Here is a 72,089-nt window from a genome sequence, read left to right as displayed (position 1 = left end):
GTTGAGTTAACATCAGTTTCACTGGAGCTCACGTCTCTACTGTAATTATTTATCCTAAAGCAAAAGCAGTTCATTTTTCAGTTTCTACCAATGCAAAGCACTCCTATGCCCCCTATTGGTTCTTACAAGACAGTTAGAAACAGAAAAAGTTGGGAAAGAAATGAAATGATCATAATAAAGATTTAATATTTTTAAAGATAGATTCAAGCACCCGCTAATTTATGCCCACCAAGGGATGTTTGGGATAGATTTGTTTTCTACTGTAATTTTACACGTTGCAGCATCCCCACTTAGCACCATAACAGAAAAAGAAGGTGGAATTTTCCATATCTGCAGGCAGATCTAGCTCTTTGGAATTTAAAAGATAAAAGATAAAAGGGAGATAATGTCATCGCGCCACTCCTTGGTGTGTGGAGTGCCGCAGGGCGCAATTCTCTCCCCGATGCTTTTTAACATCTTTATGCGCCCCCTTGCCCAGATTATCCGGAGCTTTGGGCTGGGCTGTCACCAATATGCTGATGACACTCAGCTCTATCTGCTGATGGATGGCCACACCGACTCGGCCCCGAACACACTGACCAGATGCTTGGAAGCTGTGGCTGGATGGTTTCGTGGGAGCCGATTGAAACTAAATCCTTCAAAGACAGAGGTCCTTTGGCTAGGTCGGGATGGCATAGGGATGAGGGACCAACTCCCTTCTCTTGCGGGGGCCCAATTAGTGCCATTGCCTTCCGTTAAGAGTTTGGGTGTAATCCTTGACGCCTCCCTTTCCATGGAGGCACAAGTTACAGCAACAGCCAAGGCGATATTTTTCCACCTTCGCCGCATCAAGCAGTTGGTCCCTTACCTTTCCCACCCCAACCTGGCCACAGTGATCCATGCGACGGTCATCTCCAGGCTTGACTACTGTAATTCGCTCTACGCAGGGCTGCACTTGAAGCTGTCCCAGAAACTCCAGCGGGTACAGAATGCTGCAGCGAGGCTCCTCACGGGGTCTCTGCCATGGGAGCATATTCACCCAGTGCTTTTCAAGCTGCACTGGCTCCCGGTGGAGTACAGGGTCAGATTTAAGGTGCTGCTTTTGACCTTTAAAGCCCTTCACGGCCTAGGACCCTCGTACCTACGGGACCGCCTCTCCTGGTATGCCCCACGGAGAGCCTCAAGGTCCATAAATAACAACACTCTAGTGGTCCCAGGCAGTGGCGTAGCGTGGGTTGTCAGCACCCGGGGCAAGGCAAGTAATTTGCGCCCCCTAACCCGTGGATTTCCGCCCCCTAAGCCTAACCCCCAGATGTTGCTCCCGGTGCGGCCGGCCCCCCCTGCACCCCCCACGCTACGCCACTGGTCCCAGGCCCTAAGGAAGTTAGATTGGCCTCAACCAGAGCCAGGGCCTTTTCAACTCTGGCTCCAGCCTGGTGGAACGCCCTGCCTCATGAGACCAGGGCCCTGCAGGATCTGATTTCTTTCCGCAGGGCCTGTAAGACAGAGTTGTTCCACCTGGCCTTTGGCTTGGAGCCAATTTGATTCCCTCCCTCCCTCTCTTTCTTTTTTCTTTTCCTTCTCCTCCTGCGATGAGGCTACATTTTAATATTTTAATGTTCCATTATTTTAATGTTGTATTTTATTTTTGTTTTTAAGTTGTAATCATTCATCTTGTTTTTATTATTGCTTGTAAGCCGCTCTGAGCCCGGCCTTGGCTGGGGAGGGTGGGGTATAAATAAAAAATTATTATTATTATTATTATTATTATTATTATTATTATGAGCCGCTAAAGAGTTGTGGACGCCGAAATAACATATTGCTCAGTCTTCCTACAAAGGTCCTGGACATTCAGCTGAGGCCCTGTAGAAGTCTGTCGCTATACATTTTGTGGTGGCAATAGGTGACCAGGAGTGTAATTTCATGCACATTTATATATGTGTTACATTTACATACCACCTTCCTCTGAGGAGCGAAAGACAGCACACTTGGTTCCTTCTCTTTCCTTTTTATCCTCACAACAACAGCCCTGCGAGGTGAAATTCGGCGGAGAGAGGAAGCGACGGGCTCACTCACAGAGTAAAAAAGCCTTATGCCGCACACGGTCGACTAAGGATTAGACTGAGCACACGCCCTTCATTTAGGCACATTCCTCTTCAAAGAATCCCGAGAATTTTATAGTTTCCCACGTGCTGGAAACTGCAGCACTTCAGGTGGTAAGCTACAGTTCTCAGGATTCTTTGTATATGTGTGTTTCTTTTTAATGCATAGTTTGCCAACATTTGGCGCTCCAGGTGTGGCTGGGCTCCAGTTCCCCTCAGCCCAGCCAACATCGCCAACGGGCAGCGATTATGCGAGCTGCTGTCCAGCAGCGCCTGGACGGCCGCGCACTCACCACCCTCGCCCTAACCACTATGCCAGACTGCCGTTCTGGAGTGAAGCTAGTGGCCTGCAGTGCTAAGCAGCAAGAAAAGCACGTGGTGGAGGGGGCGGGAGAAAGTTACGCTAAACCGGAACACCGGGGGGGGGGGAGAGCCCAAACGCAGCGGAAGACCTGTCATTCGTCGCCATGGCGACAGGCGGCCGGAAGTTCTGGCCGACGCATGAAGCTACCCGTTTGCCAGGATCTCTTCCTAGAGCGGTGCCGCTCTAGGCCTTGGCAACTCTATGGCGGAACTAACACCTTCCTCGGAGACCGCGCTTCCGTTTCCGCCTACCTGTCTCGCCGTCTTGACTGTTCGCGCTTCTCTTCCAGCCAACCCCTGTGCGTGCTTCCTCCAGAGGAGCAGGTTGCCCCTAAGGCGAGCCTGGCCTCTCACTTCTCTACCTCAGTCCTCGAGGGACGTCGCCCACATGGCTACTACATCTGTGGTAAGAGTGGAAGCTGAGGAGGTAGCGCGGGGCAGTGGTTAGAGTGTCGGCCCCTGAGGCGGAGGACGTGGGTTCAGGTCGCCCTGCCGCGTAGCTCTTAGGGAGGCCTAGCCTCTGCCTGCCTAACCGGGTTCGTTGTGTTGATAAGCGAGGGAGGGACACATGCGACATCCTAAGTGGAGGGCCGGCCCATGAGGCAATGTGAAGCCACCTCCTCGGGCGATAGAACCGGCTTCCAAGGAATGTATTGCCAGGCTTCCGCTGCTGCAGAGGCTATGGCAAATGAGGTCGGATCCTTGGAGGTCGCTTTGTTCAAGAGTTTCAGCTGTGAGGCCACTGGGAGATATCGGGCCACTAGTGTGCTCTCTTCCCTCTCAGCCTAACCTTACAGCCTTCTTATGTGAATGGAATGGGGAGGGATGGAACAAACAAGTATGTGGTCCTAGGTGACCATCACGGAAGAAGGGCCCACTACAAACTTCATGGTTTACATTCCCCCCCCCCAAGAAACAATCCCTTCGCCTTTCTCCTAGGACATAGTTGAAGGCATAACTTCACTGCTGCTTCTCTTCCTCTGTTTATGCTGATACTGTCTGGGACTGTTTCATGTAATTATGGTCAACAAAATCATAGTCATAGGTCATTTCTACCAGTCACTTATATAAAGTTGTATGGCTTTGGGGCAGGGATTACAACAAAGCAAAACTATGGAAGAGATTTCCATCCATTAGCCATACCAGCTCTTGTATGTCACAAAAAGGAAATCAATTAGAACTTTACAAAATGGAGTTCCCTTCTCTGTATCTGACATCTTTACCTTACTGTTGACACCCTTCAAAAATGGTTTCATTGAGCTGTGTTTTTATGTTTAGAACTTTAAAACCTATGTGGATCAAGCTTGCAGAGCTGCTGAAGAATTTGCAAATATTTACTATGAAACCATGGATAAAAGGAGACGGGTATGTATATTCCCAACAGCTTTTGTGTTTGGTGTGGGGTTTGGTTTTTTTAGAAGAATTATTTACTGCATTTCACAAAGTACATATCTGAGTTCTGATGTTTTATGTGCTGATATTATTCATGCTAATATACATATTTGTACATGCTGAGATTATTAGATCATTCCATGTTGTCATGGACACAGCCTTGAAACACATGTCATTTGTTTCTATCTCTTAACAGCTTGATCCTCTGTATGTTTACTCAAAAATATATTCAGTGGGAGTTTACTCTGTGAGAATATCTGTAAAGGACTGCATCCAAAGGCTACAATCCTATACCACTTGCCTGTAAGTCCTATTGAATGCAGTGGTGTTTAAATAGACATGTATAGGATTGTGTTATAAATAGTGCAAACAGGTACACGGAAGTGTAGAAGCAATGACTGAGCAGTTCCAGTTAGTTGACATGAAATGGTAGCTTCTTAACCTGAGTGTTTCTCCCTTTGAACTCAGTGGGGCTCACCTTTCTGTAGACATAGAACCAAAGAATTGGAAGGGACTTTGGAAGCCAAGTCCCAGCTCAGTGTAGGATTTGCAATGCAGGGTGCAACTTCTTGCGTCCCTAACAGATGGCTGTCCAACCCCTGCTTACACACCTCCAGCAAAGGAGACTCATTGCCTCCCAAAACAGTCTATTTCACTGTTAAAACAGTTCTTAATGTTAGGTTGTTTCTCTTACTGTTTTAGCAGGTGCATCATGCTGCTTGCTCATACTTAGAACGTGATCAGCTAAGATACTTAGTTCCTTTTCCAGTGTACTGCTGCCAAGCAAGGTCTCCCACATCCTATAATTGGTGCTTTGATTTGGGTGTGTTAATTACAAGACTTTAATGCATCTCTGTGCATTTTGTGGGGGGACTTCTTTAAAAAGCCTTTCAGATTTTTTTAAAAAATAAAAAACCCTAAAGGAAGCGAAATTGTAAATACTGTATCTGGATGCAGCAACCTATATAGGAAGGGGTGCTGTAATTAAAGCACAGTTTCCCTTTGGAGTTCATGTAATGCTTCCTAATGTTTCTCAGGTGTTGACCAAACTCTACCTGGACAAAGCGACCCTGGTTTGGAATGGGAATGCAGTATCTGGGCAAACAGCACTTGCAGAATTCTTTGAAATGTTGCCTTCAAGTGATTTTCAAGTTACCACATTTGATTGCCAGCCTGTTCATGGTAAGATGCCTTGTCAAACAGTGTAGCCCACAAATCAGGGAAGATAGCTTGATTCTAAATATGTAAGCAGAATTATTTAACCTTTTCACATTATGTAACTTGCAATCATCCCAGTTTCAGAAATTTCAGTTGTTTCTTTGCGTTTCTGAATTATGTGGTTAAATTATGTCTACCCAATCTGTTCTTGTGACGTTTCTGCATATTCTTCCAAAAAATTGTAGAAATGGAAAAGCATCCATAGTGTCCCTGATGGTCTTTTGGAAAAGGTTGCGAGGAGCAGCTTTGTTCCTATTTGTGCTGATCTTCGTAGCTCAAGCAGAAAACTAGTGCAAAAAGTGTGACAACATGCTTTAAAAATGCGCTTATTAAATATTTTTGTGATACAAAACAAACAAATAAACAAGGAAAAGTACATATAGTGTCTCCACTTTCAACTCATAGAGTCTTTTTCACAGTTTGCTTACGTTCGGTATGAGACACTATTGTCACAGACTTAGGGGGAACAGGGGAGAAAAAGAAGGAGGGAGAGGGTTGGGTGGATAGTGGTCTTTTCATTCTATTGTGCAAGATTTTTGTGTCAGCATTTCATGGGTAGGTCCTTTATTTATATAGTTATTGATTTTTATTGGCATTGTGAGAGATTGGAGAGTCCAGAGCTTGGTTGGTTGCGTTCAGGTGGCTGCAGTATGGTTTGTTTGTTTGTTTGTTTGTTTGTTTGTTTGTTTGTTTGTGGAAGGGTGGTGTTGTGTCAGATTGGCCATATTGATTTGTATGCTGTTGTTGGGAACAAGTCATTGTCTTGTTGGACAGTATGCTTTTTAGAACATCATTTCCTATCCCACCTTAAAGGATGCTGGACAGGACAGAGCAAAATCCTATGAACTGTAGAAAGAGTGCTAGTGTGGACATAACCTGAATATAATTATTTTTAGAAGCCTTAAGGTTTAATTTGAGTTTCCTGTAAGTCACCTCTTTGGACAGTCCTTTGCCCAACTTATTTCATATTTTTAATTTTTAAAATTACATTTCTATACTGTCCTTCATCTGAGGGTCACGGGACGGTTTACAATGTTAGCGTCCATCTGTCTAGGGAGATAATTGAAGAGCTCACCTTTGGGGGTAAAGTCAAACCACTGGAGAGTTACAGCGCCTGCTTTGGCTGTAGAGTCCAGTAGGGCAGATGAAGACATTTGGTTTTGCTGCTGCAGGTGCACCGTGGCATTTCTGCTCTTTGTGCTCCTTTCAGTGGTCATTCATCCTCTGGTCACTGCTGTGGACACACAGCCTGACTGTCTGTCTCCAGGCATTGCAATTGTCTGTAAGGGATTGCCATACAGCGGCAACCCCAGCCTCCATGTCACATTTGCAGACATCTTTGTAACACAGAGTCAGTCTGCCAGCAGGCCTAGTCCGTGAAGCCAGCTCCACTTGGAGCACATCCTTAGGGATCCTGCCATCTTCCATTCTGTGTAGCTGACTAAACTAGTGTGGATATTTCTGAAACAGAAATGTGAACATGCTAGGAATGTGGGCTTGGGAGAGCACATCTTTGTTTGAGACTCTGCCCTGCCATGTGATGCCCAAAATCTACCTGATGCAACACAAGTGAAAGACATTGCGGCTTTGCTCCTAGCAGCTGTAAGTTGCCCATGACTCGCTTCTATAAAACAAGTATGCATAGCATAGTAACAAGCAAAACATAGTCAGGATGGCGAAAAATAGCACTGAAATTATTGCTATTTTTGTAGACTCTGTTTTCATGTTGCATTTTTGTATTTTATGGTTTTAATTTTTACTTCTAAACTATCAACAGAAGTATTGTTATTGGATATATACATATTGAAAATGAAATAACAAATAATGGTGGTGAGAGTTTGCTAGTTGGCAAGTTAGAGAAGAGGCATACCTCAGTGGCAGAGCATCTGCTTTGCACACCGAAGGTCCCAGATTCAGCCTCCAGCCTCTCAAGATGGTACTGGGATAGACTCCCTGTCTGAAATCCTGGAGAGCTGCTGCCACTCAGTGTAGACAACACTGAGCTAGGTGGACCAATATTCTGACTTGGTAGAAGCTGCTTTCTAGACACCCATAGAACATTGTAAAGTGGCACCTTGGACTAAGCCATTGGTGGGTAAGTTGTGGCACCAATGACTCTCTCTTCATCCCTGACTTTTGGCTATGCTGGGAAATGAGAGTCCAACAATACATGGAGGGCCACAGGTTAGCCATCCTAGGGTTAAACAGTATAATAACAAGATGAACTTACTAATACTTCTTGAGCTTCACACACATGCACATACCTGTTTCATGATTGCACTGCAAGCTTCTAAAATACTGACTGTATTGTTGGTTGCATTTTACAGGTGTTTTAGTTAGAAAGAGGAGGAAGAAGCAATAACTTTGAAATGCTTGATAGCAGTTCTGTATAAAAGTAGGCTAGTGATATACTGGCATGCCTTAATATCTTCTGTTCTGTTTCTTTCTTTAGAGCAAGCCACTCTGAACCATAACACCATCCTTGTTGTGACATGTGGGTCTGTCAAATTTGATGGGAGCAAGCAGCAGTACTTCAATCAGAACTTCTTGTTAACAGCACAAACCACAAACAACAACACAGTGTGGAAGATTGCGAGTGACTGCTTCCGCTTCCAGGACTGCCCTAATTAGTGGGGAGCAGTAGTTGGCTATGCTTCCTCTGGACAAGATAATTGGCTTTCAGGATGGTCGTACTCTGGATGTGAGAAAGTACCTTCTCTTTGAAAGAAACTTCCTCTTGCCAGGAATTACCAACTTCAGAACAGCAAAAATCAGACTTATTTAAGAATGCTGGTCTGTGGCTTCGGTATTTAAATCAATATAGGAAAATACTGTTATGGTTTACTTGCATTGATGACTCATTCATACACATTGTATACAGGCACTATCTGTCACAAGTTGTTCTGTTTTGGTGAGAAATTAAAATAGCTGTAACAATAAGGTGAGGATGCAGATCCTGACTAACTTGAAGTCTTCCTAGAATCTGAAAATCTTGGTGCAAATAAGTACAGCTGGGAGAAGATTATGTGAAGGAGAATGATAATTGTCTCTGGGCTTCCATGTATTTCTAGTAAAGGAAGCTATTGGAGAGTTATTAGGAAGACCTCAACACCCTGAGGCTATTTTTTTTAGCTGCTTTGGAACTGCTTTTGATACACTATGTTGCTTTGTGCTGTTTTATCCATGATTTGTTGAGTTTGTATGTAACCATTTAACTGGATACATAAAAATATATATTATTTTTTTAAAAGGGGGGGGTTTGGAAGAGAGATTTTGACTCTTTTGTAGCAGAGTTACGCCCAATGGTGATTGCTCCAAGCATATTAAAACTTGGTTACATTTTGCATCTACCCTCATCTACCTTTAAATATAGGTTCCCCATGAAAATACTTGAGCTGGAATACATCATAGACAATTAGCTTTGCAAATAATAAAACTGCTTGCATCCACCAGGATCTTAACTCCACTGTTACAGCAGAGGTGACCAAGGAGTGTCCAGAGCACTGTCTAGTCCTGTTGTGTTGGATGAGTTTCAGTTGGTAAGGATTGAGAATGTAGACAAGGTGCTTGGATTGATCAGGACGGCCATTTGCATTCTGGACCTTAGTTCATCTTAGCTGATAAAAACTAGCAGGGAGGGGCCAGGTGGCTGGGCCAGGGAGGTGATTAATGTCTCCTTGCAAGAGGGTGGTCCCTGCCTGCTTGAAGGAGGCCACTCCTTAAGAAAGCCACTCCTTAAGAAACCCTCACTGAACTCGGAAAAAATAAGGACTCAGAAAAACTATTGGCCAGTTCCTAATCTCCCCTTAGGCAAGGCCCTGGAGTGGGTGGCCACAGATCAGATCCAGGCGCTCTTGGAGGAAACTGATTTTCTGTATACATTTCAGTTGGGATTTAGGCCCAGTTTTGTCATAGGAACTGTTTTGGTCACCCTGTATGATGACCACTCTTAGGAGAGAGACAGAAAATGTCTCCTTGTTAATTCTTGACCTCATGATATCCTGGAGCAGCTGTCCAAATTGTTGGAATATTCTGTTCCACCTTAAGGAACAGGCATGATTGTTGTGTGTCACATGTCTGTTTACACTCCAGCACAGTATGCTGAGAACTTCCATTTGTGTATTGCTTTTGCTTTTTTGCTTTGGACACGAAGGAGATTAGACATGTTTCCTTTTGTCCTGATGTACGCTGAATAAACTGCTTGTAAATATGCTCACACAACCTCTCCTGCCTCTTCTGTTTGTGCGGCTTTTACTCTGCTGAGTAGCGTGCCCTAGCTTCTGAAGCTCGGGTCGGAGATTCATGCTGCACCAAGGACTGGAGTTCGCCCAGTACACCGGCCAGTGCATGCCAACACAAATTGGGGGTGGTTGGCACTGTTTTGTGGTGGTTCCAGTTGTACTTGTGTGGTCGTTTCCAGGGAGTGATACTTGGGAAGTTCTTCACCTTGGAGCCTTCAGTATGGGGTTTCTCAGGGTTCAATTTTATCCCCCATGCTGTTTAACATCTACATGAAACTCCGGAGTACGTTGCCAGCAACCAAGCTCAGCATACTGCCTTTACACCTGCCGGTGAGGCAGTGATTGTACTTGACCATTGCCTTGCCTCAGTAACGGACTGGGTAAGAGCCAACAAACTGAAGCTCAATCCAGGTAACACCGAAGCACTGTTAGTAGGAGGTTCCCTAGACTGGATGGATGGGAGGTTGACTCAGAAGCAGTAAAAATAGATTTTTATGGTTTTGGGGGGTGAAAATGTTGGAGAATTCTTGTCTCATGCTACTGCCATACCCACGCTGTAGGGGTTCATTAGCACATGGGTGTAGGTGGGTGTCATCCTTTGGCCTCTATGTATTGAAAACACGTAAGGCTATTTCACTGGGTCACGCAAGTTAGCCATCCCTCTTGTTGATGCCACAAATGCCAGCCACCTGGTGGTTTGTGTGAATGAGTCCTATATGAGTATCTGCATACTCATTTTGGGCTCCGCACAAGATAGAACCCTAGGCCAATTGGGTTTTCTTCTCATGTGGAGTTGTACTTGTGTGTGTTTGATGGTACAAATGTGTGAGGCCCTTTGAGTTTGGGTGTAACCTTTGATGCCTCCCTCTCCATGGAGGCGCAGGTTGCAGCTACTGCAAAGGCGGCATTTTTCTATCTCCGCCGCATCAAACGGTTGGTCCCTTACCTTTCCCGCCCTGATCGGGTCATAGTGATCCATGTGGTGGTCACGTCCTGGCTTGATTACTGTAACTCGCTCTATGTGGGGCTGCCCTTGAAGTTGTTCCAGAAACTCCAGCAGGTGCAGAATGCCACGGCAACTGCGGGACCACATTCACCCACTGCTTTTCCAGCTGCACTGGCTCCCGGTGGAGTACAGGGTCAGATTTAAGGTGCTGCTTTTGACCTTTAAAGCCCTTCACGGCCTAGGACCCTCGTATCTACGGACCGCCTCTCCCGGTATGGCCCACGGAGAGCCTCAAGGTCCATAAATAGCAACACCCGAGTGGTCCCGGGCCCTAAGGAAGTTAGATTAGCCTCAACCAGAGCCAGGGCCTTTTCACCTCTGGCTCCGGCCTGGTGGAACGCTCTGTCTCATGAGACCAGGGGCCTGCAGGATCTGATTTCTTTCTGCAGGGCCTGTAAGACAGAGTTGTTCTGCCTGGCCTTTGGCTTGGAATCAGCCTGATCCCCTCCCCTCCTTTCCTTTTCCTTCTGTGATGGAACCCCTATTTGGGGACTTCCCTGGCTTTTTTCTGGCCCACATAGGACCAGTCTGGATAGTTGGCCTTGGTGAAGATTTGACGTTTTCTCCCCCCCAAACAGTTTTTGATCTGGGCTTCCACTGAAATGAGGCTGCATTTTAATCCTGTTTTTAAGTTGTATTTTAATCAATTGTTTTTATACCTGATGTTAGCCGCCCTGAGCCTGGTCTTGACTGGGGAGGGCGGGGTATAAATAAATTTATTATTATTATTATTATTATTATTATTATTTATTTATTTCACACAGTCTTTGCATAAAAAGTCATTGTGGTGAGTGGTTGCTTCATTGGCAGGAGGGTTGGGCTAACCAGAATGACCCAGCAACCCCTTCATCCTAGGGTTGCTATATTTCAAAAAGTGAAAATCTGGACACAAAAGTTGTGGTACTTTTTTAGTTTTGTCCAAATTCCGAATGTATGGCTATCCTATTTCATCCAAGCTTTCAATGTATGAACAGGGTGATGGGTGAGATGAATTGCTCAATGTGGACGAGGTTGTGGCAAAAGAAACACATTTGCTGAAAGGCAGTAAGCCTCTGTTCATAGATGAAGTGATGGAATCCCATGTTATGGAGTAAATAGTGTTGGGCAGCCTCTCCTGAGAAAGAGCCCCGCTTAAGTGCCTTACACCTTATGTAGTGGGGAGAAAAACATTGTCTGTGGATGGCCTGTCTGAACCATCTGAAAGACAAAGCCTCCTCTTGTGATTAATCAATATTCTGGGATGGCTTTTTGTGCAGCCTTCAGAATAATTCTGTGTGTAGAATTGGACTGTTTGGCTCAGATGATGAGTGACACCTCAGACAACTGTGAAATTTTATCTAGTTCTTAGTCTATAGTAAGACCCCAGTCACAGCATTGTAACAGTGTTTTTCTTGTTCAATTTGTAGGCTGTTAAAAAAAGAATATTTACCGCATAATGCTTTACTGCTAACTCAAAAACATTTGACAAAGACATGTGCATTTGCATGTGATTTATTCTTCCTGATGTTTCATTGTGCAGGCATTTGTCTTTGTATTAGCAGGAGTCCTATGTGATAAAGTAGAATGCCCCTGGGTATGCTGGAATCTTTTTTTTTAAATGTACATAAACCTTATACATACTTTCAACCATAAATGTATGGCATTGGAATTAAATTATTTTTTACTTTACAGAAGCTTCAAAGGATATGCAACTGAAGAATGGTGTGAGGCCCATTAATATAATTTGCCTTTCTTTTGAAATCATTTTTTATTTGGTTTTTATAATGCAAAATTATATTTAAAAAAAATCAATTACATATCCATATTGAGAGATTCCTCCGAATCTCAGGACTATATAATTTGCCTTTCAAAAATGTTCTTTCTGAAAGACACTGTATTAGAGAAATCTTTCCATCCAGAAGCTTTTACATATGCAAGAGTCTCACCAAATTGTGGGAATGTGGACTGAAACATGACTATAAAGAGGTGCTACATTCATAGAAGGGTCTCTCCAGCTAACTTGCTTTTTCTTTGCCTTCCTTTGCCATGGCTCACCCTTCTTTACACCACCTGCTTCCTCATTTGTCCTAAATCTTCACCCAGCCCGGCTCTACCTTCCTTGATGTCTCCTAAATTCTGCCTTTTTTGCTTTTGCCATTGCCCCATTTTACGCCACCTTCTTCCTGCCTGCCCCACTTCATTATAGCTCGGCCTTAGAACTATGTTACGATGCATGTGGCTGTTGTAACATATGTGGAAATATGGCCTACGGACAGGAAAATCAGATTACCCACCCTGGCAAAATGTCATTCTTGAAACCTTGATGTCTAGTACTTTCTTTTAACAGTAGAGGGAACTGGGGCTTAGTCACTTGCTCACTCACAGCTGCTATTGCCCCTATTCTCTTGATGCTAGACAAGGGCTAAACAAATTCAAAGAGGTTATCCAGTGGCTACTAGCCACAATAGCTATGCTCTGCCTCCACAGCAATGCTTTTGAATGCAAGTTACTGGAAACCATGGGAGGAAAGAGTGCTCTAGTGCATGAATCCTGCATGTGGGTTTCCCACAGGCATCTGGTTGGTCACTGTGAGAACAGGATGCTGGACTAGATGGGGCATTGGCCTGATCCAGCAGGCTCTTATGTTTTTATGCAGGACATCAAGTCCCAAATGCAGGTAGGAGAAGAGTGAACCATGACAACAAAATTAGGGGCACGTGAAGTCTGCCTCTCGGAAATGTAGTGGAAAGCTAATCATTGCAGTAACTTGTCACAAATACAGTAATTAGAAAAAGTCACAGGAATGGTATATTAATCTAAATCAAGGTAGAAAAAACAAAACACTGGAAATATAAATACTCCCGTCTCCCAAATACATGCAGTTGCTAGGTGTATCAAGGTCTAAACATGAGGTGTTTCAAAGTCTATACATGGGTATAAAATTGCTCCAAAGTCCATGAACACAACAGGCAAAATATTAATCCATTTCAGATTATTATTCTCTCGACAGGAACAAACAAGCACTCGCTTGCTTCATTTCTAAATGCACTGCAGTGTTTGACATGTATTGGACCTTTATCAAAGGAACAGAAAATTCCCTGTTACTGAAAATGACTATCGTTTACAAGGATAATAAATACCATAGTCGTTTATTATCACTGTGGAGCTGCAAAATTCTGTTGATAGTGGACTTAGGCTGAAGTTTAAGGTCAACCAGTAAAATACCTAAGAGAGACTATAACAGGTCCCTGCTGTCAGCCAAATGTTTTTGCTTCCCAGTAACTGCAAATTACAGCTGTCATTTATTATCACTGAACTGGAGCCAGATTAAGTTAGTTGCACTTAAATCTTATTCAAACAAATTTGATAAGTCACAATTGATTTTAATGGGTCTTTAGCACAACTAACTTATAGTGCAATCCTATGCACGTTATTCAAAGGTAAGTCTCAATGTGTTAATTAATAAGTATTTAGGACTGCAGCCTTAGAGTGCAATTCTATAAATGTCTACCTAGAGGTTAGTCCCACTGAGTTCAATGGGGTTTACTCTTCTCTCTATACACACACACATATATCCCATTGAACACATTGAGAGAGATTGTAGACACTAAGAAAGTCACAGAAGTCAGCAGAAGACATTCATTCCTCAGTTACATTGCATTTGAAGGCAAGTTCATTGTTTTAAAATCTTCCCACTGCTATAAAAAAAAGCAATTTTGGGGTGTCCTGGTTTTTACTTTTTGAAATATGGCAATCTACACCGGGAAGAAGACAATTCCATATAGATGTTGGCAACAGGACCTAGCATTTTTTTTATTTAAAACATTACTTTGCTGCCCTTTAATTCAAAATTTCCAGGGTGGTTTGTGATATTTAATACAAACACTATAAAAAGCATATGAAAGGGGGTTTGGGGGTTGTTGTTTTTAAAAAATGACACCTAAAAAATGATCAAACGTACACCAGAGGTTAAAAGCTTGGGAAGGAAATCTTGCCTGATACCTAATGGTATTATTGATGCAGGCCAGCCTTTCCCAACCTGGTTCTACTGACTGTTCTTGATAGGTGTTATAGTCCAAAACACCCGGAGGACACCAGGTTGTTTAAGGCTATGTCAAGAGATCCAGAACGCTTTCCAGCTGAAGAGAAAATGGCAGAGCATGCAAGACTGGAGGTAGCCCACCACCCCTACTGAAAAGTAGAGGCACTGGTGTTAATTTCTGGGGCAGGGGGTCCTCTCTTCCTCTGGGGGCAATTAAAGGGAACAAAAGGTTTGTGCTGTTAAAATCCAAAGCGGTGTCATACCAGGTCTCCAACCTCAACACACACCCTTCCAACCCACATGGCTTGCTCTCTTTGTTTCCCTGGCCAGCACCCCTCCTCTTAGGACTATTGATGGGCTGTGCAGCTGCTGAGGGTTGCAGGGGGCTGTTGCGGTGGGGAGAGAAGCTTGGAACTCAGGGCCCCACAAAAGTATTTGCTTGAATGGCAGGGTTTGTGTGTTCACAGCCAAAGCTCATTGTAACATGATATTTTGAAGATAAATTATCCTCTCCTTTCCAGGGTGGTGGGGACCTTTTAATTGGAAACCCATCATCAAAATGAAGGTTAAGCAGCAAAACAGCTACAGATACTTTATACGAAATCCTCTCCATCACAGGGCTGCCTGCACAATATAAAGCACATTCCAGTGCCCACCACCCTGAAAGAATCTTATCTTCATACCCTTAACAAATTACAGTTCCCAGGATTCTTTTGGGTTGTGGGCGGCGGAATGTGCTTTAAATGTATGGTGTGCAGGCAGACTTTTAAGTCCTGCAAGCTCCCAAGGGAACCAATAAACCTGTCTGTCTTCCAAACAGAGCCAGAGATGGATCCCAGTCCTGGTGACTTGTGTTCTCTAAGGGGGAGCATCCCACGGTTAACTCCACCACCACATGGCCTCTGGCATATGTGTCCACTGATTCGTTTTGCAGTCAGCACAGTCTAATCTGGAGATGGAGAACCTAAGTTTCCCCCAGATGCATTTAAAGCACATGGCTACGCCGGAAGAATCATAGGAGCTGGAAGTCTTAGTAGGAACATCCGGGGGAGGGGGACGGGACAGGTTCTGCACCGCTGGTGTAAATACCTATATATACATGCACAGCACAACGCTCCCTCCGCTTAAGACTAAGTACACCGCTGAGCACCGAACCGTCTTTTTGCCTAGCGCCATCTGCCTCCCCATTCAAAGCTTGCACGCGGCTTCCTCGTGGGGCAAATGAAGCTTCTTGGTTAATTTTTGTTGTTGTTTCTTTGCCCCCGCCGAGCTGAGAGGCGCAGGTCGCAGTTCAGAATTCCAGCCTTTGAGCGGACCGCACCCCCCACCCCCGAGAGCACTTCTTCAGATTTGGGGTGGGCCGATCCGATCCTCCTCCGGAGCCTTCCCGCTCTCTCACAGATGCTCGCTGTCGTCGCCGCTGCTCCCCCTCTCCCCGCCGGCAGCCGCCGGCATCCCCTCGCCCAGGCCAGGCTCCCCGGCCGCCACCGCCAGCTTCGCTCCTGGTCCTCCTGCACCCCTTCCCAGGCTTCCCGCTCTCGCCGTCCAGTCGCTCTCGATGTACAAGTGGTAAGGGTCGTGCTTGGACTCCAGCTTCCTGGAGCGCGTGTAGGCCAGGATCAGGCCCCCGGCCAGGCAGCCGTAGAATATCATGATGAGCAAGATGTACAGGTAAGCGTCGTCTGCGCCCGCTTTGCTGCCCGACGCTGTCGCCTGGCTTGGCGCCGGGAGTGAGTCGTCGAGGAGGCTGCTGCCTCTGCGGATGGCATTGGGAGCAGCGCCGCCGCCGCCGCCGCCGCCGCCGTGCAGCTCCTGCCAGAGCCGGCTCAGGAGGACCTGGATTCGGAGGCTTTCGCTGCAGTTCATCGGCCCCTGCATCCGTCGCCTTGGCACGCTCGCTAGCCTCTGGTCCCTTTTGGCCTCCTTGCTCCGCGCCCCTTTCCTTGCAGGCGCGCACCGCCCACCCAGCGGCAACACAGCCGTTGCCTGCTGGCCTCTCACGCCTCGGCCATCTGCTTCTCGCCTGGCGCTGGAGGGACAAAGGCGTCTGCAGCCTACCCCACCCCACCCCCTTGCGGGAGAAAGCAAGGGGCGCCTGCCTCTCCCCCTCTCTCGGCCGCCTGCCGCCCAGAACTCTCCAAGGGGGATGGGCGGGGGGGGGGGAGAGTCTCTCCGCCTCTAAAAAGCTTCTTTGTTCCTTAACTGGCAATCCTGGAGTCTGGCTGCCTCATGATATTGCCAGTGGTCTGCCCCCACCCCCCATCCCGCCCACTCGCCCATGAACTGAAATATGGGAAGGTGTCTTTGAATTTTTGGGGGGTGCTGCTGCTTTGAGATCTGAGCCCCCCCCTTACCTATCACGCTCAGCGAATGTGTGTTGGGGCGTATGGATCCATCAGTTTGTTTTTTTTAAAAAAGGTTTAGCTCTCATCATCGTTTTGCTAAGTCTAAAACTTTGCTTTAATTCTGGTGGTGCAGATGAAAAGCGAGGGGCAAGGGCATCCTTACTGGGTCTCTTCTTGTTGCTTTGCATAAATGTGCACAATGATGCTTGAGAAAATTTCTGTGCAGCCTTTTCCAAGCTGGTGCCTTCCAGATGATTTGGACCACAACTCCCACCAGCCTCAGAACCACTCTCTGGAAAGTGGAACAAGCTGTATGACCAAGGCCCTGGGAGTGAGGGGTGGCACCCATGATCTCTGCGAGTGAGGCTTGCAGTTGCTGTGGTTTCGGAAGGGCCAAAACCAGATGGGACACAGGGACACCCATAGGAAGCTGCAGTTCAGACTATTTGTCTGTCAGGCCAAGCAATGTTTGCACTAGTGGCTCCCAAGTTTTTTGCTATGACAACCCACAAGTCCCAATTTACTTGGTATGGTGACCCATCAGTTTATTATCACATTACATTTTGGACCTTGGATCTTCTCTGCTGCCAGCCACCAGACAGCAGTTTCCACGGTTGAAATGCAAGAATTGGAGGTTTGTGACATTCATTTGCAAGTGCTAATGCAGCATTATAATACATGAACAAAAAAGCCCATCATACCAGTCAAGGATTACAAACCATTCTTATTTAGGGTTTGTTTATAAAGCTCATGACTCACTTGTGTGAGTTTTGCAACTCACCTGCATGCCATCATCCAGAGGTTGGGAAACACTGGCCTACACCAGTGTTGGGGAGCCTGTGGCCCTCCAGATGTGGATGGACTCTTAACAATTTTGTGGGTGTCAGGAATGACTGAAATATGGCAACCCTATCCAAAGGGACCTTCCCCATGTAGAATTTGTGCTCTGACACTGTTTCCTGGTGCATGTGGAAGGCAGGCTTGAAGTTTCATGCACTTAAAGTCTCAACTGCCAAGCATCACCACAGGATACTCTTCCATCTCTGGCCTTTTTTTTAATGATGGGGGGGGGCAACTTGGACTCGCAATGCAGAGGAACCATTGCATTTCGCCATTTTCTACAATCTAAATCTCCCTTTTTGCCCAAGCGGTTATTAGCCACACTGGTGGGAAAATACACACAATATTTTGTGTTACTTTGGTTGGTCTAATAAAAGTACTGCCCTAGTAGGGATTTTGGAATTTTTCTTAGCTGTCAACACGGATACCTTTACTCTTTGTTTTAAGCACAATACTCTCTCTCCTCAGGTCAAACTGTCCAAATTAAGACATACGGTATTTTTCGCTCTATAACACGCACCCAACCATAACACGCATGTAGTTTTTAGAGGAGGAAAATCCGTAGGCATACCACCCGTAGGCATTTCTTCCATAACACGCACAGACATTTCCCCTTTCTAGGAGGAAAAAAGTGAGTGTTATGGTGCAAAAAATACGGTACATTAGAATCCTGGGAAGCAGGAGACTTTCCCCCTTATTTCTTTTTGCTGGTGTATGTGTGCTGCAATTCTCAAGGTGACTGTAAAAAACTAAACACTGTTATTCTCCCCACCCCCCGCCCACCTCAGGTGGTGGCTAAATATTTATTGGGGTTGTCAGAGCTTTGAATGTGGCTTTGGCAATTTATCCACATTTGAGCTTTAAGAGGGATTTTCGTTGTTGGCTGTTTGTGATTTGTTTTTGTTTTGGGAGGAAATGCATTGCTATTGCAGTTGCTTTTAATGAAGTCACCTAGATGCTTTTGTGTAGGCGATGCATACATGAAGTAAATAATAAAGGTTGCGTGACATACATAGGACATTTTAAAACCCAGAGCTATCCTCTGTGTTAATTCATCTGGAATGTTTAAGACTCACAATCACCAAGCTGGATCAAATCCTTGTTTCACCCGTAAACTTTTGCCTTGTAAGGCCTTGGGAAGAGCTTCCCTCAAACTACTTGCTGTAGCTACTGGAGAGACGAAAGGAAGTTCTCCTTCGTATTACTAAATATTTGACTATCTGTCCTTGACTATTAGTTATGGGACAAGTTAGCAGTTTACCACTCACTATGGCACAGCAAGGCTGAACACCAGTTTGTGGCAGATATACAGTAGGCGAGGGCTACTGCTTTTAAGTCAGCAGTGGGGAACCTGTGGCTCTCCCATCATCGCCAGCCAGCATAGCCTGAGGTTGGGGGTGATAGAAGCTGTAGTTCAGCAACTTCTGGAGGGCCACAGATCTTGCATCCCTGCTTGTGGGCTGCCTGGAGTCATTTTATTGATCGCCAGATTTCAAAATTAGCCAGGCGCCAGACACATTTTGCACCTAGCTATTGGCCACTTGTGACCAAGTGAAGATGCCTGGGTGGCAAGATGGTGCCTGACGTCTCCACCATCTGGAAGTGCATACCAGGGGATCCTTGGATCTTGACTGTTTTAACACAGTAATCCCACAACCTGTAGAATTCTATCAGTTATATTTTATTTGCATGATCAGAACGAATTTCAGGAACCAAAATGCCTTTTTTCTGTGCAGCCTGAACAGGAGCAGTCAACAGCATTAAAATTAATTGTTGTAACTTGTTTTCACTTACCCCACCCCACTGTCCTGCTCACAGTTGTGAAGAATATCCCTAGATTATGAATGATCCATGTCACCATTAAGAAAAAGAGGTCGGAACAGGCCAATATATATGTGGACCATCCCTGAATCAAGTGACTTTTCTTCTTTACGTTCTCAAAGCTCTTAAGACCTGGTAAGGCTGGGCTAAGGTAAGAGCTGTTTGTGTGAAGGCATTAACAAGCCCTTAAGCAGAAACCTGTGGCATGCACTGCTAATTCTAGATCTTGCTTTCTCTTTCCTTTAGTTTCCCTTTTGTTAATATATGGGAGAAATTTGAAGGTTGGGACTTGCTGAGCCGAAAGCGGCTAGATCTGTTCTCCATCAGCCAACTCACAGTTCCTCCATGCACAGAGCAATGCAGCAGAATGACCAAAAAAGGCTCAGACCACAACTGCATTGGCACCTGTTCTTAACAAGGGGCAGCTTGTGGAGCTCTGTATTCCTTTAGGCCAAATGGATGGCTGAAAAATACCATAAATAAAAAAGACGTATATGAACAGGTGGTTTTGAGTTTAAGAACTCACTTAAATCATGGCACCATCATGGTTGTAGGAATAAATTGGGACTTTGCTTCTGCTGTCTTTATGATACACAAATATACTGGGAGTAAGCACCATTTTGTTGTAGAAAATGACATTAGATGTCTTGCTGCTCAGCCATGCCAACAAAAACATTTGCAAATAGTGTCAGCCAGTGGGACCTGGCATACCTATGCTGACCCAGAAACTGTTGTGGGGCCTGTTGTGCTGCCACCACCATCTGCCACATCGGCTGGGTCTGTGCCTCCATCACATATTGTTCAGGAGGGTCCCCTAACCCTTCATAGATTTGTGGGGGTCACAGGGGGCGGCAGGATGAAGAGGAGGGGGCAGGAAACTTTCCTTCCATGAACATCCTTATCTTTGGATCCAAACTATCAGTTGCTGGGTGGGTAGGGTGATCAAATTTTGGACTTCAGCATGTAGCCAGGAGTTAGCTTTCCCCCCCCATAATATTAAATCAAATGCCCTCATTAGCACTATATTCTCCACTTCCAAAAGCCTCTGAATTTCTTCTCCACAAATACTATTGTATTTTCTTTTGCAATAGGAAGGACCAATAAAGGCTGGCATAATCACAGTAATGTTAAGAATTCAGTTCTGAGTTTATATGCTATAATAGCAGTGGCTACACTGGGGCATCTTGGTTCTGTGGGAGTGTCAACTTCAGTTCCATATGCATTAGGTGGTTGAAATCCCCGCAATAATTCCGCAAGTTAGGTGGCAACATCCCCATATTGCAAACCTGGGGCTGAGAGTAGCTAGTCTTAAGGTCTCCTGGTTTGTGGCAGAAACCCAGAACTTTGCTGATTTGTGCTCGGTCTCTTGGTCCCAATGCTCACATAAGCTTGTGGTCTTGGTTGACCACAAACTTGACATGAGCCAACAGTGTGACGTGGCAGCTAAAAAAGCCAATGCAATTCTGGGCTGCATCAATAGGAGTATAGCATCTAGATCAAGGGAAGTAATAGTGCCACTGTATTCTGCTCTGGTCAGACCTCACCTGGAGTACTGTGTCCAGTTCTGGGCACCACAGTTCAAGAAGGACACTGACAAACTGGAACATGTCCAGAGGAGGGCAACCAAAATGGTCAAAGGCCTGGAAACGATGCCTTATGAGGAACGGCAAAGGGAGCTGGGCATGTTTAGCCTGGAGAAGAGGAGGTTAAGGGGTGATATGATAGCCATGTTCAAATATATAAAAGGATGTCACATAGAGGAGGGAGAAAGGTTGTTTTCTGCTGCTCCAGAGAAGCGGACACGGAGCAATGGTTCCAAACTACAAGAAGATTCCACCTAAACATTAGGAAGAACTTCCTGACAGTAAGAGCTGTTCGACAGTGGAATTTGCTGCCAAGGAGTGTGGTGGAGTCTCCTTCTTTGGAGGTCTTTAAGCAGAGGCTTGACAACCATATGTCAGGAGTGCTCTGATGGTGTTTCCTGCTTGGCAGGGGGTTGGACTCGATGGCCCTTGTGGTCTCTTCCAACTCTATGATTCTATGATTCGAAGCTGATCATCACATCACGGAAACAGGTGTTTAATACCCCCACCTCAAATCCTCAGTGTGCTAGTGCCCAAATAGTGCAAAATGGCAAAAACTCTTTAGGTATTCAAGTAAACACATGAGCAGGGTCTACAGCATGGGTAGGCAAACTAAGGCCCGGGGGCTGGATCCGGCCAAATCACCTCAATTTGGCCCGCAGACAGTCCAGGAATCAGCGTGTTTTTACATGAGTAGAATGTCTCCTTTTATTTAAAATGCATTTCTGGGTTATTTGTGGGGCATAGGAATTTGTTCATTCCCCCCCAAAAAAATATAGTCTGGCCCCCCACAAGGTCTGAGGGACAGTGGACCGGTCCCCTGCTGGAAAAGTTTGCTGATCCCTGACAGGCATTAAGGTGCTAACTCCATCCCCCACTGCTATTCTTATTGTCCTTCAACTTGTGCAAAGTAATCTGAAGTGAGGATGCGCCTGTACACATGGAAGTTTCCCAAATTATAGAATCCTGGAAAATCTGGGTTCTAAAATACAGTGCACCTCCAGGAGTGCATGAGGCTCCCTGCTTCAAAACAAGGCTGGAACTAACACAACCACAGCCCCTGTACAAGTAAGCAGGTATATAGTTCTATGGCATAGGCAAACCTACTAACCCCACTTTGCCCTACCTGTGCCACTCAGTAGTGCTGGTTCCAGGTTGTTGGAATTTGGGGGGGGGGTGTCTCCTTAGTGGCCTCCAGCCTGTTCACTGTCCATTTACTTGCTTCCCCCAGTGGGCCTAATCAACAGTACCGAGAGAGCAAATAAGGCATGTAGACGTTACTTTGCCTTCTCCTCTAATCGAGGAAAATATGCAAGCTCCAGTGATCAGTAGTGTATAACCCTACAATGGTGGAGCCTTCATAGGTGTCCAGTGATCTAATCCCCAATTTCTGTTATGTCACCAAGATACTCTTCTTTAAATTTTGGCTCACAGCTAGAATTACCATGTGGTGCAAGCATACATCTTTGTCTTCAGCAACTTCTAATGGGACCTCAGAGAGTAACTTGTCTTGTTTTTATAACATTTTGTGAATGCATGCGGTTTTCTTCGCAGTAGCCAGAAACCACCCATAAAATGATCAGCCAACATTTCTTAGTAACTCACATGTCTATAGCCAGAATAATGTGTTTTCAGACAATACTAAGCAGTTTCATTTGTTTTGGCAAATCTTTGGATGTATAAGGTGGTTTGCTTTGGCTTATTTCCTGTTCAAGCACTGAGGCAGTGCAAATCTAATTATAGGGAACACAATGACATAGCTGAAAGTTAATATTTTTTGTCATGGCTGGCAATTAAAGGCAAGCAAGGGTCTTTGATTATGTTCTTTCTTTCTTTCCTCCTTTTCAAAGGCAGCCCCATACTTAAACTTTTTTTTTATTAAATATGAACTATTAAGATGTCATCTCAGTAACACCAACCAGGGCCTCTCTCAAGCTTTATTCTCTGTAATAGCCACATTTTACTGACTGATCTGAGTAAAAGCCAGTATGTGCTCTCCACAAAACCTTGCCTTGAAACAGGCAAATGCTAGTTCCTTAAAGACGTGCATATTCCAGTTATATTTTCACACATGGGAAAGAAAATTGATCTGAAATTTGGTGACTTAGTGCCTAATTAATTGATATCAAGGGTTTTTTTTTTACAAGCTAGTTCTTGAAGAGCCACTTAGAGCTAGTTTTCACTCTTGAAAACTTTCTATAATGCAGTGCTCTAGAAGCCTCTGGCTGAAGAGTGGTGTATTTTTTTAAAAGGAGAATCTAATAAAAAAGCAAAGAAAGAGCAAAGAACAGACAAATCAGCCACAAATCTGCAACTCAACTGACAAATTTATTGATGTCTACTCTCACTTCCCAGCTATCCCAGCATCAATTTAGGAAGATTTTAGGGCTTATTTCATACTTTTTCCAGTGACAAAAAGGAGCCTTCCAATCAGCGACTGACCCGGTTTGCGCAACATAGTAAGCCAAACAAGTTTCGCAAGACTACGTAAATGTGCAGCCTCCTGCAGAGAAGCATGCGGCTGCTTTGTTCCCATCTACTATTTTTGATATAGGCCAAGCTAAGCCAAGGCTTGGCTTAGTGTGTTGTCCCAACTGGGGGACTTGTATTTAAGCTCTTGCGGTAACAGCAAGCTATACCCAAGAACAACCCTGACTTTAGCTTGTGGTTAGTGAGAGAACTTAAACATCAATTCAGCTGACATGGTAAAACCAAATCTTGGTTTAGTTTGGCGCAGCAGGAAAAAGTACTTTGCTAAAGTTTGGCTTACTGTTTCATGCAAATCATAGCCTTAGAGGCATTGGATTCAGGGGGGGCCCTCTATTTGTAGTACCATCACCTGGGCTCTGCCTACTTCAGGTTCCGTAAAAGGAAAAAAACCCACACTCTTGTTTATCTCTCTGCAGTTTCTTGCTAAAGCCCTAGAATATTTTTCATTCCAAGACAAAGATATGAAAATGTAGGCGGTATCTAAAAATTATGTAACAGTCCATCTGTAGCTGCTGGGAAAGTGTACTGGCATGCAGGGATTCAAATTATGGAGGTTAGAAAACTGGAAACAAATGAGTTCCACAGAATGTGTTCCCTCACTAGTTTGTCTATAGTAATTACATAGGATGTAAGCTGCAGGGGCTGCATAACCTAGTTAAGGCTATATTCACTTGCCTGCAGGTAAGTTCCATTGAACTCAATGGGACTTACTCCTGGATAGAAATGTAAAGGATTGTGCTGTAAATGTATTTTATGGAATAGAAAGTCATGTGAATCTTATATGGACTTGACTTTTTTAAAAAACAAAACAAAAACTATGACGAGTCTTAAGCTGTGGAAGAAAACTGCGAGACTTTCACAGTGGGAACTTTTAAAAATATATCTTCATGAATACCAAAAATGAGGTTAGTCAATAAAGGCCACATTAACACCAGAGCAAAGAGACTATATAGGTCAGAGATATACTCAGTGCATTCTAAACAAACACCACAAGCTGCTGTTAAGATTTAAAAGCACACAACAGCTATTAACTCCATACATTTGTTGTTTAAAGATTTGTCATGTTTGACAAAGTCAATATAGCAAATTTGTGTCTAAGAAAGAGCAATTTTTATCACATACTGAATATAGTAGACTTCAACAATGAGCTCATGGGGGGGGGGGAATCACTAATCAACAGTGGAAGGATTTCCTGTTTATGTAAACAAGTGTATGTGTTTAGTGAGGAACTACCAAGAGGCGTTTTTCTGGTCCCAATGTAGGACTCGTCATACATTAGCAGCCCTCAGATTGGACTCGACAAGTTCAATTGGCAGTGTGCTGGTTTGATGGGAGAAGGATGGTTGAAAAATTGTCTAAACTATCCTTGTGCCTCAAAAATTAAAATTGGTCCTTAAAGACAGAACAGCTAGTTCTGGCCAGAACAATGGCTCAATAGGTTTGACAATAACTGAAACTGGTGATTTGTTGTTGCTCTGAAGGTTGACTGACCCACACATACACTTCATAGAAGGAAATCTTGCCCAAATCTTGAGTACAGGAACAACATTTCATACAAAAATCCCTTCATCATTTAGAAACAATACTGGATTGTTTTCTTTTGACCATAATATACACACTTAAATATTATGAATAAAAGAAATCTATCTTATAAATATTTTTAGAGCCAAGTCAAAGTATGACACATTGCAATCAAGGGTCACAGCTGTACAAAACTGGAAGCAATGTATAAAAAGGTATTAAGAAAAAAGTGCAAAATAGAACAGCATCAAGAATTGCCACATCTTACAGCATTTCTAATTCAAGTGTGAACTGCTAGCAAGGATATAAAAGTCCAGAGCATGAACTCAAGGGGGTGGGAAAAAGTAAGAGACAGCTGAATGCAGTACACAAAACACAAAATACAGGAGAGTTGCTGCCTTACTCTCTTCTCAACACACCAAGAATTCCAGTTTTTAAACAAACGTTTTCACAAAACAGAAGTTTTAAGTACAGTATTTTCCCTTTAAACACATCCTCGAACAAAAACTTCCAAAGACCAAATTCATCACTCACAAATACAAAATTAAGCTTTTACATATGACTTGTGTGGTGTATTAAAAGAAATAGAAATGCCCTTTCAGAGGGAAAAAAATAACATAAAAACCCATAGGACTTAATTTCTGGTGTTGATGTGCTTGGAAGAGCAGGCAGAGATCCCAATTCACCACACTTGGTAAGTAAAAGTGAATGCTTAAGAAAACAGAGACTACTGTAGCTATCAAACTTGTTTAGTCCCATTGATTTCAAAGGGAGTGTGCTAATAATCTGAAAACTTATGGATGCTGCATTATCATTGGAAATCAGCGTAGTGTTGGAGGTGGTAAAGATCACAAACTTGTCATCATTTAGAAAAGGATTTTTAGATCCTCTGGTGTTTGAATAGGGGGAGTCTCCTTGTGATAGTATAGGACACAACCCTTAAGGAGCAGATAGGATGCATGTGAATATGGATTACAGATCAGCTCTGAAGTGTACTTGTTTCCCTTTTAGACACTAAAAACACTGAAAAACTGGCAAGCGGAATATCTCACCAGTAGTGCATTCTTTGCCCCGTCCACATTAAATTTATGAACCGAATGATGTGGTCTGTGATCAATAAAGGGCAGAAGCTAGTTTTACAGTTATTCAGTGTAGGGTAAAACGAAACTGGGTCTTTAATACCATAAAAAGTACCACAGGTGTCTCTTCTTCCAGAGTATTTCCACACAGCTAAAGTGTGCTTTTTAGGAGCCTAAACTATGGCCAACTGCACTCAATGTGTATTCAGTTAACTATCAAAAAAACCCCACAGTACCCTGTGGTAACATTTCTGTTCCAAAAAAATCTGATCGGTTACATTTTAATAAACTAAATTGCTGTGTGTTTACCAAACACACACATGGTGCAAAGCAGATGCATGCTAGGATCATTGTGGATCTGTTTTTGGCTGTGTGAAAGTAGCATTCAAGAGAGAAACATCTTTTTCTGTCTTTTAGCTCTACATAATGACAGTCAAATTAAAAGAAACTACTTTCTCTACCAAAGGACCTGAGATTGCAGATTTATGAGCAGCACTCTGGAAAGTATAAGCTTCATTCTGCTTACTCTTTCTTCAGTTTTTCCATATACAACACATAAATTAAATACAAGCTCATTTTTTCCTCCACTTGAAAATCATCATAGTGAAATTATTAAAGATGATTTAATTCCTTATGAGTAAGGGAAGCCAGAATATAAAAAGATAAAAACAATGGTTTACCCAGTGAGGGAGTTTCATATGGACACAACCATTCTTTACTGGGAGTGAACAAATGAAACTACGGCAGTGGGTCAGTCATTTGGACAGCATCTTGAAAGTACAGTTCAGGAAGCCTTCTTGTTCCTTCTTGAAAATGAAGTGTAGCTTTCATCCATTTCACAAAATGCCACTTCTCCATTTATAATTATAGCCAACGTTTGGGGAATGACATTTGTTGCTTTGTTTTAGAAGGAATCCTGCACAACATCTTGACTCCCGATGTCTGGAGATTATTTACCGCCATACATTCGCTCAATGTCGTTGAGGTAATGGTTCTTCAGCTCTTTCCTTTTCAATTTGAAAGCATCTGTGACTAGCCCAGTCTCTGGAGTCCAGGGCTCTGGGCTTAACCGCACTTTGACTGGTATTTCAAATCTTTCAAGTTTCACTGCAGGATCAATTTGGGAGAGTGAAAAATGCAGATTAGGAAACATGACAGTGGTTTAATACTCAACTGATGTGAGCTCATGAACATGGCCTGCACAAAATATTCAACTGTGTGAAGTCTAGTAAAGAGAGAGCTTTTACTGCCTAGATTAACACAGGAAACAACACTGATTTTCAAGCTTCAGGGAACTCTTACCACAGATGTTTGTTCATCCCTGCTCTCCTGAATGTCTGCCATGGAAACCTCATGCACTGAAGCAGATTCTGCATTTTCAGGTCAAGTCTGTTGGGCTTTACTCACATGTGACTAAGAATATGTCCAAGACATTCCTGCAGCTGCACATTGCAGTAGGTTTTTTTTTTAAGTGAACATCACTCATTGCTGCTAATTTCACTGAAGAACCCCTCACCGATAATCTTCCAAGGAACACCAGGGAACTGACTAGACTATATGAATTTTAGTTTTTTGTTTTTTTTTAATGTAAATATGCATATTGGTTACTCAATACAGAAACCTCCAAAGCATTTTGTTTACAGTAGTACCTCTGGATGCAAACGGGATCCGTTCCGGAGCTCCATTCGTATCCAGAGCAGAACGCAACCCACGTCTGCGCGTGTCGTGATTCGCCGCCTCTGCGCATGACATCATTTTGAGCACCTGCGTGAGCGGCGAAACCCGGAAGTAACGCGTTCCGTTACTTCTGGGTCGCAGCGGAGTGCAACCCGAAAATGCTCAACCTGAAGCTACTTTAACCTGAGGTATGACGGCACTTCCAAGCTTTTGCCCAGGGCCAGCGGATCAGATCAAATTATGCCAATCCTTAGACATGTTCACTGGTTGCTAATTTGTTTACAGGATCAATTCAAGGTAATATAGAAAAGTATGGTATAAATTAATTTAAGAAAGCAGAGCTTCATGTGCTGCTTTTCTGAAGTGTGAGCAGGAATGTAACTCAATAAGTATATTTAATTTTAAATTATCATTATAATATAACAAGACATTTAAACAAATTTTGAAATAAAATTAAGGCTATTGATTTTGCCAGAATGTAATAAACATTAATTTCGGTGTGTTGTGCTTCTTCAAGTAAGAATTCCAGTTTTGGCTCACAAAGAATTAAACTGGGACTTCTGGAAAGCAATTGGTTAACAACTTGTTTTTATTGCTGTAGGAACAAGCAAGCTATGATGAGTTAACTGCCAACGTGGAAGAAATTAATTTAAAAGCTCCCATTTAAAATGTACCAATTTTTGTTAAGAAAGTACTTATTAAAAGACTGCCTGTTCCCATATGAACATAGTAATTTTGTTATTCTGTGGGTAAAGGAATGGTCATACTGTTCTTTCATTACATTTCATTGTTGTTTTTTGTCAACACATTACTGCATAAACTGGTGTTTTAGAATATTTGCTCTACTGTTTATAGTATGTTAATATAAACTTGAATTGGTAACTGCTGTGAGAATTTTGCTAAAAATATGAGGCAAAATAAATGAATTGAATTAAATAAAGCCTAAATGTTTTGCGGGTGTTTGTTTGTTTTTAAAGAAAAAAAATGGTGTACATATAGCCACTAGATGGCAGGAGAGTAATGAATTAGGATGTTCCCAAGGGCTGTCTGTATCCCAAGAAGCAATTCCACTTTTTCTACCCTTACACAGCCCAGTTAACTTTAACTGACCGTTCCCCACCCCCGGTAATCAATATATTTAAATCTATTGAACAGTTATGGCATATCCAGTCCCTACATTTTGAGAGAGAACCCCGGTCAGGATCCATTTTTGCATTTATTCCTAATGCTTTCGGGTTTTAATCAGATCCCATTTCCTAAAACTCTTAATTTGAATTCTCTTTGCAGTACAGTTCTTGCTATGCCCACGACACATTTAGCTATGCTGCAGTGCTCGAGTACTAGACTTACACTGCTTGGCACGGTTCATAGCATGAAATACCACGCAGCAAGTTTCAAGTAAAAGGAAGCACAGCAATGTTGCAAGTAAGCTGTGTATTCAGCATGCATCCAGGAGCTGGAATCTTGGGAATGGAAAAGATGGCAGTCCTGGACAGCTGAATACCGAATTCCCATGGGCTATTCCAGTACAACTTCTTTTAAAATGAAAGGGAGGAGGGGGAAATTGGATCCCTAAAAGGCAGCATTTCAATCAGTCACACAATATCCCCCACTTTCTATGGCAAGTAACCAAAAAGTGTTTGTCCAGACCTTTTCCTGCCTGCCACCCAAAGAAACAGAACGAGCATGGAAACAAGAGGAAAGTGTCACTATGTTTGGGGAAAACAGGTTTCTAGGGGTGTATTTTAAAAATAAACAAACCCAAAATGAAGGTATGGCTGACACCCCAAGTATGAGTGGGGTTAGGCGATAAGGCTATATATGGCCTGGGGTGAGAGGCAGTGGCATGGAAGAGTCTTGAGGGCTAGTTAGAAAGCTTGTGGGGCTCAATGTGGCTCTTGCGCCAAAGAGGGTCCTCCACTCCTGCTATTGTCTCATTTTGTTTCAGGTCTGACTTTTGTATCATTACAATGATATTCTGATACCCAGAAATAGCTGTTTGCTTACTTTTGTTAGCCATCTGCTTAATCTCTTTCAGGACTTCAGATTCCATTGTTGGATTGTTACAGATGTCCACCCAGCTGCCAGTTGCACCTTTCTGTTCAGCAAGAGCAGTTAATTTCTTCTGATTAGGAACCACAAAACTGATGACGTAAGATTGGTCACTAGAAAATAATGCAGGAGAAATTCATTCAGGACCCATAATCATACTTCTTTGCTTGCAAAAAATATATGCTCCTATGTGCTTTAGCTAGAAAAGTACTCCAATCCTTCAAATCTGTAGTGTGGGTTGTATCCAAGGCTAGTCCTTCTCAGAGTAGACACACTGAAATTAATGGCAACAACTAAAAGGTTCATTAATTTCAATAGGTCAGCTCTAAGTAAAATTTAGTTAGATATAAACCACTGGAGACAACTCATTTATCACAACGTTTGATTAATAGTCGTGAAAAGAAAAAAAGGAGTGCATGTAAGATTCAACACAATTCCAACACAGAAGTGTTAGTAAGAACAAAAAGGAAAATACAGCCCCATGTTTTTCTGCTACTTATAGGAAAAGTCTGTTGCTGTTAATTATCTCATTTCTATATAAAGACTGAAGATGAAGAAAAAGAGGGTTGCTTTTTTACTTGTAAAATGCTGGAGACATTCAGGTGCTACCTATTTGGAATACAGCAATTCTTTCCAGAGCTATGAGAGAGTTAACAGCTGCTGTTTCTCTGTGCCAACTTAATGTACCTGTAACCTGAGCTAAGGAAAGGCATGTGTGTCAGCTCCAAACCTGTTGAAGCAGCCCTGTGTCTAATTTCCACTCCTGCAATTCTATAGTCATGCAAGAAAGCCTTTAGATAGTAAAGAACAAGGCTCATTTTAACTAAATATGCTACTTTGCTTTTTAAAGTAATTTGGGTTTTTTAAAAGCCTCCCAGAGACCAGCAAATCAAATTTATGAGCACACAAATTCATACAAACCTACCTTTTGGCATAAGCACATATATTGTCAATAAGTGGACAGTTTTTCAGAGCTGCCTCAACTTTGCCCAGCGATACATATTCTCCTGCCTGCAACTTCACCAAATCTTTTTTGCGATCTAGGGAAATAATTGGGTGAAATGGTGCTTTAGAGAGAGCATGCAATTTGATCCTATACATCTTTACTCAGAACTGTGTCCCACTGTATTTGTGAAGCAAACACCCAGATATATGTTTCCATTTACACCATGTGTTAGGAGAAAGCTCAATATACAATCAGATGTTTCATTTTGTTATTCAAAGTGACAAGGGATTTGCCTTTGCAACAGGGACTCTACTATGAGTTCGATGCCAAAGTAAAAAATATATACATAAAATTTAAAGTCAAGATTAAAAGAATTTCTTTTAAGATGTACAAAAAGACAGAATTTGGTTAAGGCTCTAATATAGCACACTCCTGTATAACAGGAAGACATAATACAATGGGTGACTGAAATCCAACCAACTCATATTCAGAGTAGATTCATGGAAATAAATGGAAGCTATTTAAGTCCACTGATTTCTACAGATCTTCTCCAGTATGACACACATTGGATATTAAATGTTTAAGTATCAAACTTTGTCCAAGCAGAAAAAAAGATAAGGCACCTATGATTTGCAGACAGCCATCAGGATGAAACTCTCCAATGTCTCCCGTGCAAAACCATTGTTGACCATTTTCATCAACAATGAAATCTTCTGCTGTTTTCTCTTCATTTTTGAAGTATCCCTTTGAGACATTAGGTCCACCAATTATAATCTCTCCCCTAGGGTTTGGCTGGTCTCTGTTCGTATAGCCTCCTGAAAAAGTTATATAAAATAATTAGCAATAACAATTATAGTTCTTGCTTTCCTGCAATCAATGAGAAATAAAGCAAAGCAGCTATAAAGCAGGCTATAAAAATAAGCAGTAAAGCTATATAAAAATAAAATGCTGTACTGAAGAAGTGAACATCAATGATTAACTGTATCAAGATACCAAATTCACAGGGACAACAAAATGCCATCCTTTATTAGGAATGACAAATGCCTACAATGCTCCCCCCTCCCTTTTAATGCCAAGCCAATTGAGCCTGTTACATGACAGGCATGAAATTGACACAAACTCTGGCCTATGCATGGTTACTCAGAATTAAGAACCCCCCCCCAAAAAAAAATTGTGGGGTTTATTTCCAGTAAGTGAGCATACAATTGCAGCTAACACAGCCATCTTGTACATGCTTACTAAGCAAGCCCTATTCAACTTAACTGGAATTATCTTCTGAACAAATATGCATAGGATTGGTCTGTAAGTTTGACTGGAAAAGTTTTTCAGGATTTATACGTGCATTATATTAGTAACTGAAAAATGGAAAGTGCAGCTGTAATTTGTACTGGACATGCAGTGCTCTCTTACCTTCTTGCCAGTCTCGCAGTTTAATCTCACAGCAGATTAGAGGAGCCCCTACTCTGCCAGTGCTGTAGTCAGAAACTAGAGGAAAATCAGAAAAGATTTAAGACAACAGCCAAAAGAGTTTTTCCATTTTAAAATTCTAGGTGCTTCCAGACCTAGGTGCTGTTTTGTGGATGATATTCAAGCAGAAACAGGCAAATTCAACTAATGCAATTAAAGTGGATTTGATGCTCTTGTACAACAAACCCACTTCCAAAATAAAACAAAATAAGACTTTTGTGGTAAAGAAAGCAATGGGAAAATGACTGAAAATCATGAAATAACTGCTTGATGCAACATTGTGTAACCTACCCATACATTTAAGATAACAAATCAGATGAATGCTCAACAAACAGATTCTCTGGAAGCACTGCAAGTTAAACTATAGAGACTAGATAAAAGAACAACCAGCGAAAAGTTAATTCAATTACTGTATTTTTTGCTCTATAAGACGCACCCGACCATAAGATGCACCTAGTTTTTGGAGAAGGAAAACAAGAAAAAATAATAATTCTGAATCCCAGAAGCCAGAACAGCAAGAGGGATCGCTGCAGCGATAGCTGCGCAGCCTGCATTCGCTCCATAAGATGCACACACATTTCCCCTTACTTTTTAGGAGGGAAAAAGTGCATCTTATAGAGCAAAAAATACGGTATTTAGCAGAAAACCATACTGACCTCCTGGAAACAGAGATGATGTAACCCTAAATTGTTACCTTCAGTAATTGTCCCTGCTCCACAGGTTTCTGTTAACCCATATCCTTGGCCAACAGGACAGCAGAAACAAATGTTCATGAATCTTTGTGTTTGAGGAGAAAGGGGTGCTCCTCCTGAAAGCATCATGCGTACATTCCCTCCTAGAAGTGCTTTCACCTTGTTAAATAAGAGTCTTAAAGGAAAAGAAACTATCTTTAATAAACAAGTATGGGCAATTCCAATATCTCCTTCCTGACGAACAATGTGAACTGGATTATGCCCTATTGTTACAGCAGTGGCTAGCCATCCCATTTTTAAGAAACTAAATGGAGGCATATTTATATGACATCCAATAATAATGGCTGTGTTTCAAACCAGCTTTAGACTGTGCAGTTCAAATCCAAATGTGCACATTCTGACTGCAATGCATTCATCCAAAGCCCACTGAAATGTCAGGAGAAAACTTTACGGTTTTAACTTCCACTCTATGCCCTTTGTTGAGTGCTAGCACTAAAAATGTTTCATCTGGTAGAAAGGTTAAAAAGGTTTCGTAACCTAGATGATATTGGAATAGTAGCCTAAAGTGCAATACATTAACCCCTACATAAGAATTATTCAGATACACTTGAGGATGTACAGCAGCAGGACCATATTTGGGGTGCTTCTTGCACTGGTTCTTTAGAATACAAAATTAGGAGAAATGCATTTAGTCAGTTGTTGCTCCCTATATAATTACTCGTAGCTATATAATTACTTGTAGCTTTAACATATTAACTGGCACATATATGAAATATACTTACAAATTACACAGAGGTGCATCATAACCCCTTTTTATTTGTTCCAATTTATAGTCATATCCTATCTTGAATAGTGTTTTCTGGATATAGTTCATCTCTTGAACTTTGCTCATAACGTTCTTATAAATTCGGTCCATGATTTCCTATAGAAAATTTTTTTTATAAAGGTGAGTGTTGAGAAAAAATACCATTCCTGCTTATACTAGTACAGTCTGGCAATCTAAAAAGGCAACAGGAAACAGGAATCTCATTCATTTTAAACAGCTTAGTTTTTCCATAGTTGTGCAATGCTTACTGTACAGTCTAGTTAATCTATTTATGGTCAATGTTAGCCGGGAGCCATTCTGCGTAGGCACAAGCTGAAATGCACAATGGAAAAATTGAGCTTTCCTCCCTTTCCCTCTGAGCTATGCTATTTCAACAAGATTTTGGTATAGCACATTGGTTTTTAATGTTTAAGAAATAGTTACAACAGTGTCTAATTTGCATCACTATAGTATCTGAGGACAACCTTCAAGGTCTGCAGTTCTAACCACCCCATTCTTTTCTTTTTGTAAAAAACAACAACTCATAAAGGAGTTTTCCAATTGCTCCAGCACTGACTTTTATTTTCTGAGCATGCTACTTTATATGGGTCAGACTTATGGGACACACATGAAACTTAATGAAGTAAGTTCTTTTTCTGCAAGTTGGACTTTCTGCCATAGCTTGCATTAGGTCTTTCACAGTGCAGTCATGTACATATCTATTCAGGAGCAAATCCCAGTAAAATACAACGGAGCCTACTCTTTGGAAAGTGGACATAGTTTTGCAGCCTCAATTGCGGGTTAAAATCACAATATTTTGTGGTGGCAGGGAATGAAGATAAGTTAGGTTGCCTATATTCAACAGCAAGTCAGCTATGTAAATTACTAGCTGCTAAGATATCTATAGTAATAGCATGGATTATTTGCACTCAATCATGCACTCAAATATCCCAGACTCAAGGACCAAATATAATTCTAAAATGTATAATATATATATTGGATTGCAATCCTATGTACACACTTATTGGGGAAGATATGTCACTGTACCTTTTAACTACTAAATTAAAATAAAAAGTTACCATACAGATTCACTCTACTTCTTAGTGTTGAGGCTGTTGAGAGTGAATGATATGGAAAATAAAAGGAGACTTCTGGTTTGGCTTGCCATGGCGGAGGCTGTTGATTACATCTCTGCCATTTTGCGCAGGATATTTTGAGGATGAGGTGGAAGTAACCATCCTCCCAACCACCCCAGGGCCGGGGGGGGGGAGGCAGCTTCATCCGCAGATCGCCCAACATCTGCCCCCCAATCTGGTAGGAATGAGGGGGCGCTGGGTGGAAAACACTGTGTGTCTCTTTGGCAACTCTCCAAAGTCGCCACCATGAGCGAAGAAACTCCTGTTTTTTAAGATGATAATTCAGACTTAATTAACGAGCATGCTCTGAGTGAGGGGAGATAAACTACTCTGCCAACTGATTCAGCCCCTGAGGAGCTAAATGATTTGAGTGGAAGAGAGATTATCTTTACTATGAAACTGGTATGACGGAATGGAAAGGGGGGGAGGGAGCCACCTTTGTTTCTTTTTGATATACTGCATATTTGCTATTTTACTTGGCAAATCCCCCTGGAAAGTCTGAATACCGATTGATTATGTATGCAAGTGAGACTGGACTGTATTGTAATATTGATATAATTTTGTGGAAAAGATTTACGAACTTGCAATTAATTCTGATGGGACTGTTAAGAGCAAAAGATGGGAATTGAGGCTTCTAGCCAAAGTACAGGCTTATCTGTTCTGGTATGGTATGAGACGAAATGGAAAGGTTTGGACATATGCCTGTAACAATTGACAGAAAGCCAGATTTCTTCCATTTTGGGATGTATTGTATTGGGTAACAACTGGCATGAAGAAGCCAAAGTGAAAAACATGGAAGAAAATAAACACCCACACAGAAACATACTGTTTTGATATAACTTGCTTGCTGGACAAACTCAGAGGCTGTGAAAATGAACGAAGGATTAACATCGGATTGATTTATGGGAACCACCTGGACTAATTAAAAAAGCAGCGCAAATGTGAGATGATGGCAATCCTCCAACCTCAGAGCATAGGAAATCAAACAAAGATTTGTGGTTTGGCTTAATATTTGGACTGTTTGGATATTTTAAAATTCGGAATATCTTTAATGTGGCCTTTATTGGATTGTTAAATTGGAACACTTAATAAATATTATTATTTTTTAAAAAATATGGAAAATAAAAGTATTTTACTAGCCACTTGTCCCAGCCCATACTTACAGGCACAGCTGCCATCAATGTTGGTTTCAAAATAGAACAATCTCCTTTGCTTCCCTTTTTAATTTTACTTGACTGCAAGAAAAGAGTATGAGAATCTCGGTTAAAAGTACATTAATAGCCCTAAGACTGCCACATTCCAAAAACACTTACTTTATTCCATTCAGTGAAAGAGAATGAACCTCAAAAACACAAGGAAGCCCACTAACAATACACTTTTCAATACTAAAAGAAACAGCAAAGTTGTATGTGGTTATCTGCAGGCCTTGATGCAACTAAGTAATGAGACAAAATACTGAGGAGTGGTGCTCTTTGAAACCTAGCTTAAATCCATTTATTCACACAATAAGGGAGCTGCAAAACTTTTTCTGGCATCACAGATCTGTGCATGCTATTCAGTTAGTGAGCAAGATAAATATTATTTATTGCATGTTCAACATATTATAGTGCGTCAGGGTAAGCAACTGATGGGCTTGCCTGTTCAAGACACTCCATTATATACACATATATATGGACAAGCTGTTAAGAGTGCTATGGATGGGTACAATTCTTTTTATTTAGTTGTAAAGCTGATCCTAAAGATGACTATGGGTGGTGAGGGGTGGATTATGCTGTTGAACTAGATTTTTCTAAAACCAGTTTCCTGAGCAAGGTTTCCTGAGTGCCTTTTTGGATGTTACACTTTCCTACACTAGCCACTACTGCGCTTTGAACATTTCAATGTGGCAAGACTAGGATTGCTAATCATCTCCATGCTATTCACAACTGTTGTGTTAATTCAACTGAATGTTAATACATTTCTTTCTTTCTGAACAACCAACAGGAGAGGTCAATACATTTGCTTACCTGGTCTGATAGTGTGAGAGGAGAGGAATATCCAATCCTGCAGCCATAAGTAATACAGGAAATTTCTGCTGTCAGTTCTAATACATGAGCCAGAGGCAAATAGCCAATGTATGTGTCCTTGGGTCTAAAGGAGAAAAATTATGTGATTCAGTATAGCATGCAGGTTATCTGAACTTAAAAAGAGCCCTGCTGGATCAGGTCAAAGGCCCATCCAGTCCAGCACTCTGTTCTCAAAGTAGCCAAACAAATGTCCATGGAAAGCTTGCATGCAGAACTTTAGTGCGGCAGCACTTCCTCCACCATGATTCCCAGCAATTCTTGTTCAGAGGCATACTGCCTCTGACAGTGGAGGTATAACATAGCCATTGTGGAGACTAACCTCCGATAGCTTTGCCCTCTGTGAATTTGTCTAATCCTCTTTTTATAAAGCACAGAAAACAGTTTTTATTCTACATTCCTTTTTCATAATTGAGGGCTTCTTGGATCTATGTTCTCTAACATATAGTCAGGCACATTAGATTACTTAACAGATGAAAGCTTTAAAAACATCTCACCAGTGGAAAGAATTTTGAACCTACTATTCAACTTCCTGGACTTGTCAATTATTTTCAAGCAGAGTATTCTCTCCAGCTTGGAGACATCAGGTTAAAATAGGTTTCCACTGTTGTTTTATTATTGCCCTTCTTAAGGCTACAGCAGGTTTCCATTTAAAGTATGTTTCTATTCTCCCACTTCCTCACCAATAGTCTTCCAGGCAATAAAAAAAATAATAAACCTTCCCTTTGGTGCATTCATGTCAGTTCCAAGATGTACCCAATTTCCAAAATACTGGTGAAGTATCAGCCACCAGCACTTAGGTTTCCTTTGTCTGGTCTTCTCCCCACATATCTAGCACAGTTTGGTGGGGCCCCATATATGATGCCCAAAAAGTCTATTACAAAATCCTCAGATTAGTATTCAAACATTTCAGACCTCTGTTTTATAAAGGGTTTGTTTGTTTTCCATTCCTATGTCTCCCCCTTAACTTTAGCAGCACCAGAGTTAAATACTCTATCACTACTGTTGCTATAGTAAAGCCTTAGAATGATCCTGTCCAAGGTGCAAGGTCATAATCCAGTAAGAAGCAAGTAAATAGCCAAAGTATGAACCTAGGATCAATAAATAACATTTCCTAGGAAAAGCACATAACTTTTATCTTATACAGAATAATTTATCTCTTCTTTTGAACACTGTTCTGTTTAACCCATTCTAGTCCTTGTCAGTTGTCTCATGCTAATGATTCAGCCAGAGTGCAATCCCTCTCTCTATCTGCTGGGGGTAGGATGTAAAAACACATAGAGAAAGGAATGGAAAGTGATAGGAAGAGGGTTTAGAATGGGCCAACCTAATCCTCTCTGCCCTCCCTCCTTGCTTGTCCATCAGTAGCTGCAGTTAACAGCAAGTGCCACCCACCCACATGAACTTTAATCATTGCTAAGTGACAGGTGAGAGGAAGCACCAAAAAGGCGTTAATTGGCCCAATTCCTCTGGTTGCCATGCTGTTGACAGGTATGCTGCTATGCCCTGATCCTCCATGGGGAGAAAGCGGGATTGCACCATAAATGATTACAGAAAGACAGTGTTGTCTTTAAAAATGGAGTTTGAGTTTTTGACATACATCTTTGAAAAACAGGAAATGCTTACCCCAATCCTGGTATCCGTTCACACTGTCCTGTCATTCCAGCTATCAAGTTTTTATGCATCATCATCACTCCTTTAGGTTTCCCAGTGGAGCCACTGGTGTACATTACTAAGGCCATATCTGTGGCAGTAGGTCGACTTGGAGAGATATTTACTAGAAAAAAGATCAGGGGCAACAAACATTACAGATCAGTACATCACAGAAAATGAATTAAACTGTATTTTATATTTGATGCCAATCTTAGCTGAAAAACAAGGTATAAACAAAATTTATAAAGAAATTTGACTGTAAATGCTTTCTCTGTGTGGGAAACCAAAACCCGAATACTCTTATCTGCATTCCTATAAAAGGTCAAAAAGTCCCAGAAGTTTCTGTCTCTTAGCTTAGAACTAATTGGAAGGGCTTCTTTCTAGCAATGGAAATTTCCAAAGCAACTTTAATCTCAATGGGAAGAAAGTAGTGAAAGACTAAGATATGTGACACATCTACATGCCATTTTTATGTTGATGTTAAATCAAAAGTATCCTGCTTGGAGAAGGGCTCAAATAGTTCTCAGGAACGGGATCCATACCCTGCTGGTGTCGTTTTGATTATATCCATTCCTGCTGAACAGGATGAATGGTTCTGGCTATGGGTGAAAAATAGGCTTCATCTTTATTGACAAATTAGCTGGTTGACTGGGTGCAGAGGCGGATTGGAGGCAAAGGCACAAGAGGTTTCAATTCACTTCCAACCCTTGTCAGAACAAATTGTTCACTAGTCCTCCTTGGTGCTGTGAAAACCAATCTTGCCTTGCCTTGTGGGCTCATATGTGGGACCAGAACAGGACAAGTATGGAATATACCCTGGGGTAGTAATTCTGTCCACCTACCAAAGCTTTAGACGTGGGAACTGAGGGAGACAGCGACCAAGCAGAATTAAAATCCCTGCACAGGGAATTCAGTCCTGCTTTCTGCAGCTGATCCAGCCACATATCTGCCTGTCCTACATCCAACTTCACATATGACATCAATGTGGGAGAGGTGAGCATGGTTTTTGGAAAATTTGTCAGCCTGGTGGACCAAATGGGACCCCATCCCTGGAATATTGCATTACCAAAATTTTAATACTCTACTCACTGGAATAAGAATTGCCAATCTAGAGTGCCTGTGGAATGCCCCCTCTTTAGCAGTGCAACTGGTGGTGACATTGTTATTATTTCAGCAGCATGTAAGGACTTACTTGACACAGCATTTTAAGAATTTGATAGTTTGATCTTACCTGCTACTGTACTTTGATTATATCTGCTTCTATTTATTCAGATGCAGGGTTTTATAAGATTATTGTATGGTTTGTTTCTATTATGTACTGTACAGTATATATTGTACTTCACCCTCATATCTATAGAGATCAGTGTTGGGGAACCAACTGCAAGCCCAGAAGCCAAATGTGGCCTTCTCTATCTGGCCCCTGGGACACTCTCCAGACCACACCCATTCCACAGGCCAAACCTTCCTTTACTCATTTAACCTGGACTGAAATGTGTTACTGAACTGTGATAATGCCACTTGCCTGAATGGAGGCTGAAGAGATAATAATAATAAATAATAATAAATTTTATTTATATCCCGCCCTCCCCAGCCGAAGCTGGGCTCAGGGCGGCTAACAACAATCAAAATGATCCAACATTCTAAAAACATTCATTATAAAATTAATTAAAATCAAATTAAAATCAAATTGATGGCAACCATTAAGCAAAATTCTGTGCAGATTGCCAGAGGAGGGGGTCAGGCTGCGCCCTGACCAAAGGCCTGGTGGAACAGCTCTGTCTTGCAGGCCCTGCGGAAAGATGTCAGGTCCCGCAGGGCCCTAGTCTCTTGTGACAGAGCGTTCCACCAGATTGGAGCCACGGCCGAGAAAGCCCTGGCTCTAGTTGAGGTCAGCCTAACCTCTCTGTGGCCTGGGATCTTCAGGATGTTTTTATTTGCAGACCGTAAATTTCTCTGTGGGACATACCAGGAGATGTGTGGTAGTTATAGAAACCTCATGGCTAGAATGTAAGATACTGTACAAGGGTAGGAGTCACACCATTGCTTTGCCCACTTTTGCATCTGGACCCACCACCACAGGTATTTGGCTCCCAAAAAAGTTGCCCATAAGGCAATGTGTCTCCTGGGCTGGAAAGAGTTTCCTATCCTGATATAGATGAAGGATGGGCTAGAAACATTTTAAATAAATACACATGTGCATACAATATTGAGGGAGAAGCTTATATTTTAAACAGCTTACAGTTTCATACTTCTTCCCTATATAAATGTAAATGTAAATAACATATATTTACAACTTTATAACTTTAAGCAGCTGTACTAGCCTTTCACATGGTCCACTTACAGTTTTCTGATTTGGCTCCCAGTTCTTCTACTGCTTGCATGCTAAGGATCTCTAGTGTTTCAGGATAGTCTGACTTATTGATAGTCTTCTTGTCCACATAAATGATATGTCTGAGGCAAGGGATTTCTGACAAAACATTCTGATGAAGAAATATTTGAAGGTTGATTACACAGTGTACAGAAAAGGATCTTAACATATTGCCTGTTTATTTTGATACCTCTATCCTTATGATGGTTTGGGCTAGTATCAGTGCTTTAAAAATCTACTCCCCTTACCTGCAGCCACTAAACATCCAGTCCAAATGGAAGCATATTTTTATATATTAGTTCATACTAGAACTATGAAAACCTTCAGATGAACATTGCACAAAAGGTAGAGAAGCTATCAATATTGTTTCCACTTTGGCTTTCCAGCTTTGTGCCCAAATCATGGTGGTCAATATGCTACTTGTTTGTTTAGAATTTTCAAATAATTTCAATGAAGGGAATTTATTGAGAGTCCCACTGATTTATAAGCCAAGACAATACTTTGCATCCCCACTACAAAATACATATAGCCACAAGTTAGTCCACACGATCTCCAGAATTTCAGCCTAATGTTGAATTAGTTTTCCATGAAACTTAACAGCAACCCAACCCATATCTTTTGCAAGATTAATATTATTTATACCAAATGAAGATTTCTCATCAAGACTTACCTTGAGTTTGCCTTCTAAAAGGTCTGTGCTAGTGATTAGATAAGATGCTCCAGATTCGTTCAGTCCATAGGTTACTGCATCTTCTCCAAGGGTCGCATATAAAGTAACAACTGTTTAACAGAAAGGGGGAGATTGCTTTTTTTTAAAAAAAAAAAGCTAAAACCAAATTTGTATTTCCTTAGCCATCATCAATTATTTTGCATTGAGGAATGAGTAAAAGCATTCTGGTTTTTCATGTTCATTTTATGTTTCACATCTACTGCAAAAAAACCCCACCACTATCCCAAAGTAGAATAAACCTGACATACCAATGCAAAATTCTGAAGTTTGTAAGAAAAATACAGTGACTATTCATGCAAATCAAGAGACTTCCAAATGACAACTGTGCTTACCCTTGTGTACATTTGAGTTTTACACAGAAACATCATGGACAGTAAACTCTGGCATTGTATTTTAAAGTTACATACCTGTTTTGATAACTAGGAGATAACATTGCAGTGAGGGGGGAAATATAGGACCAGGAAAGGAGGGAACAAGGAGCCTGGGGATCAGAGTCCTATTTTTCCACAAACTTGCTCATATATGCCAGATAAAGCATCAATACTCACGAGGAAAGCTGTATCGGAAACAGGTTTGTGCTGCAATCATCCATTCAGTTCGGGTTTCACAGAAAATAGCAACTGTGCTCTTTGGTTTTAGCCCAAGTGAAACTAATCCTCTCCCAAAGTTGTTCAGTTTCTGGTTAGTTTCCTCATAGTTCAGCCACCTATAGTTTCCTAAGATCAGCTGGTTAAAGAGTAAAACACTTGTTTAATATACAAGAACTTTGGTTAGTAGGCTCCTAAATAAATAAGTAAAATATACTGTTGAATGACTTGATCAATATAATATGAGACAGTATTTGCTAGAACAAGAGTGCCTAAAAGCTAAATATTTTATTCATCATTAAGAAAGTCAGCCACAATGTTGGTCTAAAAGAAATGCAGGTAACTTTCAAAATAGGCCAGCTGTGTTTGTAGTGCTAAGAAACCTGCCCAGTAAGGTGTCTGTGCAAATACGACGTTTTCGTACTATATCAATACAGCTTGTTCAATAACATTGTTCTCTGAAGTACTTTAGAATCCTCTCCCTTGATTAGCAGCCAACAATCCACATGGCAATAGAAATGCCACTGAAATATATACAAAGTAAATATCTTCAGACAGAAGCACATAGTTCCAATACTTGGAACAAGTATTAAACTTCATATCTATGTTTGCTTGACAAAGTAACTTAACAGTGGGTGATGCCTTTTGAAATGAGCATTGACCTATTTATTATTAATTTAACAAAAAAGTATTTGTTTTTTTAAAAAACCTGAACTTACTATTTGAATAGTATAACAAATAATAAAGTGCATAGATTTCAAGAACCTCTAAACATACCAAGTGCTTTAAAAAATGATCCCAATTCACTGCAAGTAAGATATTTAAGACATTATCAACCTTTTAAAAAATACCTTATTAATGGTGTTTAAACATTTACCAAAGTTATTACCTTCTTAAATACTTTTCCATGGGGCTGCATTTCATTCTCTTCACTCAGGATCTCTCTTGTTCCAAGACAATCTTTCTTCCCAAATTTTGCAACAGCATGGTCAAACAATTTGTCCAAAGTGTCTGCTCCAGGCAAGTCTATAGTGGCTAATGACTCAAGATGTGAAATGGCTCTGTATGGGCTTCCAGGACTGTCCGAGACGGGTTTAGCTTTTAATCGCTTCGCCATAGCTTTTTTCTTCTTAGCATTTGTAAGAAAATACCATGGAATGAATATAAGGGCACTGTACAGATTTATCAACAAGTACACAGGAAGCAAGAGAAAGATGCGTAGTCCTAGCTTAGGGTTCATAATGGATGGCTTTCTGTCTCCTGTCCTTCAGGGATTCGAAGTGCCTTAGTTTTTTGCACGACAAAAGTGGAAGCAGCCGCAGACAAAAGCAGAATGAAGGTTTAGGTGGTTCAGTTTTAGAGTAATCACTGCAATGTTAGAAATACTGGAAGCCAGCAGCAGATTATTGGTGGTTGAAGATCATAGGTAATCAGATAACAGGAGGCAAAATTAGTAACAGTTTGTTAGCTTCAATCCTTTATAGGTTTCATCATAAAATGCAGCTAGATACTGGAGGTTGAAAAAACTGGTTTCATACTTATATACATCACGTAACTGATTTTAAGGAGAATAAAATTCAAATAAATATTTGTTCCATCTACCCCATCTCAAATATTTTTGAGAAGCACTCTTAAAATGTTATACTTTTAATCCAGTTTAGCAAATAAGTATTGCATCATTGTGTTCAAAAGTTCATAGCTTTTTCTTTAAATATTTTTACTTGAGCAGGAGAGGATTTAGCAGTGCTGTTTATGACCCAGAAGCTACATTAATTCACTGTTTACTGGATTTGCGTACATTCAGATTCCTTGGCAGGCCAAAATACTGAACTGTTGCAATTGCTTATTGCAAAATGCTTCCATAGCCTCCTTTCTGACCTTGCTTTAAGACTGGCAGACAGTTTGATAGAAACAAGGTCTTAAACATATCCTAATATTCAGGCATTAGCCAATATAGATATGTGATTTTGGCTTCTTATGTGGAAGGAGCTTCTTCTGTTCAAATAACAGCACTGCAGTTTAACCATGGTTTCATAAAACCTATCCTTATATGCAATCAGATCAGCCTCAGTGGTCTTGTGCACAATACAGACATATTGCAGGGGATTGGACTGGATAACCCTCAGGGTGCCTTCCATCTTCATAGGTCTTTGATTCTATATGGGAGTTAGGGTTTAAATTTGCAAACGGAGAAAGTGAGTGATGGATAGAGGAATGATAGGCGCTGACTGAACAACATTCACTCCCATCTCACTAGGGCTTTCTTAAATATTCCTCACAATTTCCAGGGGAAATGCTGGAAGCTGCACAGAACACTGTTTTGTGAAATGGGCCCAAAACATTCTGATATGAGGGAGCAAGAAGCGAGGATCATCTCTTTACACACTTAATGGAGGGTTGCAGCGTGCTTCAGGATAAGGACTATTTTGGACAGATTGATGAAGCATAATGCAGAGGAACCACAGGACAGGAAATTCCTCAGGAACAAGGAATTCAGACAGCTATACCCCAGTATTCAAAGTGATGTATAAACATATTTGATGTTTCAGGATGAAACACGCTGTGCTTTAAAAATAGATTTTAAATGACTGACTAGCATGTCAATAATTAAGATTCTGCAGCACCCATTATTTAATCATGATAATTGAATTTGCTCTAAGGTACAGCAGCAGCTACAGACTAGTAGCATGCATTACTCAGCTGATAAATGTTATTTAATTATATAGTGCAACATGATAAATTTCTGATTCATATTTATAATCACAGTAAAACTTTATCTGTCAAGGCCTCAATTCCTTTGAGGAAATTTAGCAAAGAAGCCAGCCATGTATACCATCAAAAATAAATAAAAAGATGTGCTTCATATGTAACAGCCATATGACTTGTAAGATATCCCCTAGTTTCCATTTTATCAAATTGGAATAGTAATTCCTACAGAGTGTCTAGCTTTTATAGAAACATAAATATATGATTTACATCCATAGGTGAAAATGCTTTACATTACCAATATTCCAAAAAAGACATTTCCCATGAATTTAAATCTAATTTAGTTAAATCCCAAAGCAACTGTGGTACAATAACTTTTATCAGAGTCAACCAAAATATCAAAAGGAAGTGGGAAAGCTTTCCAGTTTCCCAGGACTTTCACTGAGCTGCTAGATGTTCAGCAAAAAAAAAAAAAGGCCGGGGGAGTGGGGAGGAAAAAATAAGGTTCTACGGCAGCAGTTCTGAACACCTTTGTGCTTGTGTGGATGACTTGAAAATTTCTGGGAGTTTCAACTTGCACTTTTTCGTATTCCATATTGACACTGGTAAAAACAGCACTGTATTATGATGCTTTAAGCCATGGCCTTGTTGGCCTTATTGATAAATATGGCTCTGATCAAAAAAATAAATAAATGAGTAAAGTGCAAACCACAGATATCCTCAACTTTTCTGCAACCTTTAACATCGATCACCTGGTGGCTTGTATACCAGTTTAAGAGAACCAGTTTAAGCCTGTTGGGTCAGGCCCATGTATTTTTCATCTTTGTTGGAAGCCGCCCAGAGTGGCTGGGGAAACCCAGCCAGATGGGCGGGGTACAAATAAATAATAATAATAATAATAATAATAATAATAATTATTATTATTATTATTATTATTATTATTATTATTATCGTCCAGCAGCCCATCTAGTCCAACATCCTGTTCTCACAGTGGCTAACCAGATACCTGTGAGAAACCAGCAAGCAAGATTCAAACACAAAAGCACTCTCCCCTCCTGTTGTTTCTAGCAGTGGCCATTCAGAAGTATTGCTGCCTCCAACTGTGGAATTTGCTGCCAAGGAGTGTGGTGGAGTCTCCTTCTTTGGAGGTCTTTAAGCAGAGGCTTGACAACCATATGTCAGGAGTGCTCTGATGGTGTTTCCTGCTTGGCAGGGGGTTGGACTCGATGGCCCTTGTGGTCTCTTCCAACTCTATGATTCTATGAACTGTGGAGGCAGAACACAGCTATCATAGCTAGTAGCCATTGATAGATAGTCTTCTCCATTAATTTATCTAAACCTCTTTTAATCTTTCCTCCTGTGGGAGTAAATTCCATAGTTTAACTATGTACTGCATGAATAATTTCCATTTATCTAAAAGCCTCTGTCTGAGGGCATGATTAAAATACCTCCCCCCCCCACAAGTCTGCATGCTGTAGCAAGATGGAACACAGTGTTTTGTAGATTTTGAGCATGATCTAAGGTAGCTTTATATAACAATTGACATGCTACATTTTGATGTTATAGACACTTTAATTCCCCCCATCATGCTCCAAAAGTTCATTTTCTCCTATCCTATCCCTTTCTTTTTTTAAGCTTAGCATCTAGCTGAAGGTGAATTCTTTAAAAATGAAAGTTTGCTTTGTATTTGCTGATATTTGAATTGTTCTGAATAAAAGCTACTACTGTTGCTTTTACATTTCTCTTGATAAACTAGCATGGCTATCTGCAAATTTAGTTATTTTTCGCATAATGGCATGCTCATTTTGTTTTCCCATTTTAAAATGTGACAGCCATGGCTCTCCAATGAAGTATATTTTGACAGCTCCAAATAGGACTTCTAAAAATGTATTGTGTTTGCCAAAAACAAAATGGTAGTCCCAAGACTTTCAAGTAAATTTCATTAATTTGCATTAGCTCTTTCCTTAAAACCTGTTTTGATGCCCGCCCCCCCCGCCCCCAGTTAATTAAACACTCCAGTAGAAGTAAGTTGCACATAACACAAAAACACATGGGCAGAAATGTTAATGCTAGTTAAAGCTCTAGTGAGGAACAGTGATACAATATGACATAATTTAAGAAAAGATCTGGAAAATTTGTGTTCGAAGTCTGACAACAGACAAAGCATGCAACACCAATTCAGAGCCTAACTTTACATTTACACATAAATGTGTGAATCTGAACTCCCTTCTCCTTCCCCTCCAGGAAAAGCTTCTTTGGAATGGGGAGATTTTGACTGGTGTGTGTGTGTGTGTGTGTGTGTGTGTGTGCACGCACATACGTGTATGCATGCGTGCACAATTTCTTAGCTGCTTCTGTGCTTCCCATCACTTCCCACCCTGTCTCCCTCACCTGGGTCCAAAATGTAAAACATGCACTTGGGCTCCATGGAGGAGATGCAGCAGAAGCAGCAGACTGGTTAGGGCCCCGCTATCATCCACCATTACTTCCAATCTTCTCCTCCTAAAGTAACTTTTTGGGCTGTGGGAGGGGCTCCCTCAGGATTCAGTTTTGTGCAATATACATTTAAGATGCTCGGAACTGGCCAATGCCGGTCAATATACAGTTTGCAAAAGGCTCAGTGCTGTCATCTCTATTCTTAATGAATTAATAGCACCAATTCCACAATAAAAGATCAGAAATCAACGCAGGCTACCTAAGCAACATAAATAATCATTCAATACTAAGGCTGATGGAAACTGCACTGTGCAAAGTTTAAGAGTAGTTATTAAGAAGCACCTCCCTGACAGACTGAAAGAGCTATACAATGAAAATATACTGTACTTTTCTGTCTATAAGGTGCCCCCATGTATAAGACGCCCCCTATTTTGGGGTGCTCAAATTTAAGAAAATTGGGGGAGATGGCTTAGAGTTGTTGAGCTTTTTCGGGGGGGAATGCCCATGGTTGTTGAGCAATTGGGGGGGGGGGATGCCAAACTGAATATCACTCACCCAGCTGGCAAATGCTAACAATCGCAAGCAGCGCAAGCCAAATTGCCGAAGTGGCAGCCAATTCAAAGCAGCCCTTGCCACATCCACTAATAACCTGCCCATTTGACAAAGCAGCAGCCAATCCAAAGCAGCCCTTGCAGCAGACACCATTCACCCACCCAATCGCTAGATCCTGCTCGCGGATGCAACCAGTAGCCCATCCCCCTCTGCACTACCCAGGTATAAGATGACCCCCCATTTTTTACTTTATTTGGGAGTTAAAAAAAACCTTGTCTAATACACAGAAAAGTATGGTATCTTAATGTAGAAAGTAGCATGGCCCAAAGGTGCTCCATTTATTGTTTTTTTGAAATGATGAGGAAAAGTCTCACCATTAAACAGTGTTTTAATTGTTTCCATATTATTTAAGGTCAACCCACTGGCATCAAGAAAAGTGCACTTCAAAGCTTTTAAACACATAATCTCATTAAAAGTTTGTGCACTTCAGAGTACTCCACCAGTTAAAAACAGAGTGTGATATGAAAAAAGCTTATATCCAACTGACTGTGGAGTTAATGCCACATAACCTATTAAAAGTTTGGGTAATTCTAATAGTCACACAAATATCTTATTTCATCTTTTTTCCAAGCAGTACCTGAAGTGTTACCATGAAAATTGCATGGTAAATTGCACCTAAGAAACTTTCAGATCCAGATGTTTTAAACACCTAGAAGGCCTGTTTTGAAAAAGTTGCTAGTCATCCCAATTCAAAGGTTGATAATAACCACACACCCAATCAAATACTGCTGTAGACATTAAATATATGACAGCAGAAAGATACAGGCTATATTTAGGATATATTTCTAAACAGGAAATTACTTCAATCAGCACACTTTAAAAACAGTACATAAAAAACAGATACGTTAATGAAACATATTCAACAATAATTATTGGTATACCAAAATTCAAACTTACAGTTTTTCCAGGAGAAATGAGAACTCTTCAGAAGTTGCTCAGTCCACAGTAAGATGGGGATGACTGTTTGTAACTCTAGATTTAAAGTTACACAGAACTTTAATTTTCAAGTTTTATATGGCTATTTATCATAAACAAATTTTGCTTTTCAACAAAATGATAGTTTTTTGTTTTTAAAAAAGGCAACATCAGAACTTAAAAATAGTCTGTCAAATCAGGCCAATGGCCTATCTAGTCCAGTATCCTGCTGTCATAGTGGCCAACTGGATGTCTGTGGGAAACCAGTGAGCAGAACATGAGCACAATAGCATTCTCCCTTCCTAAGCAATTGGTATTGCTACCTCATAGCTAGTAGCCATTGATAGCCTTCTCCATTAATTTATCTAATCCTCTTTTAAAGCTCCCAAGTTAGTGACCATCACTGCCTCCTGGGGGAGGGAGACCCAAGGTTTGACTATGTAGTGAGTGAAGAAGTGCTTCTTTTTATTTGTCCTAAACCTTCCAACATTCAGCTTCATAGAATGTCCATGAATTCTAGTACTATGAGGAGAAAAACATTTCTCTATCTACTTTCTCCATGCCATGCATAGTTATTTTATAAACTTCTATCATATCACCTCTTACTAGCCTGATCTCTAAACTAAGAGAAGTCCCAAATTCGCTCCATCCCCTTGACTATTTTGGTTGCTCTTTTCTGAACCTCTTACAATTCTACAATATCACAAAAGGCTTCTTGGAAGAGAAGAACTGAGAACACAAGATGATCATGTTGCCCAACAATGAGATGCCATTCAGGCAATCAAAACATTTGATTTCTGAATCGTTGCTTGTTTGGAACCTATTAATCATAGTGCCTGATCGCATGTCAAGGGAAACTATAGTAAACTGTAGCTTTTGTTTCTGTGCTCGCACAAAAGGAAGATCAAGGGGACTGTGTTCTAGTGCTTAAAGTTTGTGCATACCCTGCCTTATTGAACTAGGATTTGATTGTGTGAATTAGGCCACTAGCCTTCCATAAAGACTGAAATTTCAAAACGTTTAATTAGGACCACCATTGAGTAAGTGTGCAATTAAATCTGCATGTGCTGCACAGATGGTATAAAGCAAATGGAAAGCACACTAGCAGACGTATACTCTGTGACAACATTTGCTTCACATAGTAAAATCAGTGAGACAGACAACCTAGCCCATACATTTATCCACTACAAAAGAAACAGTTTTCTTACATATGCATAATTAGAAATTAAGACAGCCTTGTATTCAAGTACTAGCCCTGTACCCACAGGTGAGAAGGGACTACATGCAAGGAAAATTGCAGTTGTGCTCTCTTGAAGGCGTTTCCAAAGCATGTTATATAATGGGTAGGATATCAAAATTGCAACCAGAAAAGGGGGGCACTGTTTCAAATATGTCATATTTTTTTATTTTCTCCAGTCATTCAGACTGCCATCCTATGCAGTTATTTAGAAGTAAGCACCACTGACCTCAGTGGGACTTGTTTCTGAGAAAAATGTACATACTGAACTGACAATGGGCACATTAGTGTTTCTTTTACAGCAGGGGTAGGAAACCTCAGACCCGGGGGAGTCAAATGCAGTAAAATTTACATTAGTTCTGCTCACTTTTGTCTCTGGCATCACCAACCACAGGGGGAATGTGGTCCTCAGGATGAAAAAGGTTCCCCATCTATGTTGCATGGTTACCTGCTACATGACCTTATCTTTTGCATGTTCCACTTCTAACATCGAAGGACAGCATTTTTAATATTACAAAATTGTAAGAGTTTCCTTGGAAATTGTAAAAAGTTATTTGTGTTTTCTACTACTTTTGAGTACATTTTCTATTTTTGACAATATAGGGTATTACTTACAAGTACACCCAAGTTTCCCACCTCTCACCCCCATTTCCCTGCTGGGGAGAAAGGGGTAAGATAGATAGATAGATAGATAGATAGATAGATAGATAGATAGATAGATATATCCCGGTTTGATGTCACAGAGAAGTAACTGGGGAAACCCAGCCAGATGGGTGGGGTATAAATAATAAATTATTATTATTATTACTACTGATCTTGTGTCAGCTCTATCAGGGCATCTTTGGAAGTGGAGTGGACGGTACATCAACAAACTCCTAATCTCTCTCTCATCCCTAAAACAAGATAGCAGTACAGTCATACCTTGGTTCTTGAACAGAATGTGTTCTGGAAGTCTGTTCGACTCCCGGAACCATTCGAAAACCAAGGCATGGCTTCCAATTGGTTACAGGAGCATCCGGAAGCCACGGAAGCCATGCCAGATATTCCGTTTCCAAAAACTGTTTGAAAACCAGAACACTCAATTCCAGGTTTTGATTGTTTGGGAACCAATTTCTTTGGGAGCAAAGGTGTTTGATATCCAAGGTATGACTGTATCACCAAAGTAGTACCAGGGTTGATTATGCTTCAGAACCATCAATCCTATAAGAAAGATGCATCAATGCAGACACAAATTTTTGTAGTGAATCTGCCTGCAATACTAGAAAAACAACCACAACTGCAACAAGAATGTTACTGGCTCATGTTGAGGCAGTTCAGTGGCTGGTATTAGGGCTGGGCAGTAACTGTTTTCCAACATCGTAATATACCACCAGCTAAACACTGCAATCTATATCACAATGTCAGAAAGAAGCCCATATCAAAGCAATGGATGAGGCAAGTGTGCTAACACTCTGTTTGTTTGCCTGCCTCATGCACTGCCTTGGCATGGGCAGAGTGGGGGAGCGAACGGGCTACCTCTCCCTCCCTGGATGAAGAAGCAGCCTGTTTATACCTCCTCCGCCTGTTCCAAGGTGATGGAGGCAGCTGGGGCAGCAACCTCCACTGCCTTGGGAAGGGCAAGAGATGCAGGTGGGCTGCCTCTCCCTCACAGGGAGGAGGAAGCAGCCTGTTCGTGCCTCCCCCAATCCGTCCAAAGGCAGCAGTGGGAGCTGAGGCAGCATCTGCTGCTGCCTTGAGACAGAGGGACTGGTGAGGCTCAGCTGGGGGGCAGGAGTCTTCTCACCCCTGGCTAAGCAACCACAACCAGCGTGCATCTGCCAGAGGGACGGGGGCTTGTTGAAGCAGAGGAAGGAACAAGCTGTATCACACCTCGCTGATGCAGCTTGTTTCTCCCTCTGCAGCAGTATGAGGGCAGACCGCGATGATGGCTTCACTCAGCGGTATATCGCTGGTAAAACTGCTACTGCTTCCGAGTCCCTCTGCCTCCAATGCCCGGCTGCAGCTTGTTTTCCTCTCAGCTTGCAGGGCACTGGTAGCAAAGGGACTCAGGCAGAGGTGGTTTCACCAGAGATATACCACTGAGTGAAACTGTCATTGAGGACTACCCCTAATACCAGTCCTGGCCGATATATGGATATATTGCCCAGGCCTAGCTGATATGCAGTATTACACACACACACACACACACACACACACACACACACACACACACTCTCCTTTCCGGACTGCTAAATTGGTTTTTTAAAAAACAATCATTTGTAGAAAACATATTAGGAACCAAAAATAGAGTTTCTTAATAGTGTAACTGCCTTTGAAATGGGATTGTGAGAGGAGGATTTATTTATGTCATAAATAATGAACTCTTCTATCGTAATATATGCAGTCAGTAGTCAGGGATGCTATGGTATTATAAAACTGAAGACTGAGTGAGCAAAACTGGGACTATTATAACTCTGTTTGTGTCTAGTTTAAATTGGACTACAGAGATCAAATTCAGATGTTATTATCTGGCTACTGGGAGTATTCTGACTCAAATACACCAGCACCTCTTCCCCTTGGTATCTATGGCATAACATTAAATCTCCACTGGCATTAATGACCATAGTAAGTCTTTACTCTTATGCTCATGTAACTTGGAAGTAAGCCCCACTGAACTCAATTATACTTCTGAGTAGCCACATATATGATTGAGCTGTTGAAACTAAAAGCAGCTTCTAATCCTTGTTCGGTCTCCAATATAGGTTCTTTAAAAGTGATCAGACAAAAAAATCATACCCTGGGTGCACTTTTCATTGTGGAATTTAGACAGATGTGAAACTACAACTCAGCAATTCTAGGACATTGTTTATTTCTGTTCAGGTGACAATGTCCTAAAATTCAGCCACAGCTTTATTTCTGTCAAGTCCTGGTTTGCCCAACAATGTAAGCCAAACTATGGTTTACCAGGATAGCACAGGTTCACCAAGGGGAGTTTGCAGTTGCTTTGCTCCCTCCTGGTCCTTTTTACTGTCGTGCCAAGCCAAGGTTTTGTTTAGCATGTTGCCAAAACTGGGACACATGGTTAAGCTTTCTCCCCACTAATCATGACCTGTACAGTAGAGGCAAAAACAGGTCACAAGAATAATGAGAAGGCCCTCTTGTTACAGTATCATTAATTTTTAAAATGCGGCACATGGAATAAGCAGAAGACAAGATTACATTTTCCATAACTGCTTTTTTCCTCCACTCCAAGATTTAATGTGAAAGAAAAGATACCAGAGATTACAACATTCATACAGAAATATACTTGTTATTTTCTATCAAAGAAGGCTTTGAAAGGCACTGCATAATTAAAAGGTACTTTTGTTCAAAGTTGTAAAGGTTTACAAAGTTGTAGAAGTTGAAACTTTTATGTCCACTACAAAATATTTGTAACGTTATCAAGGGCAGGTAAAAAGTTAAATATGTGACTTTTTAAAGCACTGTTCCGTTTGCACACAGAAATGGCTAGCAGCTTAAAAAAGAAAACAAATGGTTTAAGATCAGAATATTTAATGCTATTGAATCAGAGGTGTTTGCACATCCAAGTCAAACTACGAATATGCACACAAACTGCAGCTACTCACCAAGCGAAGCCTTCCAAGTCTGTCTGCTAGTCTGTATATGCATTAGGAAACTTATAAGGCTACAAGAACACGCCTACTAAGACAATACGTTTTTCTTTTTAAGTAAGCATTATGACCTATTACTTCCGATTCTGGGGAAATGAGTCAATACTTGTCGTGGCAACGGTGATGTTTCTGAAAGGTCAAACTGAACTGACCATTTTTGCAACTGCTGTTTTGTTGTAATATAAATATTCTGCATATGGTTAAGCACTTTCCTACATAGCCACAAATGTTCTCATGATGTATGATAAATCCCCAAAAGCTTGTTTACAATGAGGAGTCATCTGTCTTGCAGCAGAGACTAATAACCATGGTTGACCCTTGAGCTGATGTTCATCTTGAATAGCTAGTCACTAGTGTATGAACTGTAAAGGATGTGATAAAATATTAGTGTACTGTTAGTGGAGAATGAAATCTGGCCCCTTATCTTTCAGACAAGCAGTTAAGACATTTTCTTTCTAGTAGGCTTTTAATAATTTTTAATCATGCTAGCTACAGTGCCCTTTTATTTGTTTATACTCTGTATTGCTTTTAAAAATTCTATTAACATTTAGGGAGCAAATATTCTTCTTTCCCCAAAAAGCACAATATCCCTTTCGGATCCTGTAAATATAGGGAGACAAATCAGTAGGTCTAGGCTGCAAAAAATGGGACTGGCATTGCTGAAGTTGTCAGCCACATTTTTTTTTACATGGTTGCAGACAGCAATCATTTTGTCAAAAAGCACAATTTCATTGAGTCCAAGGATCAAAGAAATTACAGGATAAAGTTAACTGTTTTAGCTGGCAAGTTTAGATAAACCTAGCAAGGTTTTCAACAGCTGTGTTTAAACACTTGCTTGGAAACTATAGACAACAACAAATTCCACACTGGCAAGTGAACAGGCAGAGGAATTTTGTGCTCTTGCACCAGAATAGAAACTAAGTAAATTGCGGGAAAAGCCCTCTTTTCCACACTCAAGTGTAGAACTGTAGTGAGCTGCTGGAAGAGTCATGGTGCTCCTTATCTCTCTTCTTCCAACCCCTCTGCCACAATAGCAGGTTCATAAACGCTCCCCCCCCCCAGCACAGTAACATTTTATAAATCTAGCCTTAAGAGTCATGTTTTTATAGTGCTGCAAGCTATAACATATCACACTGACGTATGATCATTAGCACACACTCCTCTGGGTACAAAGGAAAACAAATTGTATGTGCCTTCTTGCTTCATTGATACAAGCTGCCCACTTTTACGTAACTGGGAGCAAAGGGCAATTGGCAAATAACCTTGAGTACTATTTTAATTATTCTGCCTTCGGTGTTATTTTCATAAATGTAAATTAAGATACACTGCATTTCTGTTGTTTGCTTCTTTCATCGGCATAAGCCCCGCTGTTAGTTTTAGACTGTCCATCCATCACATAGGTGGTCATCCTCTAGGGCTTTTGAAATTGTAGGCTCTCCATGTTAACACTGCTGTATTCCATCAGTCTGAATTGCATCTTGCCACAACGTTTTTAACTATGGCAAAATCAAGATTTGGGATAGCAGAATAGGAAGTTGTACTAGGAGCCACAGAGCTTCCCCAACTTCTGATCACTAAAGATTAGCATTTTTACAAAAAAAAAAATGATCTCTGCTCATTAAAAAAGAATCTCCAAGGGAATCGGAAACATGCTGTATTCATTTATAGACTACACACATAGTCTAAAATCAGCTATGTATTTGGAACATTAGCTTTCAACATTTGAAGCTAAATAAGAAAATGGGCAGGTCACCCAATATATGATTGCAATGTAGACTATTAACTATGTTCACACAGCCTGGCAGTTCTGTCTGTGTGAGGTGTGTGTATATGGTAGTGGGGAGAGCAGAGGGAGTGGTTGGCTGATCATGCTTTCCACACACACCTGCTTGCAGTTCACACTGATCATTGGAGACATTCACAAAGAGTCAGATCAAGGGGAGTGTCAGTCGAAGGATCAACATACTGGTTAGGAAAAGAAGTCGCAGAGCACTATCAAATAATCAGTAGTAGGTTCCACACATTTGGTTCCTGCAAGTGCCAGTGGAGTTGTCAGTGGAACAATTCTGCAAAGCTTATATCATCAATGGGAACTGATAGAGCTGTCCAAAGCTTTCCTTGGTGGCAATTGGAACCCTCATTGTTGCAATGATGAACAGCAACACTTAACACAATCCCTCAAATTTTTCTCCAATCAAATTGTTTTTTACTTCTCAGATTTATTCAGTCATTCCTACTTGCAGTTTTAACCAAGTATAAAATTACCTTAAATGTTCAGGTGGGCAGTATGTTTTGACCATTTCCTTATCTTAACTCCCTGTTCTTGGCACAAAACAACTGGAGCACAGTCTGTACATGATACTTCTGTTTTTGTGAAAGAACAAGATGCAGCCTAATAACCTAGTTCTGTAGCTTGCTTACCAGTGTCCCAGTATATAAAGCTAGCTCTCAGTATGGTTGGCTAATGGGGTGTTCAGAATGGAAACAGAAAAAGTAATCTTTGTCCCCTTCACCCCTTCCAAAACATTTTTCCTTGTTGGTGCTAAAGTTCAGAACAAGCCACAACATTTAATTGGGGGTAGCAACTTGCATGCTTAAAATTACTACTGGGAAATACAAAAGATAAGTTTGTGCATGTTGAATAAAATCCTAATTGTAGATCAATAGGAAATAGGATTGCAAAATTGTTAGGGTTGACAGAAATGGTGCAGTAGCAGACTTCCTGCAGAACGGGACATCACTCATAAGTAATTTTAAGTTGTAACGTATCAGAAAACAGCTTTCACAGGACTTGCTCAATAGCAATGTACTTCCTGTAGGAAAAGCACACAAGTTTATCAGTGATGTCCTAGAATAACCTCTTGACTACGGAAGTGATGAAGCATATTCTTAAGAAGATATATAGCTGTACAATAGTTGATGACCAAGTAACCACATTATGTAGGTTATTAAAAAAGCAAATTTCCATCAGCTCAATTGGGACATTCTAGATTACCAATCCAATTACAACTCCTCCAAACACAAAATAAGGAACTTTCACTAATTTCAGGCTAAAGTCAGCATTGGATTAGCACAAGCCTCTTGTGCTCTTTAGATAGCCGGTGCAAGCACACATTGTCTCCATATTTCATTTGTTGGCTTTTGAAACACAAGCCATGTAATCAAAAGGTTATTGTAAGTTTGTAACAGTTGTAACATCAACATTAAACTACTGTACAAGGATTATGAGGGAACTGTTGCCCTCTTTCGCATAATTGCCAAATGGTCATGTTTACCATAACAAGATAAAGAAAAAAAGATTCTTACTATGAAGTAGTCCTAATCTGCATAGTTTGGTTCCCTCTCTAGCTATTTACCTAGCATGAGAAGAACCTCCAAATGTTGAGAACTGTAAACAAGAGGTAGGAGAATGTTCTAGCTTCAGAAAATTTGTTGAAAAGATGGAAATATTGTGTCATTCTTTCTCTACCCCCCACCCAACACCATTAAAAAAACACACCATAATGGGCCACTGCACAAGTAGGCAGTTCCAACAAAACCAATAAGCATATTTCAAGGGTTTTTCATCTTAAAACTAGAGTTTCTAAATTAGCTAATGTTACTGCCATTATAAAGATGGTCATAACATTGAATAAGATGACAGTCTTCTACTTAAATTACATAAGTATATAAACCATGTTTCTGAAATAGTACAGGAGAGCAATCCTGAAGCCATTTGGACTCTTCCAGTGACCTCAAATATTCTCTGCAGTGAGGAAGGAAATGGGAAAGCCTCTCCATTGTCCCTTTGTTCAAATCCAGTCTTAAGGGTGTATTTGTGTATGAATATGGATGCGGGTGGCACTGTGGTCTAACCACTGAGCCTTGGGCTTGCCGATCAGAAGGTCGGCGGTTCAAATCCCCACAACAGGGTGAGCTCCCATTGCTTGGTCCCAGCTCCTGCCAACCTAGCAGTTCGAAAGCACATCAAAGTGCAAGTAGATAAATAGGTATCGCTCTGGCAGGAAGGTAAACGGCGTTTCCGTGCGCTGCTCTGGTTCACCAGAAGCTGCTTAGTCATGCTGGCCACATGACCCGGAAGCTGTCTGCAGACAAACGCTGGCTCCCTCGGCCAGTAAAGCGAGATGAGTGCTGCAACCCCAGAGTCGTTCGCGACTGGACTTAACGGTCAGGGGTCCCTTTACCTTTACCTATGGTGAGCCTGTGACCTGGATTCAGTAACTAAGTATATAGCATCTCAAAAGGAATGGCCAGGCTGCCTAGGTAGAGAAATCAGTGATCACTGTCATGTATCCTGACAAACAGGATTTCTGTGGTAGACTGCCCTGTGATGTATTTCTGTTGGAGACCACCTCCTTCTGTGATGTATGTACAGTGGTACCTCGGGTTACATATGCTTCAGGTTATATACACTTCAGGTTACAGACTCCGCTAACCCAGAAATATTACCTCGGTTAAGAACTTTGCTTCAGGATGAGAACAGAAATCGTGCTCGGGCAGCACGGCGGCAGCGGGAGGCCCCATTACCTAAAGTGGTGCTTCAGGATAAGAACAGTTTCAGGTTAAGAATGGATCTCTGGAACAAATTAAGTACTTAACCTGAGGTACCACTGTATGGTGTTTTGGGGGGTTGTCTTGAGCTACAGGGTGGGTAATTTCAAAAGTCTATATAAGGGCTTGCACACCATTGTTCGGGGTTCCTCTCCTCCCTCCCTGTGTGGAGTGAGTGGAGGACCCTGTTGCAACAGTTTAATAAAGATCAGGCTTATTAGCTGCTTTGCTTCTCAATATTCTCTAGTTGCCCTCTGTTATTTTCTCCTACCGAGAGGGAACCTACTTAAGGTCTCCATACAGGCTCTTGGATACTCCATAAGGGAAAAGGAGCAGTTGTTTTTTTCTTGTAACACTTACAAGATTGTTAAATACCAAATTTGCAGTCTTTATAAGCACCAATAACCTATTTCAAAGAGTTAATACACACATAAAGATAAAACCCAAAATGCTTCTTTGGAGAAACATCATTAGGTTCTCTAAGAGCTGATCATAATCTGGTTTAGAATGTTTGCAACAGATCCCTTTTTGCCAACCTGTGTAAGACAACGGAATATATTAAGAGAAACTGAACTGCAGCTGTCCTGGGGGGGGGGGGCAGAACTGCACTACCCATTAAATGACACTGTTCCTCTAGCAAAGGGGAATCACATTACCCCAAGCCCATCTAAAACTGCTACAGAATACAATTATTTGTTGGCTACCCTACTCACTCATTTCATTTTTTAGTTTTACATGGAGTTTGTGTAAGGATGCCCAGAACCATCTCATAACAATTCCAAAGGCGCTATTGCCAGTTCCCCTCTTCAATAACACCACCTCCAATACTGCATCCTGTAACTTGTTCTTAGGCTTTATTACTTCTCATATAGCAGTGATTCCCAACTTTTATGAACCCAAGGTCCTTTTTTAACCTCAATTATTTTGCAGACACCCATATGCTAATTGTTGTAATTTTAGGCTCTGCTAACTGATACATGGCAAATAACTATTATAAATATTGCAAGGCCTCTTATATACTCTTGCCCAAAGGAGGTGGTGGAACCAAAGGTTGCTTGCTGTGACTTGTTTGCACAGGATAAAATTGCTTGCATCCACTGGCATCTTGAATCCGCTATTAAATTCACAAAGAGTCAGGTAGCATCAGTGCTCCATAAATCACTACTACAGCTAATTTCAATGAAATTTAACAACTCACAAACCAGCTAAAAAAAATATTGATCCACATCCTGTTCTTACTTAGCCAGATACTGGATCAAGTCATAAAATAGGAGTCTTGGTGGACCACAAACTTGACATGAGCCAACAGTGTGACGCGGCAGCTAAAAAAGCCAATGCAATTCTTGGCTGCATCAATAGGAGTATAGCATCTAGATCAAGGGAAGTAATAGTGCCACTGTATTCGGCTCTGGTCAGACCTCACCTGGAGTACTGTGTCCAGTTCTGGGCACCACAGTTCAAGAAGGACACTGACAAACTGGAACGTGTCCAGAGGAGGGCAACCAAAATGGTCAAAGGCCTGGAAACGATGCCTTATGAGGAACGGCTAAGGGAGCTGGGCATGTTTAGCCTGGAGAAGAGGAGGTTAAGGGGTGATATGATAGCCATGTTCAAATATATAAAAGGATGTCACATAGAGGAGGGAGAAAGGTTGTTTTCTGCTGCTCCAGAGAAGCGGACACGGAGCAATGGTTCCAAACTACAAGAAAGAAGATTCCACCTAAACATTAGGAAGAACTTCCTGACAGTAAGAGCTGTTTGACAGTGGAATTTGCTGCCAAGGAGTGTGGTGGAGTCTCCTTCTTTGGAGGTCTTTAAGCAGAGGCTTGACAACCATATGTCAGGAGTGCTCTGATGGTGTTTCCTGCTTGGCAGGGGGTTGGACTCAATGGCCCTTGTGGTCTCTTCCAACTCTATGATTCCAATTCTATGATTCTATGATTCTATAATAGTCAAAGAGAAAGTATTACTTCTTAAATAGCAGTAGATTATAGGCTTTAATTTAGTCCTTGTGCAAGCAATTGAAATGAAGTATGGACTAGTGATGTGAGGTGGGAAAATTCTCGAGAATGAGAATATTCTTGAGAAATATTCTCTGCTAGAAAATTCTCCGGAGAATATTCTCCACAAACTGTAAATTCTAATGTAAGAACCAGTTTTACAACCCACATTAAAAAAATCTAGTAAATAATAAGTCAAGCTGTGATATTGCCAGTGTTAGTAATGAATAATGATTTTTTTTGATCCAGTTACATTACTGGGCATTGTGTCATTCACCACTGGCAGTTTTGAATGTGAGCTACAGAAAACCTTTTTTAGTTTTAAAAATGCTATACTTTTAATTTGATGAACATTTGAATTTGTATGTATTTCAACTATATGTAATAGCCATTTTTCTATTTTGGTGTGACCTTATTCTTAGTAATTCTATACCGTTGGCCATACAGTGTGATATTTTTTTACAGAAAGTAGCTTTAATGCTTTATACATTTAAAGTACCTAGGCCTATATGTGTAACAGCATATGAGGTGGCCTTGATTAAAACAGTTGACGTTTCTATATTTTTATTTAGTGCCAGTAACTGGTTGGTGCAGTACCATTCAATGGTACAAGGTGCCATTTACCAGAGATTGACATACTGAAATATATTATCATATAATGATAATATATTTAATGTTAATAGCTTCTTTTTTATATGTATGCATATACAGTGGTACCTCTGGTTGCAAACAGGATCCGTTCCGGAGGCCCGTTCGCAACCTGAAAAGAACGCAACCCGCGTCTGCGCACACATGGGTCGCCGCTTCTGCAAATGACGTCATTTTGCGCGTCTGCGCATGCATGAGCGGCGAAACCCAGAAGTAACCCTTTCTGGTACTTCTGGGACACAACCTGAAAACGTGCAACCTGAAGCAAACGTAACATGAGGTATGACTGTAGTTTTGTTTATCAAGCTGTGTTTTAGTCACCAAAACAGTTATTAAGTATTAGAACTATTAGAAGCACAAGATAGCCTATTACAGAACTTATTTGTATCAAACCTTAACATGCCAATTGCATTTATTGACTTGTCCTTTAACATGTACATTTTCTGATGGAAGAATAAAATATGATTTAACTACTGAATTTCCTTATACCAAACCTTAACATGACAATTACTGGTGCCATCACCTTAGAATGGTTTAACTTTAACTATAAAACATGTTTTACCTTTTAATTTGATACTTGCAAGTCAAGTGACAAATAGGCTTGTGCTTATATATTTTCACTGTGGTTCTTTTACTAAATATACAGTTAGTGGCAGGCTTAGTGATTAACATGAGTCATTCACGTTGAATTTTCAAATTCAAGTTTGGCGCAAAAAATCAAAGAATGTGAATTCACTACATTGCCCCACTGAATAAAAGCATCTGTACAGGTTTTGGCTGCCATCTGAACAAGATTACCCATAAATATTACATGTATATTAACTAAATATATAATTTTCAATGCATTAAAATTATATCATTTTCAATGCATTAAAATGAATATTCTCCTATTTTAAATGAAAATTCTCTAATATTCTCATTAATCAAGAATATTCTCTAAAAGACTATTCTCAAGAATTTAACATCACTAGTATGGAATCTATTTATGGGTACTCTATGCATGCATCTTCTGCACATGGAAGAGAATGCTATACTGGCGCATCAGTTACAGGACTCTTCTACTCTTCTACTCTGAAATTATAAAATCATTTACCAAAGGTACTAAAATAATAGAATTATAGAGGTGGAAGGGATTCTAAAACTCATAGTCCAACCCCCTGCAATGCAGAAATTTTAACAACACCATCATCCAATGTGAAACCATACTGGACCCTCTTAGCTTTACAAATGTGCTAGCAATTTTATTGCTACACCAATTGTTGCTTTAAAAAAAACCCACTGCAAGAAAAAATTAAGAAATTGTTCCACTGAGCAAGAAATCATAAAAGGAAAAAACTTTTTGTTGCAGACCAGTCTTTGCCTCAACTCTAAAAATGTGTGACAACCCAAAAGGGCAACTGTATATGGACAAATCCAAACCCCTAGGAATGGTGGATTAAGAGCTCTAGAAAGCAAGACAGTAAACATCTATAAAACGTTACTTATCTGCTTTTCCATTTATTTAAATCCTTTCCCAGAGAAACTGCACATGAGAATATTAAGTGTGCATCCTTCCTTGAACAATCATATAACTGAATATCTACCTGTTCTTTAAACATTCTTTAAGACTCTGCCCTGTCATGCTTATGGTCTAGAGATGTGAATGACTAGGATTCAAAAAAGGCAAGGGGAAAAACAATCTGGTCAGATAAGTATTGGTGTTTGCATATTTCACGTTAGCAGAATCAGCATGTCCGAGAAAAGGAGGAGGGCTAGTCACTACAACCATTCTAGGAAGCATAATGCTTGTACAACTACAAAATACTGTATTTTTCATTCTATAAGATGCACCAGACCACAAGACGCACCTAGTTTTTGGAGGAGGAAAACAAGAAAAAAAATATTCTGAATCTCAGAAGCCAGAACAGCAAGAGGGATCGCTGCGCACTGAAAGAGTGATAGCTGCGCAGCCTGCATTCGCCCCATAAGACGCACACACATTTCCCCTTACTTTTTAGGAGGGGAAAAGTGAGTCTTATAGAGCAAAAAATATGGTAGTTATGACTACTCAAAAGCAAATCACCTCCACCATTTAAAATACAAGGACATTATGAAGCTATTGTTAATCCAGTACCCTTGTAGGAAGTGACTCCTATGCTCAAATTTCCTTTCCATGAAAAGCCAGTCACACTAGAAACAAAATCCTACGTAAAAAATAAACAAATATAACATGAAAAACTAAACAAATACTTCAGCCATTTAAGCTGCTCCCGCTTATGTGGGAGCAAACTCCACAAAACTCAGTGAGCCTTAATTCTGAGATGACACCATGTTGTTGTTGTTGCTGCTGCTGCTGCTGCTACAGTTGCTGCATACCGCCCTATACTCGCAGGTCTCATGCATAAAATTTCAGTTTTAAACAGCTTTAATTTTGTTAAAAGGTTCTATTCTGCATGTTCTCCTGCAACAAGAGTTGGTTGCCTTCTGCACCCCGCCTCCCAGTAATAATATATAATCACATTACATAGGTAAAAGGTAAAGGTAAAGGATCCCTGGACAGTTAAGTCCAGTTGAATTTGACTATGGGGTGCAGTGCTCATCTCTGTTTTCAGGCCGAGGGAGCCAGCATTTGTCCGCAGACAGCTTTCCGGGTCATGTGGCTAGCACGACTAAACCACTTCTGGTGCAACAGAACAGTGACGGAAGTCAGAGCACACACAAACGCCATTTACCTTCCCACCACAGCAGTACCTATTTATCTACTTGTGGTGGTATGCTTTCAAACTGCTAGGTTGGCAAGAGCTGTTACATTACACATTACATATTACATTACATATTAACCTGCTCAAACCAAGAGCAAATGCTTCTATTTTCTTTGTCTATTCAGCCAAATATATATCATGATTCCAAATACATTTAATTAAGATTGCTATTCTTCAATAATAAGGAACACTCTTTTAGTGTTTGATAGCTTACACTGTTTTGTAATTAATATTTTTGTCATTCAATAGTTTTTTCTTAGATTTGGGGGTGATACAAATGAGAAGTCAATACAACAATCCATTGATAACAATGCAAGCATCCCCATTAAGGTTTCAATCAACAATTAAGTATGGGAAAGTTGTATAGATTGCATAAGAGTACAAATAAACAGTATTATGTCTGATAGACAGTTTCCAAATAAAGATGACCACAAAGGCTGTTTTAATTGCCATTCTTCTACACTGGTACTTCGGGTTAAGTACTTAATTCATTCCAGAGGTCCATTCTTAACCTGAAACTGTTCTTATTTTAGCTAATGGGGCCTCCCGCTGCCGCCGGAGCACAATTTCTGTTCTCATCCTGAAGCAAAGTTCTTAACCCGAGGTACTATTTCTGGGTTAGCGGAGTCTGTAACCTGAAGCATATGTAACCCAAGGTACCACTGTATTACAAACCTTTTGGCCAGAGATAATGTTTGATCATATTTAGCAGCAATGGCCCTGTTTGTTTTATGAACACCCACCAAAAAGAAAAATACTGTGATCACAATATTCATTTTTCTAGTTACCCAAGCCACAAAACTGCATTTTTATATGAATGGCTGGAAAGGGAAAGCACAACTGGCTATGTCTGCAGCCTAAAACAATTAGGAATGTAGCATTGATGAATAAAAGTCAACTGACTATTTATATCCTGCCGTCATCCCTCTATGTTGGGACATAACATAGCTTCATATCCTTATACTAACGTGCCTATTTTGGAAGATGACAAAAGAGTGATAGTGTGAAAGGTAAAAAATATATAATGTCCTGCTCTTCAGTACTGCATGAGACAATGCTATTAAACCCTGTGGTGTTCAAATAATTGCTTTATATCTACAAATTGGCTAATTGCTGCCATATCAGTGACTGCTTTCCCAATATATACTGTATATACTAAATAGAAAGCTTACTTTTTACCCAACCAAGGAAAGCCACATGCATCAATTAGTTCATATGAGAACACAAAACATAGCTGATGTAGCCTTTTACCTCAAGCGGAAGATAACACTTTAGTTTTCACTCTTATCATGATAGACAAGATGTAATATGCAACCTTGGAAGCTGCTAAGCAGTGAATCACATTTTCTTGGTTTTCTTTCTCTCTTTCTGCCTCCCCCCTCCCTTGTTACATCAGCATCAGGCCACATCCTGAGCCCAGCCTCCTGAGCTGCGTCTACAAAGGGGGCGTGAGAGGGAGGAGATTATGCTACTGAAAACCAATGACCAAAGGAAACCATCTGGTCTGAAGCCAGAAAGATGCTACTGATTCAGGGAAAGAATCACAAAGAACTGCTTACTTCTCATTCAGCTCCTGGGAAGGAGATACTCTAGCTGGACAAAAGCCAGAATCAGCTCACAGGGTTGTTTGTAATCCAGAATATAACTCTTTAAGGTACATTACTGACAATAAATATAACATCTCTTTCTCAAAAGCAACAAAATATAAACATTTGGTAATGCTAGAACTAAAAAAAGTGGCAGACAGGAGGAAGTGAAATGACAATTACAGCAGAGTGTAGCAACAGTGATGAACATATGCAGTGATAAGCCACATATACCTACACACACACCCGTACCTGAGGCCCTAATAAAGGCAACATTCCAAATGCTATGCAAGTCAAAGTGCATTTCTCACAATGGCTACACAACACATACTGACAATTAAGGGTTTGCTTTTGTTTCTTTGCAAGACCCACCTCTTGCAAACTGTTAGAATTACAAAAGTAAAACTGTTCCAAATGGAACAGAATAATATAAATTTAACAGTTACAGAAAGGTAGCCGTGTTGGTCTGCCATAGTCAAAACAAAAAAAAATTTTCCTTTCAGTAGCACCTTAAAGACCAACTAAGTTAGTTCTTGGTATGAGCTTTCGTGTGCATGCACACTTCTTGTATCTGAAGAAATGTGCATGCACACGAAAGCTCATACCAAGAAATAAATTTAACAGTTTTATCTGTTTTTATAATTGCATGCTATGTAGCTGTAACCTGCCCTGGGACCTTATGCTGAAGAGTGGGTAAGAAATTCTATAAGTAAAATAAATATGAAATAAACATATGCTGCTGAGTTTTGTTAAGCCTATTCTATAGATCTCTCTAACATTAACAAAAATATTCTTAAATAACATGGGCCCACATATATTCACCCTACCACTGCAGCACCCCATTACAGATAAGAAGGCTATCTGGAATACCCTGAAATAAGCTGCCTCAGATTACATCTTGAAATCTGAGCCACTAGCCCTGATCGGCATGCATATGCTTCTCCAACTTGCAGGATCCAATCCCTATTTGGCCACACTTCATCAACTTTACAGGTGCTTTCCTCCCCACTCCTCTGCCAATTCTACACTTCTTTTCAGTGTTGTCCACATGAACTTCATCCCAGGTGACCACCTCATACTCAGCGTTCAAAATTAGCCCCTTTTCAGCTGGCTATTGGCCACTTGCTACCAAGTAAAGATGCCTGGGTGCCAAGATGGTGCCTGACATCTCCACCATCTGGCTGGCTGGTACATAGTAGCGGTTTTTTTGCTGCTGTGCTATGGCATGCGTCAGATTTTAGATGGAATTGATAATATACACAATTCATTTTCAGCTTTGTAATCTTGTAAAAAAAAAAGGCGCCTAAACATTCAGTTTGTGAGCCTGTAACCTAGGTTTAAGGCACCATTTGGCAAAAAATAATAATTATATCTGCTTCTAACACTGCTCATGGGACGCGGGTGGCGCTGTGGGTAAAAGCCTCAGCGCCTAGGGCTTGCCGATCGAAAGGTCGGCGGTTCGAATCCCCGCAGCGGGGTGCACTCCCGTTGCTCGATCCCAGCGCCTGCCAACCTAGCAGTTTGAAAGCACCCCCGGGTGCAAGTAGATAAATAGGGACCGCTTACTAGCGGGAAGGTAAACGGCGTTTCCGTGTGCGGCTCTGGCTCGCCAGAGCAGCGATGTCACGCTGGCCACGTGACCCGGAAGTGTCTCCGGACAGCGCTGGCCCCCGGCCTCTTGAGTGAGATGGGCGCACAACCCTAGAGTCTGTCAAGACTGGCCCGTACGGGCAGGGGTACCTTTACCTTTACCTTAACACTGCTCATACTCCACTGTGATACTTTTTTCGAACCACACACCTATGTCGTCCCTTCCTATTCCTCTCCTTCTATTTTTTTGTTCTCTTATACTGTCGTCTAAATCTTCATTTCTGCTTTTCTTTCCCTCCTACTCTTCTGCTTCTACATCTCCCACTTTCCTAACAGTGTTCTCCAACTTTGCTTTCCTCGAAAGTCCATAAATATAAAGTGATCATCATAGCATGATTACCAATTTCCAAGAAATGAAAGTTCTGCATAGTTTAGCTAGGGAAAACACATGGTATCAAATAATTTCTCAACTTAGGTTACCAAATAGCCTGGGATTCATTTCACTGACCAAGACAGCGATAAGAATTAGATTGTCCCATACAAGCTAAATTGCTTTTAAAACAGATTACAATCCTAATGTTGCAAATATATCCCATGTTAGTTATAATTCTTCAAATTCATAATAAAACATATATAAATTGGTGTTATTCATAAATATATTACACACAAATTTACGAATGTCTACTTGTAGTTAAGCCCCTTTGTCTTCAATAGGCTGTACTCCCAAGCATTAAGTGTACCCAGGATTGCACTCTTGTCTGGAAGTAAATTCCATTGAACTCAATCAGTTTACATATGAATAGATATATAAGAAATTATGTTGTGGTTAAGTCTCCTTACCTAAATGTAGCCTAATGTGACAAACAATATACAAAAGAGGCAATTAAAAAATAATATAGCAGCAATTTATCTCCCTTCTGAGAACTTAAGTGCTGCACACCGTTGATACAAGTGTTTGTGCTGCTGAAAGTGAAAAATCCTATGACAACCCCACAAACAACCTCACCCACATCCACACAACCCATCCTTTCTGATGCAACAGAAAGAAAGTGAGCTCACAGATGAGTCCATCAACTCAAGCACAATGTAGCTTTCTCTTCTAAGCAAGATCATTATCAGGATAAAGGGAAGATCATTTTAACTATTATCTGCTTATCTTAAGATGGTCTCAAAGTATGTTATGACTATTAGATTATTATTTTGGGGAAGGGAAATAAATGGCACAGGAACCACCATTACCTAGCCCTTATAACTTCCTCTATCCAGAGTGAAACATGATGTGTGTGTGGCATTTCTCAGTTTTCTTGTAGATAAAAGTCCTCTGTCATGCATGATCTAGTTGAGATTCCTGCATTGCAGGAGGTTGGATTAGATGGGATCCCTTCAACTCTACAGTTCTATGATTCTATACATTTCCTTTTGCCCAAGCAAGGCCAACACATACTCTCACCAACTCCTGAATCCACAACGCACAGAATGTTTTGACTGGCAGGAAGATACAAAAATCTAGTGTTGATTTTCACAAACAATAACCTTTGCCTTCCTCTGGGGTTTATGCCATCTCCCTATCTCCTGACAAAGTATCACACTAGTTACCCGCCAAATCTAACCTGTATACTAAAAAATACCGTCACTCAATCCAACCTTGGTGCGAGAGCGCTTAAAAATGGGCTGTGATATGCAGCTCTTTGTCCTTTCCATGCCAGACTACTAGTCCCTCACGTCAGGGTCCATTATCAATAATCAAAACCACTGCAACAGACGACCTATGGTGTGTTACTCATGAGACCAGAAGCCTGCTTTCTGGATTCCAAATTGTGTTTACACCAACCTCAAGAATTCTAGAAATCTCCTACATGCGTAACCACTGAGCGTATTCTACTGGGTGAAAGTGTGGGGGTAGATAAAAGCAGACTTCTTTGTTCCCTGGGAGTCAGATAAGTTGGGTACTGACTGAGAAGTGCAGAGCGTGCTACCTCAGGATCCCTCTGAAAGCAATTGCTTCGTTTTCTCAAAATTCACCATGCCTGGGAGCTGAAAGAAATAATTGGCAGGTGCAATGGCAGCAATTACCTGATAGTTAAGACACCGCTGGCCTACTCTACAAAGCCGTTGTGCAAAGGAAGAGCAGAGCCAGGCTCTCCTAACCTTCCTGTTCTGTTATATGGCCACATGATCCAGAAAGCTGTCTGAAGAAAAATGGCAACTCCCTCGACCTGAAAACAGAGATGTGCGCCACACCCCATACTCAAATTTGACTGGACTTAACTGTCCAGGAGTCCTTTACCTTTTTACCTTCTGTTACACGCCCTCCCCTTCTCCGTTTTATTTCCTCATCTTGACACTAATAGGAGGACTAAATACACCCGCTCCAGGGCTAACTAACACAGTTTTAGGCCTTTTTGGAGGCATGTTAGGGAACAAGGGGGTCTGATACAGTCAATACCTCCTTCAACATGCTTCATTTTCAGGATGAACATCTGCTCTACACAGGCATCAAGTACAGAGACTTCCTCAGCTGCAAGATCTTAGGACTGCACCCTTAGTCAATTAAGTGATTACATTAGCCAAGGCTGTAACCTGAAACATACTTACATGCAACCCCTAAACATACATGAACAAAGTGGGATTTATTTCTGAGTAAACATGCAGAGAGGCTTGTACTGCACAAAGCATTCTGATTGGCTAAAACGTGCTTCCACAATCAGATTTATTAAACATTTTAAAAACAAGCACTCTAATTAGCAACACCCTCTTGTCTTGTGGCATCATAATGACACACATATATTGTCACATAAGCTTTCATCAACTATGGAAAGTTATGCCACAATAGATCTGGTCATCTTCAAGTTACCTGAAGACCCTGTTGTTTTTGCTATAACAGACTACCATGGCAACCCTTCTAGAAGTTCTCCCTGAAGAAAAATTTTATCCTGTGCAAGAGAAAACAGAAGACCTATTCTGGGATACCTATTGCAGCCCAGGAATGCATCATCTAAATAAGAAAAGAAAGAGAACCCATTGTTTTTTCCTCATAAGCAATTATATGTAGATATAAGAGATTAATTTCAGCAGAATCCATACATGCCTATTTAGAAATAAGGCCCTCTCAGTTCAGTAGTGTAGACTCCTAGGTAATTGGGAGAAAATTTTAGCCTAAATCAGTCAAAACTCATACACATAAACAGCAAAGGCAGCAATTTTACACTGCCAGTTAACTTAGAATTGTACTGCATGGAAACAAAATACAGTGGTACCTCTGGTTACGAACTTAATTCGTTCCGGAGGTCTGTTCTTAACCTGAAACCGTTCTTAACCTGAGGTACCACTTTAGCTAATGGGGCCTTCCGCTGCCACCATGGTGCGATTTCTGTTCTCTTCCTGGGGCGAGGTACTGAACCCAAGGTACTACTTCCAGGTTAGCAGAGTCTGTAACCTGAGATGTTTGTAACCTGAGGTACCCACTGTACTGGAATCCTCTACCCACCTACCAAAAGTAAGCCCCCCCTGAACTCAATAAGCAGACATATAGAAGATTGCACTACTAGTTGAGTATTTGTATGAATTTTAACTGACCTGATTAATCTATGAAATGTGTATAAAATGTATGTGTTACACACACACATGACTCAAGTGTGAGGGCCGCCATGCATACTGAGTTTCTGTAATGTTTTATTGATGTTATTGTATTATTTATTGATTTTTTTAAAAAAACAACATTCAGAAGGTCAACAGGCAAACAAAAATGGCATTAATAACAACATATATTTGAAGTTTTGATGCCCAAGCAGAATATAAATCCTGTTGAATGGATTAACATTAAACATACAAACACAAATTTTAGGGCTCTCATTTGATTAAAGAAACCCTGGCTTAGGGAGGAAAGCAGTATGCCCTTTCCCTGCCAGAGAACCACATTTCTTCTCATGGACAACCATTTGGGAATATAGCGGTATGGCCAGAAGCAAAAGTGTGAGGAGGAGGAATGCAATCCTTACTTTTCTAGGCTGCATCACAGCAATGCAAATTCACAAAGAGGTTTCCATACACACACCCCTACATCCTACCGGCAAGCGGCTTTGAGGATGTACACCTGTCTAGGCAAAAGTAGCGCCACCTGAGATGGGGTTCCTATCCCTGCCGATTAATCGGATGGCCTTGAGCTGATTGATCTACCGCTACATCCCACACTGAGGGGAGTGCAGGGGGTCAGTGAGGCTGAGGGGGAAATGGGTGGCTCAGAGAAAAGGGAAGCTGGGCAACGCAAGTGGCGTGTTAATAAAGGCGAGGACAGAGGAAAGCGACCCGAAAGCCAGCTTTGAAAGAAAAGGTGAAGTGAGATCCCCGCTTCCTGCTTCTACCCGACCGGGGAAAGAGCTTTCATCCCCTTTGGCGACGGCTGGAGGGAAGGAAGCAAACTGTCTTTCGTAAGGGCCACGCAGCATCACTCACCTCATGCGGCGAAAGGCAGAGGCGACTCCTTTCCGGCACATATATATGTACCCTATATATAGGGTGGGCAGGTGAATAATCTCTCCCAAATAAAAATGGGCGGGAAGCGATCTCCTCCCCCCCCCTTAAGAAGCGGGGCGCCGCCAGGCGAATCTCACCGTGATGTGGGGCGGGGAACGAGCGAGAACTCTTTCCTGTCCCCGGCTGCCGTAACCGAATCTCTCCTCTCCCGCAACTGAAGCCGGTCCGCTGCCCGCCTCACGCTGTTTAAAATGGCTGAGGGGGGAAAGAAAGCGAAGCAAGACCGCGGGAGAGGAGGCGGGGGCCGAGCCGGCTGAGGTAACACGGGGGAGGGGAATTGAGGGGGAGGAGTGGCTGTGTGCCCCGGCGCGTTGACCAATCCGAAGCCTCGCTCCGCTGATTGATGCGAAGGGCAGCCTCACAGAAAGGAGGAAGGGAAGGAGCGAGCGAAAGAGAGAGAGAGTGGGTGGGGAGGTTTGGTGGTGGTGACAGCGGAGCCGGCCGTGACGGTGTTGTCGTCTTCGTCGACGGCGTCGGCTGCTCAGGCGGCTGGAGGGTGAGGTGATGGGCTGGAGGCGGGCGAGGTAGGAAGAGAGCCTCGCCCAGAGAGGTGGCGATGTTCTCTTCAGAGGTGGCGGTGGGCGAGCGCGAGGTCTGACAGGAATTCAAGCTATTCTCTCGATCTGGGTTGTTGGTTTTGGTTTTTTGATCGCCAACGTATAACAGATCAGACATATATATGTCTCTCATAGGTTTATTTATTAAAT

The 72,089-nt window shown here is 41.3% G+C and overlaps 3 protein-coding genes across 4 annotated transcripts; 1 reads left to right on the top strand and 2 right to left on the bottom strand.

Annotated features, from left to right (window-relative positions):
• Positions 1-2,710: 2,710 nt before the first annotated feature.
• NXT2 (nuclear transport factor 2 like export factor 2) lies at positions 2,711-9,275 on the top strand. The gene is made up of 4 exons (XM_053375018.1): positions 2,711-2,850; positions 3,723-3,809; positions 4,874-5,018; positions 7,507-9,275. The coding sequence occupies exons 1-4, from the start codon at positions 2,833-2,835 to the stop codon at positions 7,683-7,685; spliced, it is 429 nt and encodes a 142-aa protein (XP_053230993.1). The 5' UTR covers positions 2,711-2,832; the 3' UTR covers positions 7,686-9,275.
• Positions 9,276-15,556: 6,281 nt separating this feature from the next.
• KCNE5 (potassium voltage-gated channel subfamily E regulatory subunit 5) lies at positions 15,557-16,526 on the bottom strand. Its single transcript, XM_053375017.1, has one exon. It carries the CDS (start codon positions 16,198-16,200, stop codon positions 15,718-15,720), a length of 483 nt encoding a protein of 160 aa, XP_053230992.1. The 5' UTR covers positions 16,201-16,526; the 3' UTR covers positions 15,557-15,717.
• Positions 16,527-23,220: 6,694 nt separating this feature from the next.
• ACSL4 (acyl-CoA synthetase long chain family member 4) lies at positions 23,221-71,644 on the bottom strand. 2 transcript variants are annotated; one of them, XM_053373258.1, is made up of 16 exons: positions 71,460-71,644; positions 48,829-48,903; positions 43,067-43,562; positions 42,139-42,316; positions 41,531-41,640; positions 40,834-40,972; positions 38,466-38,616; positions 36,783-36,906; positions 35,940-36,011; positions 33,618-33,757; positions 32,838-33,010; positions 32,087-32,161; positions 31,300-31,491; positions 30,656-30,770; positions 29,686-29,843; positions 23,221-27,108 (listed from the first exon to the last, which is right to left on the bottom strand). In XM_053373258.1, exons 3-16 carry the CDS (start codon positions 43,415-43,417, stop codon positions 26,951-26,953), a joined length of 2,136 nt encoding a protein of 711 aa, XP_053229233.1. In that variant the 5' UTR covers positions 43,418-43,562; positions 48,829-48,903; positions 71,460-71,644; the 3' UTR covers positions 23,221-26,950. The 2 variants fall into 2 exon arrangements, with proteins under 2 accessions (XP_053229233.1, XP_053229234.1); XM_053373259.1 differs by having other exon boundaries at positions 43,067-43,306.
• Between the last annotated feature and the right edge of the window lie 445 nt (positions 71,645-72,089).

The sequence above is a fragment of the Podarcis raffonei genome, chromosome Z, assembly GCF_027172205.1.
Source record: "Podarcis raffonei isolate rPodRaf1 chromosome Z, rPodRaf1.pri, whole genome shotgun sequence".
Taxonomy (NCBI): domain Eukaryota; kingdom Metazoa; phylum Chordata; class Lepidosauria; order Squamata; family Lacertidae; genus Podarcis; species Podarcis raffonei.
The sequence above is the reverse complement of the archived record's forward strand: the minus strand, read 5'-3'. Positions and strand labels throughout refer to the sequence as shown.

What these genes read in the sequence shown, in the direction of transcription:
- NXT2 (XM_053375018.1), top strand. An exon ending in CCATGGATAAAAGGAGACGG is followed by an intron (nt 3,810 to 4,873) that starts GTATGTATATTC and finishes AATGTTTCTCAG; the next exon opens with GTGTTGACCAAACTCTACCT. An exon ending in TGATTGCCAGCCTGTTCATG is followed by an intron (nt 5,019 to 7,506) that starts GTAAGATGCCTT and finishes TTCTTTCTTTAG; the next exon opens with AGCAAGCCACTCTGAACCAT.
- KCNE5 (XM_053375017.1), bottom strand. Translation starts at nt 16,200, where the DNA reads ATGCAGGGGCCGATGAACTGCAGCGAAAGCCTCCGAATCCAGGTCCTC.
- ACSL4 (XM_053373258.1), bottom strand. Translation starts at nt 43,417, where the DNA reads ATGAACCCTAAGCTAGGACTACGCATCTTTCTCTTGCTTCCTGTGTAC. An exon ending in ATGGAAAAGTATTTAAGAAG is followed by an intron (nt 42,317 to 43,066) that starts GTAATAACTTTG and finishes CTCTTTAACCAG; the next exon opens with CTGATCTTAGGAAACTATAG. An exon ending in TTTTAGAAGGCAAACTCAAG is followed by an intron (nt 40,973 to 41,530) that starts GTAAGTCTTGAT and finishes TTTCTTCATCAG; the next exon opens with AATGTTTTGTCAGAAATCCC.